The sequence below is a fragment of the Rhinolophus sinicus genome, linkage group LG10, assembly GCF_036562045.2.
Source record: "Rhinolophus sinicus isolate RSC01 linkage group LG10, ASM3656204v1, whole genome shotgun sequence".
Lineage (NCBI taxonomy): Eukaryota > Metazoa > Chordata > Mammalia > Chiroptera > Rhinolophidae > Rhinolophus > Rhinolophus sinicus.
This window is the reverse complement of record NC_133759.1, coordinates 89,389,000-89,442,121: the sequence shown is the minus strand read 5'-3', so window position 1 is coordinate 89,442,121 and position 53,122 is coordinate 89,389,000. Positions and strand designations below refer to the sequence as shown.

The 53,122-nt window shown below is 52.2% G+C and overlaps 2 protein-coding genes across 27 annotated transcripts; one reads left to right on the top strand and one right to left on the bottom strand.

The window, feature by feature from the left end:
* The first annotated feature begins 3,542 nt into the window (after positions 1–3,542).
* Positions 3,543–12,572, top strand: CD74 (CD74 molecule). Its single transcript, XM_019734412.2, has 9 exons — positions 3,543–3,786; positions 7,612–7,784; positions 7,993–8,072; positions 8,600–8,662; positions 9,420–9,515; positions 9,842–9,929; positions 10,922–11,113; positions 11,617–11,679; positions 11,951–12,572. The coding sequence occupies exons 1-9, from the start codon at positions 3,710–3,712 to the stop codon at positions 11,956–11,958; spliced, it is 840 nt and encodes a 279-aa protein (XP_019589971.1). The 5' UTR covers positions 3,543–3,709; the 3' UTR covers positions 11,959–12,572.
* Positions 12,573–13,763: 1,191 nt separating this feature from the next.
* On the bottom strand, positions 13,764–52,125 carry TCOF1 (treacle ribosome biogenesis factor 1). 26 transcript variants are annotated; one of them, XM_074313758.1, is made up of 28 exons: positions 51,920–52,125; positions 49,498–49,553; positions 46,576–46,715; positions 43,269–43,342; positions 42,386–42,554; positions 41,714–41,787; positions 39,594–39,824; positions 37,824–38,033; positions 37,425–37,634; positions 37,014–37,235; positions 36,675–36,878; positions 36,353–36,535; positions 35,935–36,186; positions 35,686–35,844; positions 31,423–31,557; positions 31,067–31,228; positions 30,724–30,930; positions 28,056–28,166; positions 23,721–23,904; positions 22,452–22,588; positions 20,769–20,882; positions 20,238–20,481; positions 19,620–19,705; positions 18,891–19,068; positions 16,439–16,981; positions 15,657–15,781; positions 14,941–14,984; positions 13,764–14,001 (listed from the first exon to the last, which is right to left on the bottom strand). In XM_074313758.1, exons 1-27 carry the CDS (start codon positions 52,025–52,027, stop codon positions 14,958–14,960), a joined length of 4,545 nt encoding a protein of 1,514 aa, XP_074169859.1. In that variant the 5' UTR covers positions 52,028–52,125; the 3' UTR covers positions 13,764–14,001; positions 14,941–14,957. The 26 variants fall into 26 exon arrangements, 24 of the variants coding, with proteins under 24 accessions (XP_074169859.1, XP_074169863.1, XP_074169858.1 ...); XM_074313762.1 differs by having other exon boundaries at positions 15,684–15,781; XM_074313757.1 differs by lacking the exon at positions 13,764–14,001 and adding an exon at positions 14,029–14,165.
* Positions 52,126–53,122: the final 997 nt, after the last annotated feature.

Genomic DNA, 53,122 nt, shown 5'->3' with positions numbered 1-53,122 from the left:
AAGATAATGAACATACCCATAACACCCCAAAGTTTCTTTGTGCCCCTTAGTCATCCCTCCCTCTTCTCCTTTCCTGCACCCCACCCCCTCAGTCCTCAGGCAACTATTCACCTGTTTTCTATCACTATAAATTAGTTTGCATTTCCTATAGTATTACCTAAATGGAATTATACAGTATATACGCTTTTGTTCTGGCTACTTTCATAGAGCACAATTATGTTGCGATTCATGCAGGTGTGGGTATCAGTAGTTCAGTCCTTTTAATTGCTGAGTAGGTTTCCATTGTATGGCTGAACCACAATTTGTTTATCTAGTCACCTGTTGATGGATATTTGGGTTGTTTCCAGTTTTGGGCTATTCCCAATAAAGCTGCTATGAACATTCATTCATGTGCAAGTTGGTGTGGATGGATGTCTGATTCCATTTTTCTTGATTATCCAGAAAATATCTTCTTTTAAAAAAATTATTATTATTATTATTATTTTAGATTTTCCTTTTTTTTTTATTGGGGAAGGGGAACAGGACTTTATTGGGGGACATTGTGTACTTCCAGGACTTTTTTCCAAGTCAAGTTATTGTCCTTTCAATCTTAGTTGTGGAGGGCGCAGCTCAGCTCCAGGTCCAGTTGCCATTGTTAGTTGCAGGGGGCGCAGCCCACCATCCCTTGCAGGACTCGAGGAATTGAACCGGCAGCCTTGTGGTTGAGAGCCCACTGGCCCATGTGGGAATCGAACCAGCAGCCTTCGGAGTTAGGAGCATGGAGCTCTAACTGCCTCAGCCACGAGCTCTAACTGCCACAGCCACCGGGCAGGCCCAAAAATATCTTTTTAAAATTATAGTTTGCATACAATATTAGTTTCAGGAGTACAACATAGTGATTTGACATTTATGTATCTTGTACTAAGTCTAGTAACCACCTGTCACCCTCCAAGGTATCACGCTATTATTGATACATTCCCCCCCACTTTTCACCCCTTCCTCCATCCCCCACCCCTCTGGCAATCATCAGTTTGTGCTTTGGTTCTATGAGTCTGTTTTTGTTTTGTTTTGTTCCTTGTTTGGATTTTTAAAAAAATGCTACATGTAAGTGAAATCATGTGGTATTTGTCTTTCTCTGCCTGACTTTTTTCACTTAGCATACCCTCTAGGTTAATCCACGCTGTTGCAAGTGGCAGGATTTTATTGTTTATTGCTGAGTAATATTGCTGAGTAATATTCGTGTGTGTGCGCGTGCGTGTATCCGTTAATCTATCGATGGACACCGAGGTTGCCTCCATATCTTAGCTATTGTAAGTAATGCTGCAGTGAACATACGGTTGCGTGTATCTTTTTTAATACGATTCATTTTCTTCAGATAAATACTCAGAAGTGGAATTTTCTTCAGATAAATTCATTTTCTTCAGATAAATACCCAAAAGTGGAATTGCTGGGTCATGTGGTAATTCTATTTTTCGTTTTTTGAGGAATCTTCAAACTGTTTTCCATAGTGGCTGCACCAATTTGCAGTCCCACCAACAGTGCTCAAGGGTTCCCTTTTCTCCACATCCTCGCCAACACTTGTTATTTGTTGACTTTTTGATAATAGCCATTCTGACTGGTATGAGGTGGTATCTCACTGTGGTTTTGATGTGCATTTCCCTGATGATTAGTGATGCTGAACATCTTTTCATGTGTCTGTTAGCCATCCGTTTGTCTTCTTCGGAGAAATGTCTCTTCGTGTCCTCTGCCCATTTTTGACTGGCTTAGATTTTTGTTATTGAGTTGTACGAGTTCCTTACATATTTCGGATATCAACCCCTTACTGGATATATCATTTATGAGTATGTTCTCCCATTCAGTCAGTTGTCTTTTCATTTTGTTGATGTGCAGCTTCACTGTGCAGCGTTTTAGTTTGATGAAGTGCCTTGTGTTTATTTCTGCTTTTGTTTCCCTTGCTTGAGGGGCCATATCCAAAAAGATATTACTCAGATCAATGTCAAATACTTTACTACCTACGTTTTCTTCTAGGAGTTTTATGGTTTCAAGTCTTACACTTAAGTCTTTAATCTATTTTGAGTTTGTTTTTGTACATGGGGTAAGAGAGTGGTCCAGTGTCATTTTTTCCCCATGTATCTGTCCAGTTTTCCCAACACCACTTGTTGAAGAGACTGTCATTTTTCCATTGTATATTCTTGACTTTGTTGTAGCTCAATGGACCATATAAGTGAGGGTTTATTTCTGGGCTGTCTGTTCTGTTCTATTAATGTGTGTGTGTTTTTGTGCCGGTATCGGACTATAGCTTAGTAGTATAAGCTATTTTGTTATAGCTTAGCAGTACAGTTTGAAGTCAGGGCAGAAAATACCTTAATAGTAAATATTTGAATAATAACAATTTCATTTCTTGAGTATGTCCTATTGTACCAGGCTCTGTACTTAATGCTTATTTAATCTAGCAACTCTGCAAGTTTAGTATTATTGTCCTTACTTTACAAAGCAGAAAACCAATTCAGAAAGGTCGAGGGACTGGGTCAGGTCACACAGCTAAGATGTTCCTGACTTGGTGTTTGAACTCAGGTCTGGCTGCATCAAAGGCCATGTCTGCTCTTCTTCTTCCTCCCCCCAAATAGATAGATATACTATCTCCTTTAACTCTTGAAATCTGAAACTCACTGAATATTAGAACCTCAAAGTCTTTAAACAAACAAAAAAATACATTAAGGCAAATTTTAAAACATGCCAATTTAAGATTAATGAAACCAACATGGAATACAAGCCATAGATAGTAAGACATCAAACCTTGCCAACAGTTAAATGTCCCCTGGGTACCGTTCCCAGTCCCCCTCCTTGCCTCCCTGCAGAGGCTCCCACTCTCCTGAATTGGAACCACACGATTTCAGCATCAGGAGACAGAAGGGTAGAGTGGTTAAAAACATGGGCTCTCCCAATTCCTGGATGCACGATCCTGAGCAGGCTAGCAGCCTCTCACAGCTTCCATGTCCCTCTTTGTACATGGAGAGCAAATAAAACAGTCCTCAAAGGGTCACTGTAAAGATGAAATGAAATAAAGCATGTAAACTGATTAGCATGTGGCCTGGCACAAAGGAGGGCTTAGAACATGGTGGCAAGTATTAGTACCGGAGCCTTAGAACCATGGACTCAGGTTCATAAAATGCTCAGGCTAGAAGGGAGCAGAGGGAACACCGAACCCAACTTTCTTCCCGTTTTTGAGATGAGACCAGAGAGGAGAGGGACTTGACTGAGCTCACAGAGGGTGAGAAGCCCCTGTCTGTGCCCATTCATCTATCAGTGAGAAAGGGAGACAAACAAAGGGAGACAAACAAAGGCATTTTCTGCTTCAAAGTGATTTCCTGTCTAGGGACTGAACATTTCTTGGATATCCAGAGAGACTTATGAATCCAAAGGTCTGCCCAGAAACAGGTGACGAGGGCCCTGGGCAGCCAATGGACATGTGCCGGCCTTTCTACCTGCTTGGGGAGCTTCCCCTCCCCATCCTGCCTGTCAAAGTCTGCTTTGCCCAAGTCAGGGTATTTCCAGCTTTGTGGGTTTCATTTCCACTTCTACTAGGTGGGCGGAGTGGCCTTCTGTGGACGAATCAGATTCCCCCTCAGCCCCAACTTCAAAAGTGAGCCAAGGAGTCAGGTCTCAGACACGCAGGCAGCAGCAGCAGCGGCAGCAGCAGCAGGCGTGGGGAAGACCAGAGGCCAGAACCATGGAAGACCAGCGAGACCTCATCTCCAACCATGAGCAACTGCCCATGCTGGGCCAGCGCTCCGGGGCCCCGGAGAGGTATGTGTAAGCTGCGGGAGACAGCACACCAATCCTGGGCCGCACAGACGTGCACAGGTGCTGGGGAAGGAGTCACCAGAGGCATGGAGTCAGGCTCTGACTTTAACACTGGGTGACTTTGAGCAAGTCTCTGGCCTGCCCTGGGCTTCGGTTCTCCTTCCTATAGAATAAGGGAGCTTCGCTAGGGCAGGGGTTTTAACTTTGTTCCCACCATGCGCTTCCCTGCTCAAAATCAGAGGAGAGCTCTGGATGGTCCCTAGAGTTTCATACAGTATCAGGGGCTTCATGGATCACCCCCACCTAAAGCTGAGCCGTGAACCCTAGGTTAGAAATATTGGACCAGATTTTGAAAATGTTATGGAGCCTAGATGGAGAAATAGTGTTTCTAAAAAAGAATGGAAGAGCAGCTCACCACAGAGGAATTCTTTCCTAACAACCATGGATGGGTATAGTACATGTTTGTATGACGGGAATTAGAGTTGCAGGTGTAGATGGAGATATCAGCCATCACAGGAGGGAGTGAGAGGTGTTGGAAGGGGGGTCAAAAAAGGTCAAGGAGGGGCTCTGGTCCATTACTAGAAGGGGCTGAGTGCTGATGTGCGTCACGTCTGCCTGGGCCCCTCTCCTTTGCAGTCAGGGGCCGGCACGGACATCCAGAGGACCCTGAGCCCCTTCTCCCATCCCCTAGATGGCCTTACCTACATGCTTTCCTGAAAAAATGGGGGGGGGGCTAGAATGCAATTACCCCAATGCCCCCCATACCCCTCAATCTCCAAAAAGTACTTTGTGAATTACTAGGACTTACAGCTAGATGTGATGTCAGCTGTTGCTAGGCAAAAGGGGTTTGAGAGCGACACTCAGAGATGTCACGGGGACCTGCCTTCTGGGGTACAGGTAACAAGATCCAGACCATTAGAGCAGCGGCCTGTGAAAACCCTGGGGAATCCCATGGCTAGGAGGGCCGGCGTTCTTGCACAGGTCTGTACTATCACTTGTGACTTGGATAAATCACTGCTTCTTTCTGGGTCTCAGTAATGTAATAACAATGACAACAGTCATGATAATGGTTTCCATTCACTGTGTACCTGTTACCAGTTCTCAACCACTGTTAGTAATTACTGTGATTAGTTATGTGCTGGGTACGTAACTAAATGCTAAACTCAATTCTAATTCTCACAGTAACCCTGAGTTAGATACTTTCATTATCCCCAGTTTTACATAAGAGAAAATTGAGGCTCCTTTTGGTGACTTACCTAAGTTATAGCCAGTAAATACTGGAACTAGAATTTGAACCCAGGACTACTCTGGTTTCAAAGTTTGACCTGACTACCATCTGGCCCCCTTCTAAAAGTACAATTTGCAGGGAAAAGAGGTGGGACCCCTTTGAGCTCAGACCCAGTTGCTGACCCAGTGTGGGCTCAGGGTGCCCCCTCATCAAACCTTTGTCTGGTTTTCCTTTTAGTTGAGTTATTGCTTTTAAAACTGGCACGGCCCAGTGTGCTCAGGCCATTCCAGACCTGAGCCAGTTTCAGACCCTTTCGTGAACACTTCTGCCTGGCAACATTTGCATCATTATTCCTGCTAGTTTTGGTTGGCTCTTGACTTTGACTAATTACCTTTTTTTTTTTTTAATTGAAAGAGGCAGTGGAAAGGAGGAAATGAAGAGAGGGGTGATGAGTTGGCTTTCATCCAGAACCCAGGGGGCAGACATTTAAGATATATAAAGAGGAAGGAAACCAGATGTTCAAGTTAACTCCCTTGGGAATAGTCAGTATTATTTGTGGAGTGCTAACTATATGTTAGTAATGGAGGTGAGAACTTGACCTTCATGATCTTATTTAATATAACAACCTGTCGACTAGATGTTCTTACCTCAGTTTACTCAGAGAGGTTGACTTGTCCCTGGTCCCTGAGCTAAGGGAGCAACAGAGCAGCTCTAATCTATGTGGTCTTAACTTTAATACGGTGTCCTGCACGGGGCGGCCTGCGGGGTCTCAGCTCCCACTCCCCACATAGGAACACAGGACACGGTGAGGACAAAAGGAACACCCACGGAGCCATGGGTAGGGGAGTCATACCACTATACTCTCGCTGGCGGCTGGGTTGGAGACTCAGGAAGCAGGAGCCACACTGTTCTCAACCCTCACTGCGCCACTTGCAGGCTCAGCCACCATCTTCTTGCTAGCACCCATTTTTCTGCTAGCCTAGCCACGGCAGTTATATTAGTGACCAATGGCTCACTGGTTACAGCTGATGGCCAACTAGCCACAGCTGATGGCCATGCAATCACAGTTGATGGCCATTTACTACCTGAGCCAGCAGGTTTCTATGTGAGGCCGAGAGCCTGGAAACTGCTTTCTGGGGCTCTGTCCCCACATATGGGTGTCTGGATTCCTAGGCCTTATGAGAAACTGAGGTTCTGAGAAGGGAAGGGCTTCCCCAAGTTCACATGGTGAGAGGCAGAGCTGGGACTAGACTGAGTGTGGGCTTGCCGAAGGAGTGAGCATGTAGCTAGTGAGCTGGAGACCTTGAACCCAGGCAAGACCCAGGCTTGGGTGGGCTTTTCACTACCTTTAGAGGCCAGGCCACCCCTGTTCCTGGGAAAGGCCAAGAAAGGGGATTTGTTTTCCCTTCCTGTATGCTTTCCTCCTTTTCCCCACACAGGGTTTTTGCTTTCCCGAATAACAATCCCTTCGACTGGACCTTGGCCCAGAAACAGAGGGCTTGCAAGCAGGAAGCCAATGAGAATGAGCTGTGTCTGTGATGCCATGAGTTACTAGGCAAAAGGGTCTCCTGGAGCTTCCTAAACCTCCTTGCTGGTTGCCAGAGTAAACAGGGTGCAGTCTCAGCCTGACAGTTTCCAGTGGGGTCCTGGTAGTCCCACCCCTGGGTGGAGATGGGAGAAAACAGATCAGAAACTCTCAGGGTCCTGGAGCAAGATCCTTCCATCCCCCACACCGTAACTTAAGCATGTGCCCCCCAAACTGCATCCAAGGCCAACAGCTGCTAAGGCTCCCTGAGGTCTGTCTGGCCATTGCTCCTTGTGCAGCCATTCTGTCCAGAGAGTGTGAGAGATTCTTCCAGGTCACACAGGTTCAGGCCCCATACTCCTGCAGAAATCCCTCCTGAGTGGATATTACCATTCAAAATTCTTCTGTGCCATTAGCTCTTACTTCAAAGAAGAAAACTACCAAATCCTAGAATTGCTGAGGTGAGAGGTTCCCATGTGACAGGCCCAGAGAGTGGCAGAGACTTGCTCAAAGACACACAGAGTCTGGGGCAGAGAATGTGCCCCCCGTGGTGGGTGATGCCTGGCTCTGCTGCAGCCTGGCATTGTCTGATGCCTCGAACCTACTCCTAAAATGTCAAGGCCTCACTTCTCTTTTTCAGGTGGGCTGCAAGCTCTGCTGTCCAGGTCCCACTTCCCTTTTCTCTGATTTCACTGCAGGGGTTGGGCGGCTAGGAGGGTGAAAAGCTGCTTCCCCTTGAGGGCAGCCCTGGCAGAGGGAACCTGGAGAGACCCTCCACGTCAACCCCTCACTGCATAGGTGGGAATGAGGCTCTTCCCCACTCAGCCTGGGCCCAGCGGCAGCTCCAAGTTTTCAACTGTAGGGCCAGCAATGGTTGGAATGGGAGGGGCCGGGAGAATGTCTTTAAGCTGCATGTCCATAGGCACTTGTTTGTGCCTAAAGTGTGTGTTAGGGGTAGCTGAGGGAGTGGGTGGGCTGATGGAAATGGGGGACACATTCCCTCACTCGCAGCCAGTCCTAAGGGCAGCCACCTCCATGAACTCTCCTTTGACGTATCCCCCCCTCTCTCCAACAGCAAGTGCAGCCGTGGAGCCCTGTACACAGGCTTCTCTGTCCTGGTAGCTCTGCTCCTGGCTGGCCAGGCCACCACTGCCTACTTCCTGTATCAGCAGCAGGGCCGGCTGGACAAGCTGACAGTCACCTCACAGAACCTGCAGCTGGAGAACCTGCGCATGAAGCTTCCCAAGTGTGCGTGCTCCATCTCTGTTGTGACAACCCCCACCATCCCTCACCTCAGAGACCCCATTCCTGCACCTAGCTGGGCCCACTGTCCTCTCCCTCTGGTCTGGAATTCCAGCCCCTCCTCATCGGGGTCTGAGGTCTTGGTCCCTGGATATGAGTACCCTCGTCCCTGGGCACTGGGGCCACACTCATGCTGTGTCTCCTGACCCTCTAGCTGCCAAGCCTTTGAGCAAGATGCGGATGGCCACTCCCATGCTGATGCGGGCACTGCCCATGGACGGCCTGCTCGAGGGGGTAAGGAAACCCCAGGGCGGTGGAAGGGAAAGTGTCATCTAACCCGGATGGAGGGCAAGTGCCAAAGGACAGGAGAACAGCTGACTGAGGAAAAGCCCAGTGTGGAAGGGGTCCTGACTCCTGGGGGAGGCCAGGGCCCACCAGGGCTGGTGGAGGAAAGATCCCCTTGGGGTTGTTCCTGGGAGGGGGGCCCAGCCCTCCACAGTTTACACGGAGCTTCTCGTGTCCCATAGCATCTCACAGTCCCCACCCATTCTCAAAGCCTTCACCATGTATGGATAATGTTGCAGTTCACAAAACTATCTGCTGTCCACAAAGGCCCAGGGGGCTGTGTGCGCAGATTTGACCAATAGGGACATTGAAGCAGGTAGGTAAATGACTTGCTTGAGCTCTCACATTTGGAGGTGGCAGAAATGGTGCTGCTCACATCTGGGACCCCAGGCCCTTACCCAGGCCCCAGCTGCTGCCTGTGCCCGGGCCCCTCCTCTGGGGGCCAGCACTGGTAACCCCAATCCTTCCTTGTACAGCCCATGCAGAACGCCACCAAGTACGGCAACTCGACAGAGGACCACGTGATGCACCTGCTCCAGGTGAGTGCACCGTGCAGGCCCGTGCAGGCCCCGGCAAGGCCGCGCTCCCAGGCCTGCATGGGCCTGCTCACAGGACACATCCAGCAGGGGCTCACCAGATGAGCGAAGGAACACGAGTGGCCCTTAAACATACTGTATTCCACGTCCCACCACTCCCTGGTTTTGTGTGAGATGGAGAAACCAAGGCCCAAAGCCTGGCAGTGTCTTGCTCAAGATGCCCGTTTTTTCCATCCCAAGTTTTTACTGCATGTCTTCTCTGTGCCAGGAGCTGTGCGAGGCTCTAGGCCCGCAACAGGGAGCAATCAGACCCAGCTCCCAATCCCATGGGGATCCCAGGTTAGCATGGGAAATAGAAAAGTGAACAGGTGAGGAGGGATATGCAGGTGGCTTTGTGAGGAGACTCAGGACCCAACCTAGCTGGGGGTGGGGTCCAGGAAGTCTGCCTGGAGGAAGTGAAACCTGAAAGATAAGTAGGCATCTGCAAGGAGTAGAAGAAAGACTGGGGGTTATTAGTATAACTGGGCCTGGAACCTGGGTCTCCCACCTTCCAGCCCTGGGGTCTTAGAGCTGTGCAGCAGCTAGACTGCCCTTACCGCCTCATTTCCCCCCAGCTCCATCATGGCTGAGGTCCAGGGTCCAAGCTTGGTGCAGCTTGGGTCCACCCCTCAGAATGAAGACCAGGGGAACATAGGCTACACACTGCATCTCACCGGCCAGGGAGCTTTTTAACCTTCCTTCCTGCCCTGCTATCCTGCAGAGGGCTGACCCCCTGAAGGTGTACCCGCAGCTGAAGGGGAGCTTCCCAGAGAACCTGAAACACCTTAAGAACACCATGGAGGGCCTGGAGTGGAAGGTCAGTAGGTCTCCCTGCACTGGTGCCTTCTTCTCCTGCTTACTAGGGCAGGGCTGGGAAGACGGGGGTGAGGGCTGGGCTAGGGGAGCCATTCTCAGAAAGTTAGAGGCTTCCCAGAACTTACAAAGCCACACACACGGGAAAGTGCTTGGAGTTGAGGAACTACCTCAACCAAACCCTGTGGGTCTCTAAATGGGAACCAGGATGCAGCTGGATTCCGGGGTGTAGGGGCCTGCCTGGCCCTCCATATCTCTGACCTCTGGGGCAAAGCCAGGCAGGGTTGGAGGGAGCTGTTGAGCCTGACCCCCTGCCTCTGTCCCCATTAGGTCTTTGAGAACTGGATGCATCAGTGGCTCTTGTTTGAAATGAGCAAGAACTCACTGGAGGAGAAGCCCACTGAGGCTCCACCAAAAGGTACAGGAAGCTGGGAGCCTTGGGGTGCTAGGGCTTCTGGGAGCTCCCTCAGGGCTGTCCTGGAGCTACGGAGGTTAGAGCTTAGAGCACTCCCTGATTGAAGTACTGGCCTCTCCAAGCCTCTCTCAACTCTCTCCTGTCTGTCCTGCCTGTCCCTTCTGGACTTGGCTGCCCCCCCCAGCCCCCATTCTATCTGAGGGCCTGCAGGGGACAGAGGCCTCCCTTCAGAAGTGACCTCGCTTGTGGAGGATGGTACTGCACAAGTGGGCCTGGAGCAGAAACGACTGGAAACATACCAGCAGTCATCACAGTGGCCTTTCCCACCCTCCAGAGACCTCCCTGAGGTCACGCTTACAGGGGCCAGACAAGAGGCCCTTGGGGTTTTTCCATCTCGTGGATAATGTGTGCCAGGATTTTCAGCCCTAAAGCCTTTGAATGCCGTGTTTTAATCCTGGTGATACTCTGCCGTGCAACTTCGGGCATCTCTTCCCTCTGGGCTTCAGTTTCAGAAGTGGAAGATCAATGGTCCACCCTGTGAAGCCTCCGAGTTTTCCATCAGATTCATAGAAGGCACCTTAAAGATGTTATCTTGACCAACTCCCAGCTGTTTGAATCCCCTCTACAACATCCACAAACAAACCCCATTTCTGCTTGTACACCCCCAGTAACAGAAGCTCAGACTTACCAAGGTGTTCATTGTTTTTCCTTAGAAATCAGAATCACAAATGCAATTCCAAACTTTAAAAGGCATTGAGTGTGAAAAGAGATCAAGTTCTGGGATGAATGCGCCACAGCCATTCACTTCCTCTTTGCGATCTTGGACCTTGTTGGCCCAGGCCTCAGTTTCCCCATCTGTGCAATGGGTAGAGTGAGCACAGTCGCTTGGGCAGAAGGCATTAGGCCCACAGCAGTGGTATGTGGATCTCTGGTTCTGCTGAGACCCTGGCCCAGAGCCTGCTCACTCACTGTCTTCACCATGCCTGTCGCTTCAGTATTGCCCAAGTGTCTGGAAGAGGTCAGCCACATCCCCGCCGTCCACCCGGGCATGTTCAAGCCCAAGTGCGACGAGAACGGCAACTATATGCCGCTCCAGTGCTATGGGAGCATCGGCTACTGCTGGTGCGTCTTCCCCAACGGCACCGAGGTCCCCCACACCAGAAGCCGCGAGCGCCGTAACTGCAGTGGTAAGCAGTGGCCACTGTGCCAAGGACTGTCAAAGAAGCAGGAAGGACCAGGAAGGCTGAGGGGCAAGTGGTCCCTCCTGGCACACATGTGGCCAGGACACTTGAGGTGGTCGCTCCAGGGGGGAGAGGGGCAGCCAATCAGCCATGCGTCCGCCCGTTTGTCCACCCGCCTACTTGTGCATTCCTCACGTTTGTCCCTCTATCATTTCTTTCCTTAAGTCCACTCATCTTGCTCATTTATCCTTTAATCCTTTCATTGTGATTCTTACTCATCCATGCACTATCCAGAAGCCCTACAGATACACTCATTGCATTTCATCATCCCTTCCTGGCCTTTCTCTCAATCCCCCCCCACTTCACTGCTGCCACGCAGCAAGCATCCTTCCACTCAGAGCCTGCTCTCCCAGGCCAGGCCTGAGGCCAGGTGGGGAAGAACTAGCCCCTTACCAGTGGGGGTGCTAGCTGGCCTGCAAATCACAAATGGCCTTGCTGCTCCTCTGCAGAGCCCCTGGACATGGAGGACCTGTCATCCGGGCTGGGCGTGACCAAGCAGGATCTGGGCCCAGGTGAGGGTCCCTGAGGGGGCAGCCAGTGCCCAGCTGGGCCACCTCCCTCATGTGTGGATGCCTGGCATGGCATGACCCTGGTCTGTTCTGCAACCGCCCTGAGACATTTCAGAAATGAGGAGCAGGGTTGTGGGTGGGTCTGATGTCAGTATTTGTACCCAAACAGGAAGCAGTGGAGGGAGAATCCTCGACTACTGAGGCCCCAGAATGCTGGGGAGGGGCAGGGACCACAGGTGACCCCAACCCTAACCTGCTGCTTCTCTCTCTGTAGTCATGTGAGAACAACAATTGAAGACACCAGCACACAGCCAGCCCTGCATGACCAGTTTCCTTGCTCCCGTCCCCCAACCCTCGCCCCATATTCCTCCCGCCCCCGCTGTCTCCCACCCTGCACCTCATTCCATGAGATTGGCGCCGGCTCTCCATCCTCCTTGGACAGGACAAATCACATGACAACAGCACAGATTAACAGTGCAGGAGGGATGTGCTGCCCAGCCCTCCATCCAGCAGCAGGGACACGAGGCCCAAGGAGGTGGACCAGGAGCTAGACCGGCCATTTCCAACAGCACAGAGGCCTCCAACATGGAGCTCCAAGATCTAGACCGATGGACGAGGAGGACCGGTGCAGGGAGAAGGGATGATACTCCCCCAAGCCCCAGGCCCAACCCCGTGGCTGTCCCTCCCTCTGGCTTTAGCCCTGGCTTTTCAGCCTGTGTAACTGGGGGCACGAGTCACTCTTACCTCTCCCCAGCATCACTCCCCAGGAAGAACCATCCTCTCCATCCATAACCCCTCCTCAATCTCTGCCAACCCCAGTGCCCTCTGCACAGCAAGCTTGTCATCAGCCCTCAGGGCTGTGGCTCCTGTGAGAATAAAAGGTAGTAAGTAGAACACTTCCGGCTCCTGGCTGTTCTGTTGGGATCTGGTTCGTTTACCCCAAGGAGGTGACCGAAGGCCTTGAATCCAATGGTCTGGGCGGGAGGACTCAGCCTGGGGAGCCCCCACACACATGCCTGTGGGGCCAGGCAGGGAGGACACAGACATGCTTGGTTGCCATGTTTAACACAGGAATGCTCTGCTGCCAAAAGGAAGCTCCTGCCCCAAAGATCTTAAGCACCATCTCCTCTTGGTCCCGCTCCCACTGCCCCGTACCCCCATTTCAATGCTATAGGAAGGACGAGCATGATGACAGATGACAAGAGGACCCCAGCCCGGTTTTGCCAGGGTGGGGCAGAGGCCCTTGTTGCCAGATTTCTTTTCAAGAGGAGCCCCAAATCAGGACATTCAGTGAAAACTCCATTTCAACGAAGCCCTCCTGGACACTACTCTGTGCCGTTCCTGGACCAGCTCACGTATGGGGACAGAGGCTCTGAGGGCCTTGCCCAAGGGCCCTGGGTTAAGGGTCCAGCCGGATACCAGCCTGGGTCTCTAAGACCTCCCCAGCTCAGTGCTCTCTTCCTACACGGCCGCTCACGGTCTCTAGCAAAAGGCTAAACACCTTGGAGAACCATCTCCGCGACCTCAGGTGTCCCACACTTTGGGCCCAGGGAAGTGGGCCTCTGCATTGCTGGCCATCACCAAATCCTGTGGATGTCACCGTGACATATATTTCACATTCATTCACTTCTTGCCGTCATCATTACGGCACCTTTATTACCTGGACACAAGGGTAACTCAGTCCTAACTGGTTTTCCTGCTCCTACCACAGCTATTCTAGACCAAGTACCTCAAAAGAGCCTTACCCCAGCTCAAGTCCTAACGTCAAACTTCAGAAGATGGCTTGGAAGGACCCCTCTTCCATTTCTTACCTCTGGGTATTTGCCTAGCCTACCCCAGCACGTGGAAACCCACCATGACCGTGCTTCAGCTTTCCCTTAGCTAAGATGCCACCTCCTCCAGGAAGCCTGCCTTCCTTACCCCAATTCAGCACCAGACACTTGACTGAGGAAAAATGTTCTGTTCCACTCACCACAGCACCCCAGAGCCTTCATACACAGTCAAGAACAAATTCTGAGTGATGGTTTGTTCACCTCCAAGTGTCAGCCAGACTCTCCCTTCCAAGAATAAGTCAATTGCAAAACATCTGCCCCAGGTGCATCGGGAACTTGCACCTTTCCTTCTTCAAGTCTTTTTATTTTAAGTTCTTACCAAAAAACAACAACAACAACAACAAAACACAAAATGGGGAAAAACTGACAAAAGGGGGACAAAATGTCTGTGTCGGTCAGGGACCAGGGACATGGAAGGAGCGGCAAGGCTGGGCCTTCCTCAGTCTGCAGGGCAAAGAGGTGGAAAGTCCTGAGGCTTCTGAGCATGTTAGGTCTGAGAAGAGAGGGGCAGGTGACTTAAAAAAATATATATATATACTGTACACATCTATATGAAGCATCCTGTGTTAAGGACAGACGTGGGCGCGGGATCAGTGAGTGGACTTCCTTCTCTTCCTTGGCAGGGCTCACGGGCTCGGCCAGCACGAACACTGCCATCTTCTGGGAAGGGAGGGGAAGTTAAAATTCAATTCCAACTCATGGTGGGCAGAGGGCAGAGGCATGGGGCTGGGCACCACCTGCCTAAAGAAATCCCTGGGGGAAGGACACACATCTAGACGGAAGATTTCCCCACCTTTTTCTCCATCAAGGAGAATCAAATCAAACCAAATCAAAACGTGGCATCTCGACACAGGTCGGGACACACTTTAGTGCGGGCCACGTCCCGGGAAGTGGGCTGAGTGCTTTAGTGCCTAATTTCATTCCTTGCCACCAGCCCTGGCAGGCTCTGTATGGCCCCCGTTTACAGCAGGATGGTGGCTGCTGGGCATGCCCAACAGGTGGGGCACTTAACCCCTTCCCCATCACCCAGGAAGCACAGGTCCATCGGAATAGCTGGTCTTGAGCAATCCATCTCCTTTCCCTTAGCAATTGCCCTCAAGTTACAAATCATAAGGAAAAGGAACTGGACAGTGACAAAGGAAAGACCAAGCTCAAGCCTCCTCGTCGACCCCAGTGCCCACCTAAGGCAAGCAGTGCCTGCAGCCAGTGAACACTCAGTGCCAGCCATTCATGGCTGTTCTGTAGCTCCAGCTCCTGGCATCACTCCACTGACCCTGACGAACAGAACCTCACCCTCCAGCCCCCCTTCCCCTTGGTGCCCACCTACCAGGTTCTGTCTGGCCCCCTGAGACCACATAGCAATGCTGGAGCTGCCCTCCCGCCCTCACCAGGGAGCAGACGGTCAGAAGGGGCCCTGGACCAGGAAGCCTACCTGCTGCCATGTGCCCCTCAGACGGTCTGTTCTGCTGTCTTTTTCTGTAAGGAGACAGGTGGGAGACTCTTGTACTCATGCCGCGGCCACCAGGAGGGGACGTCACAGTTCCCTCCTGAGGATTCAGGGCTCTCAGAACAGGTATTGGATATACACAAGGGCAAGGACAGTGCCCCGCGTGCCTTTGAGGGCGGAGTCCAGGCCTTTGCAGCAACAGACGGTCAGTTTTTCTGAACACAGCTGAGGCGCTGCTGGCCAGTGAGAGCTTCGTCTGTATAGGGTACTGACCCCCAACCCCCTTCCTTCAGGTGAACGGCCTTTATCACCCATGTAGCCGATGAGTATGAGTGTTTCTGTGGAGGGGACCCCTGGCAGCTGGCGCACACATCCAGGGAATGTTTCCTCTCTCACCTGAAACCTACTAATAGCCTCCCTGTCCTTCCTGCTCCCTAGGGGTCTCCTTCCTCCACCCCCCCCCCAAACATCCTTCTCTCTCACAGACAAGACAGGGTGTCACGTCCATGGCTTCCACATGCACAGACCTTGTCTTTCCTCGGGGTGGCTCTTCTCTAGTGTCACAACTCACAAGCACCCCACCCGACCCAGACCCTGAGAATGGGGGCAGGGACCTGGTCTGGCTTCCATCCCATCCCGACATGCACAGGATGCGCTGATCACATCCACCCAGGGCACTGGCTTTGGGTCCCTTTTCTAACCTGAAACCCGTCAGGAACTCCCTCTACCTTTTTCTTCTTTTTCTTCTGGAACTGTGAGTCAGGCTCTTTGGTTGAGGCCTTTTTGGCTTTCTTCTTCTTTTCCTTTTTGTCCTTGTCTTTTTTCCCTGAGGGAAGAGAATAAACTTCCTAAACAACAGATGTTAATCTTAAGTATTGGGGTCAGCGTCTCCAGGAACCCTAGAATTCACTCGATTTGGGTCCCCCAGCTCTCTCCACACGCCGGGGAGCCATGAAAACACAGGCTTTTGTGCCCACTTACTTGCCGGAGAGCTCTCAGGGTCGGCCAGCCTCATGATTTCCGCCCAACCCATGGATCCTCTGGACTACTACTATTTTCTTTAACTCACTTTGAACAACTACATATTTATTTAAAAGACACTTTCTGCCTGTAAAATGGGAATGAACTATCCCCTCTTACACAGGGTTAAATGAGGTCCCATCACACAGAGTCTAGCAGAGCTAACAATAAGGGGCAGCTTTACCTCTGAAAGGAAACTGCTGTCTGGGAACATGGACCCCCGAGAAGCCTGAAGCTGAAAGTACACGTGACCACAGGCAGCTCCCAGTGAGCTCAGGGGGGAGGAGGCCACACCCTGGAGCCCCGGGTCTAGTTCTGGCTTTGCCACTACCTGTCTCCATGACCCTGGAAACAGCATGTCTCATCCGTTCCCTTCTGTGTTGGCTGAGGGTCTGTCCCACCATGTGGTGACTGACAGCCCTGAGCGCAGGCCCAGGGAAGCACGCTCCAGGACGGCACTTACTCTTGTCAGGTTTTTTTTTCTCCTTCTTGCTCTTTGAGTTGGCTTGGTCTCCACCCTCAACCTTCACCATTTCTGGCTCCCCTTCTGGCTTCTCCTTGACCCTGTGGGAGCCAGGAGATTCCCTCTCCTTCTTCTCCTTGCTGTCGCCACTTGCTGTGTTTCCCTTAGATTTGCCCTTGGTAGTCCTGGGGGCCTTTCCTGGGGAAACAGCACCCTCCCCACTGTCCCCGGCCACCAGCTGCTTCTTCTTCTTCTTGCTCTTAGGGGTCCTGCCAGCTGCCTGGTCTCCCGACAGCTTGCGCTTGTGGCCCAGCCGGCCCTTCTTGCTGCTCTCCTTGGCGGCATCCATGGCCTTCTTCCTTTCCTGTTCCAGCAGCTCCGTCAGGACCTTCACTACGGTGGCCTGCACCTGGGCTTCGCTCACGGGCCACTGCTCGCTCAGGAGGCGCTGGGTGATGTCACTCTGCAGTGCCAGGGTTGAGGCTGGGGGGCTCCCAGCCTCTTTACTGGGCTTCTGAGTTATGGTGCTAGCCTCTCTTCTGCCTAGAGAGAGAGATGTCTTGTGTCATGGATCTGAGAGATTGGGAAACAGACCTGTCACGGTACAAGAATCAAGGGGATCCAAGGACAGAATTGACCTTTAAAAAATGGTAGACTGGAAACGCGAGGCCATGTGGTCACTCTACCCCCACAGGCTCTCCAAGATGACATCTTTCCACCACCTTCTAACTTAGAACACTTGTTTCCTCATACTAAAATCTCAAGTTCGGGTTGGGGATGGAAAATGGCTTCAGAATGTTAATGAAAGGTCAGACAGGAAGCAGATGGTACTGTCTAGTCAGGAGTCCAGAGCTGGGAGGCAGGAGACCTGGGTTCTAGGTCTACCACCAACGTGCTCTGTAACGTTGATCCTCCCATGGCCTGTTTCCCTGTTTGTAACATGAGGGCGTGAGATGCAGTGACGTTACACCATTCTACATTGTAGGTTTGTGATAAAAGTGAAGGCCATGTAGCCATGTAACTCACGCCCATCTACACACAATGGGCCCATGGCCCTTCCTGCCCAGGGGTCCAGGCGGCTTGCAGGTGGGTGGGGTGTATACACATGTGGGAGCTGACTAAACAGGTTTACTGCTTGCCAGAGCGACTTCTGGTGCAGCCTTTGTTTAGAATTTTTCACACCTCTGTTCTCCTTTGATAACTGTGCTTACTATACGTGTGAAGAAAACCTCCACAGCCCCCTTTAAAATGTCACCCTGGCACACCCGCCTCTCACAAAGAGAAGAAAACTGGGGAAGAAAGTGAGCAACGACTCCGCTGCTGACCCAGCACCAGGCAAGCTGTAGCTAAGAGCCCGAGACTCGGGGGTATGGGAAAATAGCACGTGTCTCAATACCACCCCCAACTTCCCAGGTGACTTGGCAGGTCTCGGCTCCATTCCGGGCCACACAGGCCAAGAGCTCGTCCACGCTGGGCTCTGAAAGGTGCTCATCACTTGGCCCTGCTCCATGTCAGGAGGCTGGGGCTGTTCCCTGCAGCGTGCAATGGGCCCTGGTGTGGGGCCTGAAGCAGCTCTGGCTCCAGAGGAGTGCAGGCTCAGCAATGGGGTCCCAGGATGGAAAGAGGCCCAATTCAGTCCTCTGGTGTTTCCTAGCAAGGGCAGGAATTGGCTGGAGGGGAAGCTAAGGAGACAGGTGGCCCTGGCAACTTCTTTCCCTGCAGCCCACTTCTTCTTCCTGTTTACAAACCCTCCAGAACACCAAGGCCGGGGACCCCTAAAGCTGACCCAGGTGTGCCTGGCTGATACCTGTCCCTTAGGACTGGCAGAGTCGGGGTGGCTGATGCCCCAGCTCGGGTGACCTGAGCATTCCCATCTGCCCTCCAAACAGCACGTGATAACTTTCTACGTGAGCCATGTCTGGACACCGACTGCCACGTGTGGTTACGACACACAGGCCCAGAGGGGCCAGGGGCTCGTCTGAGGCTTTAGAGCATGTCAGCTCATCGCCAGGGGTCTTTGTCATTTCTCCCAAAATGACTTCTGTCTTTCATCTGAGCTCCCTGAATCTCTATACCCCACACCAGGAGCCCATTTATCAGGAAGAGAAGTCAACAGGGACAGCCAGAGAGAGCTGAGGCCTGCTCCAAAGCCAGGGTGCACTTCCTCTATGGCAAGGGTCACCCCGCCAGGTGCACCAGCATCCCACAGTGCTGGATACCCTGACTTCAGGCTGCCCCAGACTTGGAGTCGGACACCTGCGCATGGGCCCCACCCCCATCACCTTGAGGAGCACCTCCAGGTTTGATGCAGGGGTACCAGGCCTAACTTGGAGAGGCCCTAGTGACAGACAGGATGTGCTTGCTGGTGGGACTACTCCTAAGGAAGGGAAAAGAGGAGCCACTGCCTTGTTCTTCTGCATCCTGCTAGGCCTTCCTGTGGCCCTCGACTCACCTGTTTTAGGGGACATAGTGGCTGCTTGTTGGGGCTCCACTGCCCGCTTGCCATCTGGGGCATCCTTGGTGGCCGGAAGTGAGGAAACCGAGGAGGTGAGGTCTGGCTTGGGAGCGGCCTTTGCAGCCTGGGAATTGGACGGAGTCAGTCCAGGGGTCACATAACCTGAGAGGAGAGACTGAAGAAGCCCAGTGTGAAAGAGGCCAGGACCACCCACCCGGCCCTTGAGTGCAAGGCCTGCTGTGCAGGAACCAGCCCAGGGACCCCTACGATCGGGCCAGCCCTCTCGCTGTGCGGGGCGCACACCAGCCCTTTGTGTGTACTTTCTGTGCTATTTTAATTCACACATACTTTAGACAGGCACATTTAAAAGGAAATTTCTTATTACTAATGCAAAAGGAAAATCATTAGCGCTTGTGTCTAGATGATAACATTAAAAGAAATACCATCTGTTAAAGAATGTTTTTATATGGGAATCACCTAAAATCAAGGTGAGCCCTTTCTACAGACTCCAAGAGTCAGCTACTCACGGCTTCATGCTAAAATAGGGCCTTAGGGGGCCTGGCTCCACGCAGACAGGACCCAGCCCAGAGCCCCTGGGAAGGGGAAGGGCACTGACCTCTGACCTGGGAGGTTACCTCAGCCTAAGGCTGCACCAAGTGGGCGGAGCCTGGCTGAGGCTCCTGACCCAAGACCCCCGAGGTTGCCAGCCCTCCCCTGTGCAGTTACCTGGGAAGGTGCCACCACGTCATCGTCGCTGGACTCTGCTGTGGTCTCCTCCACCAAGGTGTCCTTCCTGGAGGGGGCTGGACCTACTGGAGGAGCACAGGTATCCTGTTGGGAGTCCCAGGTACCCCCTGGCAGCTGGGTAGGGCAGAGCCCTTCATGAGGGCCCCCGGGATGGCCGGGTCCCTCTCTATGCACCTCTCCCTTCCACCTAAGGCTTCATCTGTTCCTCTTGCTCCAAGGTCAACTGTTATTCACAGCATTCCAGGCAAGATACCCGAATACTCAACCCTTCCATTCTAATTGCCGAGATCTCCTTACACTTCCCTGCTTTCCCGCAAGGGGTGGATGGCCCTGGGATTTGGGGTGTGTGTGGGGTCAGCTATGGGAGCCTGATTCCAAAAAGCTGGGAGCGATCAAACAGTGCCAGAGGGTCTCTGACAGCATTTGGACCAACTTCCTCTGGGGTCGTACAGGTGGGGAAACAGGCCCAGGTGGCATGAGTAGGCCAAGGTCACAGAACAAGCAGAGATCCAGAGCAGAGGCCAGAGCCGAGGGCTCCACCAGGCCGTTTCTCCCCCGCTCCAGGTCCACCCAGCCTTCTCCTCCTGGGACCCTCACCCTGCCTGTGAGCCAACGGGGCCATCTGGGGCCTCTCAGCGTCCTCCTCGTTCCCTGAAGAGCTGCCGCTGCTGTCGCTGTCATCTGAGGTCCCAGAAGCCTTGACTCTCGGGCATCCCGAGGGAGGGGCCGTGGCCTGCTGGACTACAGGAACCTCAGGCTTTCTCAGCTTGTTGGTCATTCTGGCCTGCACAGGGGTGCCCTGGGGGCTTGCCACGGGGAGTGTTCCCAGAGCACCGTCAATCTAATTTGGTGAAAGGAGAAAGAGTGGAAGAAAAATCAGAGGAAATAAGATCTGGTGCTTAATGAACCTCAGTTGAGGGCCAGGCATTGTGCTAGTTTCTTCCCACAACACTCTACGCCGGGCAGCCACGACCTGGGCAAGTAAGCATGCACGTGCTCAGGTCACAGGGCAGGTAAGTGCTGGTGCCGGGACTCAGGCCCCTGCCTCGGTCTCCCTTCTACCGTCTGTGGCCTTTGATCACTGTCCCCTCCAGAGTAGGGCGTGGGGCCCCCGGCTCCCCAGCTCACCCCACTTGAAGACAGGGTCCTAGCAGCAGGAGGCTGGGCCTCACTGGCTTTCTGAGCAAGGACCTTCAGGGCGGCCTGGGTCAGTGGGAGGCAAGCCAGGTTCCTGTCTGTCACCTGTGGACAGCCAAAGGCAGCCCTGAGACTGCTGGGTTCTCAGGTGCCCTCTGTGCCACGCCCGGTCAGATCCCGTTTGGCTTCAGTGGGAGGGGACCTGTCTCAGCAGGGAGCCATGGGGCTGGAGTGGGGACTGAGGGGTGGGCAAAGGGGCCCTGCCACTATCTGGGCAGAATATGGTGCCAGGCTTCAGGTTATGAGCCAGTCATACAGTTCTCGGAGAGTCCAAAACCGGTGCCAGCCCAGGGGAGGTAAGAGGCACAGGCCCCACCCCCGGCCTCACCATTCAATCTGAGCCTTCACTGGGGACAAGCAATTGCCTCAATGGTCTCCTTGGTGCCACTTGTGCTTCCCACACCCACCAGCAATCAATCAGGGAGAGAACACTGCTAAGAGAACTGGGCATGACTCCTCGCTGTACACCTCCCAGCCCCACCTGCCCGTCAGCGGCCTTTCAGGCCCGACCCCTCACTCCACATTACTTCCTCCCGCTTTCCGACCCCCCAGAGCTTCCCCAGAAGATCACTGCACCTGGGTTGCCCTGCCTGGAGCGCTCCCCAGCTCACCCTGGCCTGGCTGCTACTCCTGTTTCCATGTCACCTCTTCGGGGAGGCCACCCCTGCTCATCCTTTCCAAAGCAGCTCACCCCATTGTTCTCCAGTCTATGTTGTTTCCTTCAAAGCACCCGCCAGCAGGTGACTACTGCAGTTTTTGGTTTCCTTTAGTGGCTGCTGCCCCACTTGGGAACACCATCAGGGCAGGGACCTCCCTGTCTTGTTCCTACTGGACCCCCAGTGCCCAGCATGGACAGACAGACGCTCAGCACCACGTGCTTGCTAAGTGGCTGAATAGCTGCAGTGACACGACCCGGTACCCACCCAGCTCATGGTGAGCCCTGAGCTGGGGGTGGCCAACTCCCCTCTGGCCTCCCCCAACTCTCTCCTGCCCTTTCAGAAAGAAGGGGTAAGGAAACAGGAAAACTGACATGGCCCAAAGAGCAATGCACTGGGAGCCAGGAGACCTGGGCCTGGCCCTCCCTAATCCTGGACAGGTCTCAGCCCTCTTGTCGAGGGGGTCGTGCTGCTTTGTCATCTGAACAATGAACGAGCCATTAACTGTACCCTGCCCAGCTTTTAGACCCAGGCAAGGCCCACAAACAAATGCACTGAAAATGGGGAAGGCTGGGAAGATATTAAGTTACTAGTATGAACACTAAAAAAGGGTAACCAACTTTTATTCAAAGCATCACAAAACTGGGAGGAAAAAACAAAACAAAAACCAAAGCCCAACCATGCTGGAAAAGCTGAGGGACTCAGGGAGCAGTGCTGGCTCTGCCTGGTACCATGTTCCCAGATTAACTCTTCCTGGCCACTCAAAGGTAATCCGGGAGCTCGGATCGGGGTGTAGCCAGCGCGCAGGAGAGGCTCTGGCTGCGAGGGGCAGCTACTTCTGCAGGGCTGGTGAGAGCAACTGCAGTCCCAGCCAGTGGCATGTGTGGGTACGTAGGGGAAAAGCAGGGGGGCCCCTCACCCCCGCTGGTGTACACAGCCCTCCCTTGCCCTCCAGTACCTGCGTGGCTCGTGCTTCCTGTTTTTTGCCTTCTGTCACCCGACTGGACTCCTCACTGCTCCTGGCCCCAACAGCGCTGGTTCTGAGGGCTGTCCTTGGCTGGGCCTTGGGCATGGACGCCACGCTGGTTCTAATGGCTGAAATGGAGTGGGATGGGGTACACATCAGGGCACAGAAACCCCACGGCCTCCCCAGTGGTGGCAATCTCCAATTTATCGTACTCAGGGCTTATGCAGTAGCAACCTGTGTGATGCCCTCCCCAAGCCTCCCAGGCAGGAGCTGTCTCAAACTTCATGTTACAAGGCTCGCCTCCGCGAGCCACAGAGCTACTGGGGCAGCGACCCCACTGTCTCCTCAGCCCCTCCCCTCACTTCAGGCCTCTACAACGTTCCCCCTCAGCTGGCCCAGCTGCTACTCCTGAGCAATGGGCGGGAGCAACGGTGCCAAATGAGACTTCCTGTGCATTGAAAGCAGTCTCTCATGAGAATCACCACAGTCATGTGCAAAGACTGTTACACGAGCAGCACTATTTATAAGAGCAAAAAAACTGCCCAACAAAACCCTCAGCTTCCTCCGATGGCACTGGCAAATAAACCATGGTACTGTAGTGGTAGCGGTAGGTAGGTAGAGAACAGGAATCATGCTGTGAATATGTAATGTAACAATGTATCAAGTAAAGATCACCGAGCACGTGTACAGTAGTCTCACTAAAAACACAGGTATAGCTGAGGTATCCAAATTAACAGTTGTAAAATGTTAACAGTAATTATTCCAGGCAGTGGGATTACAGGTGATGTTTCTTTTGCGCTATTCCTAATTAGCCCACCAAGATTAGGCTTTATAGCCTCATTAAAAAATGTCATGATAACAAAAATAATAATTAACCATTTTCTTGCTATCACTGGTAGAATCAGATTCTCACAAGTCAAAGAAATCCCAGCTCTGGTCCTGTCTCCCACTGAGAGATGAAATCCTTCCCTGTGATGTCTGTTTCAGGATTTCCTAACCCTCTTTACGTGCCCCCAGGAACGGAAGGCTCACTACTCCCTCACAGCACTCTCCATTTTCAGGGTCAGTTACAAAACTCTTCTTTAGACCTTGCCCCACGTTCCCCTGACCAGCAACTTGCTTTGTGACTCTGCCAGCGTCCTTCCCCTTGTGGGCCTCAATGGGGCGGGAGGAGAGGGGAGAAACAGGGTGTAGAGTGGTGTGTGTGCGTGCGCGCCCCAAGACTGGCGGTTGCGGCAGGGGAGTCAGCCCCGCACTCACCGGGAGTCAAGCATTGCGTAGCAGGGATCACATCGTCATCCTCGCTCTCTGAGGAGGAACTTCTGGCTGTGCTCTCCGAGGCCTGGGCCTTCCTTGGGGTGTTCGTAGCCTGGGCTGGTGTGGGGGTAGCAGCTGGGCAAGCTGGACTACGATTAAGTTCAAAAATCAGAGGGGTTTTAATCACCTTGAAAAACAAAAACAAAAAACAACCCCCCAGTGATTAAAGGCTGGGCCAGGAGGAGGGGAAACTGGGGTGGGGGAGGGTGTGACAAGGCAAGAGGGTCCTGAGAGCTTGGGGCAGCTGGACACAGAAGCAATGCCAGCTGCCCCGGGCATTTGCCGCTCACTCCCAGCCCATGTACCTGCTGAGGCCCAGCCCAGCACCTCACAGCTCCCAGGAGCCCTCCTGCCCCTCACAACGAACCCTTGAGGTCTGTAGTATTAGCTCCTCGTACAGAGGGAAAGAACACAAGTCCAGATAGAGGGGAGGAGCGTTGCCCAAGGTCACACAGCGTAATAGAAGCAGTGCCAGGGGTAGAGCACTGAATTCAGCCTTCTTTCCTCTGGCTGGCTTCAGAGACAGACACCTGCTGAATGGTCACAATGCATGTCTACTTGGGGAGCTGTTCAGTCTAGCTGTCCCCACCCCAGAGATTCTGATGCAGCTCCTGAGACGTGGCCCAGGAGGCAATAACCCAGCTGCACTGACCCAGTGTCTTCAACAAATAAACTGCACATGAGAAAAACCAACAGTTAAGACTGAAAGGATCCAATGCGGTGTGTGCCCCTTATTTGGACACATGATATAAAAAAAATACCATTGATGAGACAATTGGGAAAATGGGGACACCGACTGGGCAGGTCGATTTTCTAGGTGTGATATTGTGTTGTGGTTGTGCTTTAAAAAAAACAAAACACAAAAAAACGTGATCAACTGAGTGGAGGGTTTGGATGAAATGGGCCTGGACTCGAGGCCCATCTATCTTTGGGCGCACTTTAAATTCTCCAATACGACAGCCAAAGAAAAAGCAAGCAGCAGCTGCTCCCTGGTATTTTGCGGACCAGTCTTGGAACTGCAGCTCCGGTCAATGTGCCCACTGCATTCCGTGAGCCAGGGAGTGGGGCGTCTGCTTTCCATTCCCCAAAGGTCAGGAAAGGCCTGCTCCAAATTCTGCTCCCTCTCTGGCCAGCAGGGAGACACAGGGCAGCAGGGGGGAGCTGCCCGAGGTCAGGGTCTGGGACCCAGGTCTCCTCCTCACCACCCTGCCCACCTCTGGAGCCTGACTCCTCCCCCGCCCCCAGGGTGCTGTGGGAGAGGAAAAGAGAGAAGCAAAGCAGAAAGGTGCCGCCCAAGGCTGGAGGCTCTGCTGGGCTTGGGCCCTTCCTACTCCTGCCAAACAGCCGCCCCCATGGCTGCTCTGATCTGCCACTTCCAGAGCCTTCCTGCCCACGTGATGAAAGAGAGAAGGATGGAAAGTGGGAGAAGGCTTATAGTTGAGGGAGGGGGGAATCTATATATATGTGAGAAGACAGAGGAACAGATTGTCGAGGACGAAGAGAGGCAACGAACCCACTGAAGGAAACAATAGCGTCTGGGATGTTAAAAGCGGCTCAGCAGCAAAAGCCTCCGCCTCCTCCTCGTTCCACCTGCCCACGCCGCCCGCCCCAGCCTCTGGGCTCAGGGGCACAAGGGACCACGGCCGAGCCTTGCTTCTGATCCCTCCTCTGCCATGACCTCCCTGTGTGGCTGAGGCCCTGCGCTTCGTGAACCTCGGTTTCCTCTGTTGAAAGGGCTGTTAATAATGCCAGTCTGTTTTCACCCACTGGAGGGGCTCTGATGAGCTTTGGAAGCTGCAAAGCAGAGCACACATAGCAGTGGTGAGGGCCTTCCTTCTGGGGTGATTAGAAAAGGCTCATGGGAAGTTGAAGCAGCCTAAACATTTGCTGTGCCTCCCTTAGGTGCTGGGCAGTAAGGCCCCAGAGGGAACACAGGGACTCCCTACTGCAGGGTTTGATGTCTGCAGAACCAAACCTGGGGGCAGTGCTCATTCCAGGCTGAAGCAGAGTGGGGGGTGGGCTAGCCCCCCACTGACTAGCCCAGGCTGCAGACCCTGGGCAAGGGACACAGCGATGAAGGGCAGTTCCAGAGGGGAAGCTCTTCTCCAAGGGCCTCTTTCAGGACTGTCTGGGGCGGGACTGGTGGACAGATCCTGGGCCACCCCATCCCAGGGCACTGAGAAATCCCACTCCCTAGCGATTCCCCCAGGGAGTCTAGAGGACTCAGGCTCGGAGAGGGCAAATGGCCTCACGCACGGTGACAAGCTAACAGGTACCAGAACTGGAAGTCAGTTCTCCAGGCACCAGATAGGAGCTCCTTCCAGGACCAACCATGCGAAGCCTCCAGTTTAATACCCTAATTGGGTTTCTTACAGGTCTGTCTCCCTTTTCTCTCTTCCTCGACCTGAAACTGAGGGGAGGGCCTATGTCTTTTTACTTTGGCAGCTATGCCAGGCTCCAGCACAGACCCTCACCTGGGCTCAATGTCAGCACAACAGGGCTGAGCCACAGACCACCCCCCTAAAAGCCAGAGGGGAGGCCCCATCCCCTGCAGGTGGGGAGACAGAAGCACAGAGGGGGCCTGGGAATGGAGCTACACCCCCTCTCTGCTTCCAGCCTGGGGCTCTGCCCACGACCCTGGCATCAAACCCTTTCCCCCACTGATGGGCTAATAATAAAAACAGTGAAACTTGTCCATAGAGAAATGCTTGATAAAAGCATAATAACGATAATAATCATAATAAGTGAGCTGGGGATTAATCCCCCGGTTCGGAGGAGGAAGCAGCGTCCCCAGGCTGTGCCTTTTTCCCTGAATCCTCCCAGGGGAATGCACAAACTGCCGACTTTTTTCCCTTCTTTTTAAATAGAGGCTCCAGAATCTTCAGGACTAACCTACCAATTAAATGGTTCAGTTTAAGCATGAAGTTCATTTTAATTGTGTTAGTCCACCCCCGCAGAGAAGGGCAAAGCGGCCCCCCCCCTCCCAGCTGTTTAGAGCCTCCTGGAGAAGGAAGCTCTCCCCTAAAGGAGCAGACAGCAGCGCCCCGAGTCCTGCTCTCCTCCTTCCCTGGAAAGGGGAGTGTCCAGGCAGGACCAGGGCGTGGGTCAGAGCGCAGGCGGCCTGGGTTCCAACACCAGGTCTGTCCACTTGTTACCAGCCATGTGACACTGGGGCCGTGCATTCACCTTCTCTGAGCCTCATTCCTTCCTCTTTAAAATGGGAATAACAGAAGGACCTACCTTCCTAGGGTTGTTGTGGGGATTAAACAGATTAATGCACGCCTGGGGCTTGGCACAGAGCCTGGCACAGGAAGTGACCAGGCTGTGCTGGTTCAGCATTACTTTCGTGATGTGGAGAGGAGAAAGGCGGTGAGCACCCTATCACAGTTCAGGCAGCGCCGGACCTGCCTGACGGGCTGATCGGCACGTGATATGACAAGTCAGGGGAAACGGCCTGGGAGCTGCAGAACCCCAGCATTTCCGAGGGGCCTGGCAGAAGCTTCCAGGAGTTTGGGGCTAGAGGAGGACAAAGGGCAGTGCTGTCTGCCAGAAAGGCCTGGGAGTCACACAGAACCTTGGATACCAGCCCAGTGGATGTGGGTCTCTGAGCTAGAGGCAGGTGGGCTTGGTGCCACCCTCAGGGCACCACCTGGGAAGGATGGCTGGAGCAGCAGAGCACGTGGAGCAGTGCCGCAGGCGCTCGAGCCGGTCCTGGGCAGGCCCACGGGATTCCGATGAGCCTCACAGAGGGCACCTGGTCCCACACAGGAAGCAGGGATACACAGGACGCCTGGGGACCAGCATGTGCCCCATCCCTCGGCTCCTTATGGGTCATGAGAATTTGGGGAAATCGCTTCACCTTATAGGGCCTTGATTCGACAGCAGGCAGGCACCACGTGCCCTCCTACAGGAACAGGCACTCACGGTCAGGCAGTGTGGACGTGCGCCAGCGCAGACGCAGGAGGGAGGACGCTGTCCTGCCTGTTTACAGTTGAAACTTTCGGGCCTCAGAATGGCTAAGGCGTGCCCAGGATCACAGAGCTGGTGGGTGGGAGAGCCGGCTCTGACCCCGCACTGTCTGGCTCTGAAGCTGGACGATCAACGACACTGCTGCCTACCTCATGGGGTGATTGTGAAGACGAATGTGTCAAAGCAGAGGAAAGAAGGGCTCTAGAAACTGTGAAGTGCTGTTTAAATGGGGAAGGCCTGTCCTTGTCCCCCAGAGGCCTGCCAGCCCAGCTCTGAGCCTGCAGTGTCCTCAGAGAAGGATCAGCCTACCTGGGGCGCTGGCATCTCCTCCTCACTGCTTTCTGAGGACATCTCGGCATTCTTCTGCGGGGGTGCTGGGGCCGGGGTCTTGCTTTTGGCAGTTTTGGAGTTACTCTCCTTCTGAGGGGACAAGCACAAAATATGGTGGTGGGGGGGTGTTAGCTGAGCAGGAGCACAACGGAGGGACTGGTGAGCAATGCCCCTCACGCACGCCGGCTCAGCAGGTAAGGCAGTATGGCCCCTTCCGGCATGCACATGAGGGGATACAGCTGCTGGCTCTGTATGTCCCACAGTCACTGGAAACATAAGCCTCTACTCTGCTTATCCTCCTGCCAGAGCTGACTCTGAACTTGAAAAGGATATATAAATCAGATGCCACTAACACCTGACCACTAAAGTGCTGTTGGCTGCGAAGCTGAACGAGAGGTGACAGCAGCTTGGGACAAGGTTACAGGGGTGAGCCAGTGGCCCCAGCACCGCTCACATCTGGCTGTAATACCTCCAGTTAAACGCAGGAGCTGACTCAGTGTTCTGACGGCTGCCATCTCCTCCTGTCAGGCCAGGCATTGACGAGGGAGGCCGGCTGGGTAGAACCAGCAGTTAAGGGGCCAGAGGAGTGGGAGAGCAGTGAGGAATGGGTGCGGGTGGGGACCAGCTCAGGGGAGCTCAGGGCAGGGCAGAGGGCAGCTTTGTGCTTCCCTGCTGGCATGAAGGCCCCACCTTCCACTACTCAGCCCAGCCAGCAAAGTGAAGCTTAGGTTGCTGGAGTCTCCAATTTCTTGAGAAGCTAGAAGATGCTGTTTTGTATGTGTCATTTCCCAGTTTTTAAATGGGTCAACTAAAATGCACACGGCAAGTTCCATGTCCGTATTTTCCTTGCTAACACAACCCAGCTTGGTTCTGGTGGTCCCCATCGCAGGCTTTGGGGAGGGCGGGCCTTTCTCCCAGCCAACATGGTAACTGCAGGCCCCTCATGAGTAAGTTGGGGGCAGGGTGGGGAGGGGCGAAAGGTGGGGGAGATCGCTTGCACCATAGATCTGGACAGAGACAAGGTGAGGTGAAGTCAGCTGGGGGATTTCCTATCTCTTTAGGAGACATGGCAGCCCTGACGATGGGGCAGGTGGAACATGGAGATGAAAGAAATCTGGGTCACCCCTGATGCTGAGCTTAAGGAACCCCCTGGACAGCAGCCTTACCCTGGGACTTGGGAGTGCCATGAGAAAGCAGTCCCCTTACTACCTAAGCTCTTATGAATTAGGTTTCCTTCTGCAGATCAGGGTGTCCTGACGGATACAGCCACCTATTCAAACTTAAAAAAAAAAAGCTGCACAAGTCAAAACATGGCTGGCACCCTGGTTGTCTTAGTCTAGCAACTAGGCCTCCATAAATGTTACTAGTAACAAGCAACTAGTAGAAGTGACTGTTGCCTACAGGTTGGCTGGCCTTTGCTGAACCCACCTGACGTCATGTCCCCTTCCCTTAGCACATATTATGCACACCCCCACCCCCCATGTGGAGTGCCTGTTTCCACTTTTGTGTCCGGTGAGCCTCAGGTCTCCCTTCAAGCTTAGCTCAGTCACCTCGTCTGACCTGAGATCTGTTCTCCCAGTTCCATCAGACAGAGCACTACTAGTATTTTCTCCAATAATCCAGTCACATTACCTTGCCCTACAGTCTATAAGATCCTTGAGGGCAGGGCCAATATCTTGCATCCCTTTATCTCTATCAGCAAGATGGAATGCTCAATAGCTGGCCTGATACACTGATGGAGGTTAATGCTAGGAGCATGTAACAGGCTTCTCAGTGCTTGTTTTACTCAGGAAGAAAACAAATCTAAGGGGACGGAGCATGGCCTTGGCCCAGGGATTTCTAGCTTCCTTAAGAAACAGAAGATCCAGCCACATACTTGTTAGGGTATATTTCTACAAGGTCACAATTGGCTGGAGCTCACAGAGACTGTCTATCTAGATGGGCCAATGGCTCTCTAGTTTGCCCCAGTTGTCACCACTCCCTACTGTCTCACCTGACACCAAGGCTCAATGTCAGCTGCCATCTACCACATCTACCAGGCCTGTCAATCATCTCCATTGTATGTCTAAGTCTTGTAAGTCCTGGAGTTTATTACCCCGGGCTTCTGCAGGACACAGCCACGCCTGCTGCTTTCTGCTGGCAGACAGAGGGAAACTGATCCAGATAAAAGTCAGTTCTTCACTCTTCTCTCCCCACATTCCAGGCTTCATACTGAGCTAGATGAGCTCTCCCTGGGGAGGTGCACGTGCCACTGTGAAGCCCCAGGCCCAGGGGTGGGATGTGACTTCCTCTGGTTCCCCAGGGCTTTGTGGTACCTACACCATCATCCAAGCCTCCCCGTGACTCTGACATATTTTAGGCCCCACATGCCTTGGCGGGAGTCTCTAGCTTAGCCTTCCATGGGACTGGTACGTCCACTCAAGCTGTGGAGGCCTTGGCAGATATGGGAGTGCTTAGGACACCTTCCATCAGGGAGGCCTTGGTTTGGGGTTTTCTACAGCAGGTTTCACTGAAGGATTGCGGAAGGCATCCTGGAGCCAGAGCCATCATCTGGTCTTCCTTCCCCACCTGGTTCTGAGCCCAAGTTCTGACTGAGGGATGGGTGGCGGTGCCCTGGCACTGTAGCCGCTTCCTCGTTTAGTCTCACCTGGGCGGGGGTCACAGCTCCTGGTGTCTCCCCCTCACTGTCCGACTCTTCCTCGCTGCTGCTCTCTGAGCCCTTCTTCTGCTTCTTAGCCTGGGCGGCTTTGGTTCCTGTCTTTTGTGGGGTTGCAGGGGCAGCCCCTTTCCTGGGGGACCCCTTTGTGGGGGCTGAGGCAGTTCTGACCTGCGTGGTCTTCCCTGAGGGCTTTGCCTGGGGCGACAGAAACAGAATCAGGGAAGAGAAAGCAGAGACACAGGAGCTGGATGGGCATTCGCAGCTGTGCTGTGGGCGGCTCCTGGCACAGACGGGAACCACACAGCTGCTCTCCACCCTCCCTGAGACTCACCTGAGCAGGTGCCTCCCCCTCACTGTCCGACTCCTCCTCACTGCTCTCTGAGTCCTCCTCGACTGGCTCCGGCTGGGCCTGGGCCTTCCCCACAGCTGGCACAGGCACCTGACCCCTCACGGAGAGAGCACTGCTCTGGGGGTTTCTCGCCGATGGCTTTACCTGAATTACAAGGAGGTAACAATATTGAGGAAGGAAGTAGACAGCACGGTTCTTTCTAGGTTAAACCCCACTCATGGCGTGATGGTGGTGAGGGCACTCCTGCCTGTGTAGGGCCCCGTCCAGGCTCGGGCCACTGCTTGGTCTTCCTCTCAACCACACCCCTGGCACTTCCTGTGACTTATGGTCCCACTTGCCTTGGCTGGGGACCCCTGTTTGGCTTGAGCAGCTGCAGTGACCACTTTCCCGGTAGCTGATGCTGCTTTGGCTGAAGCCACTCTAGTGGGAGCTGGGTTGACTTTGGTCTGAGGGGTTTTCACCGAGGCCTTCACCTGGAAGGAGAAAGGGAATTATAGAAGGGAGAAGGTGAGATGCAGTACAGCAGTCAGCCAAGAATGCTGATTCTGGAATCAGATGCCTGAATTTGGATTCTGGCGCCTCCATTTAATAGCTGTGTGAAGCTGGGCAAACCATTTGACCTCACTGGGCTTCAGTTTCCTCTTCTGTAAAATAGGGATAAGACTAAGGCCCACCCACAGGGTTATTGTGAGGATTAAGTGAGAGATTCACACTGTTTAACATAGTTTCTGGTACATAATAGCACTCAAACTCATTATTGTGAGCACTTTTCTTAGTGTTAGCTAAGCATAAGACTACCCAGAGCAAAGGTGTTTTCCAGGCTCCCTTTCAGCTAGGTGGCCATATGATTGAGTTCCAGCTAATGGAATGTAAGTCCAGTACACATTCGACTTTCTGACACATGTAGGAAATGTGTCTTCTTCCTCCTAGCTGGCTGGAATGCTGAGGTAATAGCTGGAGCTTAAGCAGCCGTCTATGAGGTGGGAGCCAGGTACTGAAGATGGCAGAACAAGATAGAAAACCATTGTTGTTTGAGTTTTTCTTCAGCTTAACCTAAACTGATATCCAGGGAATTCCCAAAATGCCTGTCAGGGTCCCCAGCAAATACAGACCTAGAGGGATGAGTGCAGTGAAGAGTGAAATCTTTGACAGGAACATGAAAGCAAGCCCTGCTAATGTGAATCAGAATGAGGATTTCGGCAGCATGTCAAGGCCCCTGCCTCCGTCAGAGATGTCATTTGATCAGTGCCAGAAGAAATCCCCCACATTCCAGATTCCCTCTTCCACATGAGAACAAATGAAATTGAGAGTCAGGACTTAAAGAAAGAAAATCCCTTAAAGCCTAGACCATGTATGACTTAAGGCCAAGATGCTCATCAGTACAGCACTCAGGTCATCCAGAGCTGAGTAATGTCTTTTCTGTAGAAAAAAGACACTAAGACGAACCTGACCTAACAACGTGCCATAAATGTAAAAGGACTGAAATCATATAAAATATGTTCTCCAGCCATTAACAGGATTAGAATAGAAACCAACAACAGAAAGAAATGCCCCAATCCCAGATATTTGGAAATTACCGACTTCTAAACCCACAGTTCAAAGAATAAAAATAAAAACAACATTTCAAATTTCATGGGATGAAGTTAATGCAGTCCTTAGAGGGAAATTGATAGCTTTACATACTTATATTAGAGTTAAAATCAAAAATTTAAATCTCCCCTTAAGAAGCTAGAAAAGGAGCAAATCAAACCCAAAGTAAAGGAAGGAATAATAAAGATCTGAGTGGAAATTAATGAAATAAAAAGAGGAAAATGATAGAGAAAACTCAATGAAATCAAAGTTGTTTCCTTGAAAAACACCACAAAATTGATAAGTCTTTAGCTAGACTGACCAAGAACTAGGACAAGACACAAATTACCAAAAATTACGAAAGAAAGCAGGACATCACTATAGACTACAGAAATTAAAAGGATTATAAAGGAATATTATGAATGGATTGTCCCAACAAAATTGACAACTGAGATGAAAACATGAATTTCTAGAAAGGCACAAATTACTAACTATGCACAAAGTTATTAAAAGGCATAAAATATAAACTGACTCAAGAAGGAAAAAAAAATTTGAATAGACCAATATCGATTAAAGAAATTGATTTAATGATAATAACTATGTATAGTGCCAGGTGGGTACTATACTAGTCAGCAGGATCACTTTCCAAATTATCTAAATATGTGACCACTATGCTGTACACCTGAAATTAATATAAAATAATATTGAAGGTCAAAATAAATAAATACGAAAAAGAAAAAAAAGAAAGAAATTGATTTAGTAATTAACTCCCCCCACCCCAAAAAAGCCCAGGCCTAGATGGCTTCACTGGTAAATTCTATTAAAAAAGAAATAGTACTAATCCAACACAAACTCTTTCAGAAAACAGAGGAAAGAATACTATCCAACTCATTTTATGAGGCCAGTATCACCCTGACACTAAAGCCAGGCAAAGACAGCACAAGAAAACTACAGACCAATTATTTCTATGAACAAAGATACAAAAATCCTTAACACATGATAAGCAAACCAAATCCAGCAACAAATTAAAAAGGTGCATGTATACACCACCGCCAAGTGGGATTTATCTCAAGGTTGACTTAATAAATGAAAATCAACTAATGTAACATGTAAGTAGAACAAAGGAAAAAAAAGCATAAGGTCACTACAATAGAGAAAATCGTTTGACAAAAATCCAACTCCATCTCACAAGAACTCTCAACAAACCAGGAATAGAAGGAAACTTTCTCAACCTGATAAAGGGCATCTATGAAGACATCATACTCAACAGTGTTAAGACTAAATGCTTTACCACTAAGATTAGAAATAAGGTAAGGGTGTCTGCTCTCACCACTACTATTCAACACTGTACTAGAGGTTATAGTCAGTGCAATAGGCAAGAAAAAGAAAAAGACATCTAGATCACAAAGGAAAAAGCAAAACTGTCCTTTTCTGCAGACAACATGACTATATATATTTTCTACAAAAGCCACTAGAAATGATAACCAAGTACAACAATGCCACAGGATACCAGCCCTGCCTGTTTTAGCAAGAGGCTCTTCAGACCTCTTGAAGCGAGGAAAGGTTCCATCTTCTAACAGGGCATCAGGCTAGAAGGCTAAGCCCCTAGAGAGGGGTTAGCTGCTCTATTCTTCACTGTGAGAGAAAGTCAGGCCCCAAACCATAACCATTTCTGCAGCTGGAAGTTTTGGCCAAGATGCAGCAGAAGGAAGTGGGAAAAGCAAAAGGCTTTTGAGGCAGGCACTCTGGGACACAGGCCCAGCTCTGACCCTCACTGGTGGCTGAGCTGAAGCAAGTCACCAAACAACTCCTCTAAATTCCAATTTATTCTTCCAGAAACCAAGGCAAATGAACACCCATCTCGTGGTACAGGTGAGAGGCTCAAATGGGAAGACAAATATTTAAGCGATCAGCACAATGAAACTTTTAAAGTATTGCTCTGGAATGTGCCTACAGCTTGGAAAAAAGGGGACAGGAGCCTGTTGGGCTGGGATTCTGAAAGGGCCCATGCAGTTTTAAACCTCAGTAGAAGAATCATGGGACCTTGGGTCCCACAAGGTAATAGAGGGGGACCAAAAAACCCCATAGAAATGTGTGCTCTGGTACAGGGAAAAAAGAAATGACTAATTTCTAGATCAGTTATTGAAAAAAAAAAAAGTGACAATTAATAACAATAAACGGTGGGTGGGTGAGTGCAGGGAATGAGCTACCTTCCCTTCTCCCAGTTCTTCCAGGCTTGGTGCTGTGGCACAGCAGCCTGGCCCACCTCAGGGAAGATGCGACAACTTGCTGTGTGCAGGCCCCTTGCTCGGTGTGGCAGGTGAGATCTTGTTAAATACGTCAACCCTATGAGGGTTGATTTTCAATTTACAGAAGAGTTAACAGGCCATGATGGATGACATCACTTTTTAGGGACTCGAACACAGGCAGTCTGGCTCCAAACCCCCTGCAGTTTGCCCCCACCACACTGTCTCCCCGGTGATCCCACTGGAATGCTGTGCTTGGGGCAATTCACCCAAGCCAGGCACTCTTCCACCCCCTGGCCTTTGCATGGGCTGGGGTTTCTCAGCCTGGAACAGTCCATGTCACCTGGCCAACTTTTTCAGCCCAGTTTACATGTCACTTCTTCTAAGAGGTCTTCCCTTCTGAAAAACCCCTAGATGTTGTCACTGGCCATGCTCTGCTAGACCAGGTTCACACCCTCTATCTCAGCCCTATTCCCATGCTGGAATAATCCGTGTATATGTCCACACCCCACTTCTAGGCTGGGAAGTTCCTGAGGGCTAGGGCCACAGGAGCCCGACAGGAGAGCACCTGGCAGACGAGGTACTCAGCGGAGCCTATGGAAAGTACAAGGAATATCAGCGGGAGCTCAAAAGGCCATACGGGAGCCCCTGGAGCTCTGATGGGCAGGAAACAGAGTGAAAAGTGGGGAATGAGGCTGAGTGGAGCTGCCCCTGCGGCCAAGCCCATCCTCAGCCCTGTCCCAGGCACTGGGTGGGTGGGATGGGCCGGCTCTTCCTAGGCCTCACCTGTGTTGGGGCCGAGGCAGCCTCCTCACTGTCTGATTCCTCCTCGCTGCTCTCTGAGTCTTCGTGCGTCTCGCCTTTGACCTGGGCCATGGAAGGCCTTGCCTTCCCTTGTCCTGAGGGCGCCTTGGTGGGTGTGAGGCTTTTCCCCACAGACTTTGCCTAGGATGATAAGGAAGAGAGGTGTGTCACAGGTGCCTGAAGGACCACGTGGGGGCTGGCCCTGAGTCAGCCAAGCACACGTGGCCTCACCTGTCCCCGTGCAGCGGCAGGAGCTGCCTCCTCCTCACTCTCTGACTCCTCGCTGCTGGAAGAGCCCTCCCCTGGCCTCTGGGTGTCTCTGGTCAGAGCTGGGGATGATGTGCTGGCTGGTGAATTCGTTTTTCGTGCTTTCCAGGGGGCTGGAGTGTCTGCTCGCACTGGGGGGACCTTAGCAGATGCGGGAGTGGTGGGGGTGCCTTTCCTTGGGGAGGCTGTGGCCTTAGTTTTCATAGCCGGTTTTGCCTGAGAGGACACAGAAGTCAAAAGCTAGAGAAGGATCCTGCATTCAGAGCCCCCGTCTGTTCTAGGGTGAAACCCCACTACCGTCCTTCTCCATAGCTCCCTTTGGAGCTGACCAGTGGGGGCGGCTCAGGGTCAGACTATATAGCGGCCCCTCCTGGAGCCTTACCTGGGCTGGAGTCACGGCTGCGGATGCCTCTTCATCACTGTCTGACTCCTCACTGCTGCTCTCCAAGACTTCCTTGGACCTATCAACCGTGACCTGGGGGGCTGCAGGCCCTGCCTTCTGCAGGGGACCCTTGGTAGGACCTGAGGCAGATCTGACCTGGAGAACTTTCCCCGAGGACTTTGCCTGGAATGAGACACATGGGATTGATTGTGTGCAGAGACACCAGAGACAGAGAGGGCAAGCAGTCACAGTCTGCAGAGAGGGAGGGGGCTCCCAGCACTGAGGGGGATAGAAGAGCCTTATAGGTAGGCAGGGGCCGCACCTGGGCTGGGGCCACAGCTGCTGGGGGCCCCCCGTCGCTGTCTGAGTCCTCCTCGCTGCTGCTCTCTGAGTCCTCCTCCTGATGCCCCGCCTGGGTCAAAGCGGCTGCAGACCTTGCCTTCCCAGGGGCTGCTGCGACAGTGCCCTTCCCAGAGGCCACAGCTGAGGTGCTTCTGACCTGGGAGTTTTTTCCCAAGGGCTTCGCCTGGGAGTGAATAAGAAGAGGATCAGGGTAGGCGGCCCCAGGGGCAATGTGTGTGAGGCAAGACAGCAGGTGAGGACAGGCCCACAGGCAGCTTGGCAGGCAGGGCAGAGGCCGTGCAGTATACTCCAGCCTCACCTGAGGCGCGTTCGCGGTTACAGGCGCTGCAGCTGGTGCCTCGCCCTCACTGTCCGACTCCTCACTGCTGCTCTCCGAGTCCTCCTCCGGCTTCCCTGCCTTGGCCTGGACAGCTGCAGGCCCTGCCTTGCCAGGGGGTGCTGGGACGACCCCTTTCCTCGGGGACCCCTTGGCAGGGGCTGAGACTGCTTTGACCTGGGGGGGTTTCCCTGAGGACTTTGCCTAGAATGAGAGAGGCAAAATCAGGGGAGAGGCAGCTCAGAGTGTGGCTGTGAGGATGGAGAGGAGACCAGACAGGGCCAAGGGTACCACACACCGCAGTGCCAAGGGCTCTTGCTCAGCAGGAGAACAAGTCTTCAGAGGCCTTCTGGGAGGGGCATGGGCTGCATGGGCGCCCTCCCCAGGCCTCACCTGAAGTGGGGTTTGGGCAGCTGGTGCCTCGCCCTCACTGTCCGACTCCTCACTGCTGCTCTCCGAGTCCTCCTCCGGCTTCCCTGCCTTGGCCTGGACAGCTGCAGGCCCTGCCTTGCCAGGGGGTGCTGGGACGACCCCTTTCCTCGGGGACCCCTTGGCAGGGGCTGAGACTGCTTTGACCTGGGGGGGTTTCCCTGAGGACTTTGCCTAGAATGAGAGAGGCAAAATCAGGGGAGAGGCAGCTCAGAGTGTGGCTGTGAGGATGGAGAGGAGACCAGACAGGGCCAAGGGTACCACACACCGCAGTGCCAAGGGCTCTTGCTCAGCAGGAGAACAAGTCTTCAGAGGCCTTCTGGGAGGGACATGGGCTGCATGGGCGCCCTCCCCAGGCCTCACCTGAAGTGGGGTTTGGGCAGCTGGTGCCTCGCCCTCACTGTCCGACTCCTCACTGCTGCTCTCCGAGTCCTCCTCTGCCCTCCCTGCCTTGGCCTGGACAGCTGCAGGCCCTGCCTTGCCAGAGGGTGCCGGGGTGGCCCCCTTCCCAAGAGTCCCCTTGGCAGGACTTAAGGCAGGTCTGACCTGGACAAGCTTCTCTGAGGCCTTTACCTAGTAAAAGAGAAAGGACAATCTGTTCCCTTCCCCCAGGAAACCCTTTGGTGACACCTTAAGGATAAAGCCCAGGTCTTAGTGGGCGGTCTCTACACCCCGCTGCTTCTCTCCTCACTCACCTTGACTGGTGCTCTGACCTGGCCTATCGGCTCCACACTTTCCCTCCCGAGGCCTTCACACCTCATGCCCATTTCACCTGGGAGGAGGCCACCACTGCCTCATCCTCTGGGTCCCAGACACCAGTTCCCTGTGGCAGTTCTCCCTGACACTCCTGCCCTGCCCCCACGTTGCCCTGCACACAGGGTGTTACAGCCTGTCCCTGGCTAGGCTGCCCAATCAGCGAGAAAGCTCTGTAAGCATTAGCACAGTGCCTGGCCAACCCACTGCTGTACCGTCCTGCCACAGGCCCTGGTGCATATCTGACTGGGCTCAGGGGAGGGAGTATGCAATGACCCAGAGGGACTGAGGAATGGGAGGAGCCTGGCTGTGGTGAGTGGAGAGTCCGAAAGTGACGAAGGGACAGAGGGAGGCCCTCCCTGAGTTTTCGACACGTGGACAGCTGGAGGACCCCTGGGAAGCCTGTCTTGGTCTCATGGGGCAAGGTCCCCAGGGCCTGGGCCTCCTCCTCACTGACCCACTGACTCCTTGCTGTTGTCAGGCTCTGCTCATGGCCTCAGGCCTTTGGCACGGTGGCTACAGGCCTCGTCTTCCTTAGAAAGGTCACAGCTACTTGGCCCCATCACACTAGAAAATCAGCGGCTCTGATCACTTTCCTTCTATGAACCTTCCCAAGCAGAGGGTGCAGGCTGCTTCAGACAGCTTTACTCGGCTTGCACCTTTTCAAATTTTTGAACTAACATCTAGCAAAGTCAATCTGATTGAATGTCTCCCACTAACCAGACTGCCCCAGGTCTGGGTGTGGGGTGGGATCTCCGCGCTTAGACCTGATCTGGGTGGGCTCAGGGATGCCGAGGCCTTTTATCACCAGTCTGACCCATCCTTTTCCCTCTTTCCTCTGATTCCAACAGCTTTCCAGCCCCTCCAGATCTCCCTTGGGATATACCCAGAGCCTCGGGGGCTGCAGCCCTGGCCACCCGCCCAGGGGAAGGGGTCCCAGCAGATGGAAGGTAACCAAATTCCTGTTAGCTAACAAGCCACGATTTGGCCTGAGAAGTCAGAGGACCAGTCAATTAAAACTTCTCAAGTCCCTTCACAGCAGTACTAGCTGGGATGAGGACCGCAGCCCATTTACTAGATAGGGAAACTGAGGTAAAGGGGAGTTATTAACAGAGTGGGGAAGCAGCCTCACTTTCTGGGAAGCAGCCATTCAAGGCTGCTGCTGGAGCAGGAAGGCGATTTCCACAGGTGGCTGAAATATGCCCAGCTGCTCTTGCCATTCAAGTTTCACACCCTCTCCCCGAACTCCAAGGGGAGTCTTCTCTGGCAGAGGAGGTGCTCATTACACAGCTACTCCGCTAATCTCAGGGGGCCATGGGACAGCTCCAGGCTGCTGGGAACCCATAAGACCCCGAGGGCCAGCCCTCCCCTGCGCCTCACCTGGCCAAGCTTCCCTGCAGGGGCCTCCTCCTCACTCTCAGATTCCTCCTCGCTGCTCTCCGAGTCCTTTTCTGACTTCTTGGCCTTGTCAGCTGGGATCAGGGCACCTCCCCTGACTTGGGGTGTCACATTCCCTGCCTTCCCAGGGGCTGCAGCTGCCCTTTTCCCTGGAGACTCCTTGGCAGGGGCGGGCGAGGCTTTGACCTGTGGTGGTTTTACCGAGGGTTTCACCTGGAACAAGTGGATGGAATTAGGGAAGGAATAATCCTTACCCCAGGAGGGTGTAAGATGCTGCAAGGTTTATAAAGCCCTTTCCCGATGCCTTTGACTCTCAAACAACTGCCGGAGACAGACACTACCTTCACATCCATTTTACAGAAAAGCACAAGTGGCTCTAAGAGGTTAACTCACTCAAGACGGATAATAAGGTGAAGATCACCGACGGGAGCCCATGTCTGTGTGGCTTTGGGGGCAGAACTCTCGCCCACTTTGCTCCTCTGCCACCTGGCACAGAGAGGTAGCACCTCCATCAGGAAAGCCATCCTCTCCTGCCTCTTCAACTACAGTATCTGATCACGTGGCCGTCCCGAGGGCCAGGAGGCCAGGATCTCAACACCCGTCTTGCTGAGATACCCTGGGCACATTCCTTCCCTCTCTGGGCCCTTTCTTAGACTTCTAAAAGTCTGACGCTTCCAAGGCAAGTAGTCCCTACCTCAACCTCTTATCAGTTAGACCTCACCTGACCCTGGGTTTCTGGGGTAACCATCTCTTTAACTCAAAGTCTTCCTTACTGCTGCTGGAGCTCTGTGCTGGCCTTTGGCCCACTAAGGCCGCGTGTTTAACTGCTGGTTTCCCAAGGCGTCCTTATGGCTGGCTGTATCTAGGGCCCAAAGGCAGGGGACAGTATGTGGGGAGCACCTGCAGTCAGGCCTGGGGTAGACAGGGGTGAGGTATTGCTCTGGAATGTGTCTCCACCTTCGTGGGTTACTGGGTGAGGAAGGAGGAGAGGCGGGAAGTGCTCTGGGCACCAGATCAATCCATGCCTGAATCGTGCTTCTTCTCCCTCCCAACCTCTCCCCACTGGGCGCCCTGGCGCCTGCCACCAGCACCTCCTGCCGGCATATTCCAACAGTCCAACAGTCCGTCAAGGTCTCACCACTCATTCTGTCCTCCAATCCAGGCCACAGCCAATGAACTTCATGAAACATAAATCAGGCCATCTTATCTATGTGCCTGAAACCCTACAGCCGGAGAATAAAACCTAAACTCCTCCCCTCCCGATCACCTCCTTCAGGCAGTAGATCTGGCCCCTGGCTACCTCTGACCTTGTCTTACACCCCCCCCCCCCCCACATTCATGAATTATAGATCAACGTTCCTTAAAAGCACCAAACTCTTTGTCCCTGTCTCTGCCCATGCTGTCCCTTTGTCTACATCACTTCCTGTTAGTGCCCCTCAGGGCTCGCTTCCTTTGCCCTTCTCAGAAACCATCACCACTGTAGTTAAATTTCTGAGGGAACTTTCACTTCCCCACAGCGGCAGGAACCCCCCACCCAACTTGCTTACCACTGTACCTAAGGCCTGGCTCTTGGCAGATAAACAGCAAGAAACGACTCCCTGGTCACAGTTCAGAGAAGAGACAAGGCCACAGACAAAAACCTGCCCATCTCGGGCCAAATACCTAGGACGGGCATCTGCCAGTGGACCCAGAAACCCCTCAGCAGCCTCACCCCGTACCCCGACTGTACCACGGGACAGCCACCCTCCTGTCCCTGGGCCTTTGCACAGCAATTCCTACTTGAACACCCTTCCCCCTACATCCCTTTGTGGTGAAGCCCCTTGTGCCCCAAGACCCTGCCTGAGCGCCACCTCTCACAAGAAGCGTTCCTTTGCCTCACAGACAGGATGGCATCTCTGCCCTACCACCCTGGACACTTCTCACACCCAGAGTGCAAAGAGCAGCATCTGGCTCCTCTCCCCTCTCCAGGCCTCAGCCTTCCCAGCTCCCGGTCACCCTCAAGCACTTGCTGAACTGATCTGGTCCCACTGGTCTGTGAAGCCAGGCTCCTGGGAGGGTTAAAGGTTTGCAGAGAGCAACTCCTGAGGATGGATGGCAATTACCTCCACGTCTGTCTCATCGCTCAAGCTGGAGGTGTCCTCACTGGAGCTGTCGACCTGGCCCGCCGATGCCACTCCTGAGGGATGAACAGGGAAGGCACTGAGGGCCACCCTTTCCAGACCCGCCTGCGCCCCCCACGCCGGCTAATCAGAGCCAGTGCTGGGCTCTTGAGCTGAGCTTCAGCTCGCTTTCTTGAAGCACCACGGCTGAGGTGTGTACCACTAGTATCTGTACATTCCGGCACACCCATGAGGCCCTGGGAGGACTAGAATAGGTCCTAACACACATGCACCAGCACCTGATAGCTTAGAAAATCTCCTTCCACCATCACACACGGAAGGCAGGGCAAATGCCTATTGTACATGAAAAACGGAGGCTAAGCCAGACCTCTGAGGTTAGTCTCTAAGCCTGAGGTGGGCCTTGTATAAACCTGAGGGCAATAAACAGAAGACGCTTCACCACCACCCCGGGTGCTCAACTCCCTCGGCAAAGCCTGATGCATCCCTGCATCTGATATGCCCTCGTGGAGGAGATGGGAAAATGGCCTGAGGTGGGGGGGGGCCTCACTGTCAGAGACGAGCACAAGCTTCTGAATTCCAGAACGTCCTAGAGCTTGACAAAGCAGTACCCAGGCCTGCCCCCACCACCCTGCCCTTACTCAGGGGGCTTCTCACCAGGCTTGACAGTGGTTCCAAGGGCCGGGACGCTGCCCTCCTCAGTTTCTGAGACCACGATGGTATTTGCTGAGGGCCCTGCTGACTTGGCTGACTTCCCGGGGGGGACGTGGGCCACTGCCTTCCCAGAGGCAGGGTGTGGTATGGAGTTCACTGTCTTGCTCTTTGCCTACAGGAAACAAGTGACCCACACTTGGGTATGGCCCGGTGAACTGAGAAAACAGACCACATCTGAACCCAGCTTTCCACTTCCTAGCTGTGTGAGATTGGGCAAATTACCTCCCTAGGTCTCTGTTCTTTATCTTTCAAGTGAGGCCAAACATGGTGCCCCCCTGACCAGGACAGTGACATGCTAAGGGTAAGCAGCATTATCACCATTACTCCATTATTTGGTTTACATGGTTGCTTATGCTGCAGGCAATTTCAGGGACACAATTCTTTACATGTCTGTAACACTGCTTTAGGAATTACCAGAAAATGATCCTCTCCTTTCTAACTCATTTCCAGTCTAGAAAATGCTTTTAGAGCTTGCAGAACCACAAGTGTCTTCTTCACTATGGTGTCTCACTGCTTCACAGTGCCCGGAACGTAACTATTGGCACAGATTTGCCGAGTCAACTGGCGAAGAGAAGCCATCTGTTCCAGGTGCATAAGGTACCCAACGGCCCATGGCAGTAGGCATCACCCCATCTTACAGAAAAGGACACTGAGGCCCAGAGAGGTGAAGGGACTCATCCAAATCACACAGCTGGTGACTAAGGCTGAGCTGTGAATCCAGGTTGAGCAATTATGCATAACCTTATCCTTCTCTGACACAGGGGACTGTCCCCTACGGAGCACTTCAACTCCCATGGGTAATAGCTTGGAACACGGTCCCACTCACCTTGGCTTTTTCTTTCATGTTGGATGGCAGTACTGCCCCCACGACTGAGGAATTGGTAGATGCTAGTCTTGGGGCTGCAAGACACAAACACCCGCTGGATGAACCAGGTGAGCTTTTTCTCACCTAAGAACAGCAAACAGGTTCCAGCTCACCTAACAATTCAATTGGTGAGGCTGTCTAGTTCTGGATAAGGATCTGGGGCTGAGCCCAGACTTGTGGGAAAGAGCACTGTGGTGCATTAGCCACGTCCACTAGGACAGGGAAGGAGGGAGAGGTGCAACACGAAATCTCCACGTCTGCATCCCTGATGGAGGCGCAACTCCCTGGTAGCATGAGACCCTGGAGCCCCCAGAGGAAAAGGATTGGCACATGGTCCTGCCGCATGCCACCACAAAGGCACTGCACAACTCCAGGCGGTGCCATTCCCATAGGCAACCGCGGAGCCCTGACAGTCGCTCAGCAAGACAGGGGCAGTGGTCAGCCCACCAGCCCCAGGTTCGCAGAGAAAGCTGCTCGGAATTTAAATGGTTTCTTAGTGGGGAGGTAGCTGAACCATGAGACTGGGGACCCGGTTACATGGTGAGATTTCTAGATTCTTGGTGCTTTTACATCCCTTCAATCTCAGATAGGAAAAGATTTCTAAGATATGCTGTGAAATAAAAAGGATGGTTAAGATGAATGGCATGATATAATTATTTTCCTGGCATTTAACTCCATCTCTTTTTTTAATTGGGGAAAATTTTAAGCACATTCCTAAGTAGAGAGGAAGTATACTGAACCACCCAGCTCTAAACATTATCAACTTGGGGCCAATTTTATTTCAGCTATTCTCTCACTCGCCCTTCCCCATTGAGTATTATGAAGAAAACGCCAGACATCATGTTGCCCACATTTCAGTATGTTTCTCTCAATGAGGACTCTTTTAAAAAGAATTATGATTGCATTATCAGCTTTAAAAATTCGTTAATACCAAGTAGCCAGTAAGAAATTCTATATTTCTTTTAAATAGTATATAGATATGTATGAGGCGTGATCAAAAAATACTGTGAATGTTTAAATTTTAAAAAATTTATTACAGTAAAAGACACATTGCCATTAATCCCCCTCAAAATACTCCCCACTTGCTTTGAACAAACTTATCCCATCATTCTTGCCACTTTCTGAAGCAGTTCTGGAAGTCCTCTTTCGTGAGTGTCTTTAGTTGTGCTGTCGTAGCTGCCTCAATGTCCTGAATCGATTCAAAATGTTTAACTTCCATGGTCATTTTGACTTTGGGGAAGAGCCAGAAGTCACATGGTGCCAGATCCAGTGAATAAGGAAGATGAGGACACACAGTAATGTTGACAGAAATTGCCATATACCAGAAGTGATGTGCGACACAGAGCCTTTCCGTTGTGATAAAAAAATTACAGTGAATGCTGTTGCCAAGTACCACCCATTGGGAAGGCAGGGATTTTTCAATACGGGAAATGGCGTATTGAACGTACTTAGTAACAGGGTGACAAGTTTCAACTTGTTCGGTGAGTCAGTCAGGTGTGAGCTACTGTTGAGAGAAGGTGTTTTTTATTTTTTTTAATAAATTTTATTGGGGAATATTGGGGAACAGTGTGTTTCTCCAGGGCCCATCAGCTCCAAGTCGTCGTCCTTCAATCTAGTTGTGGAGGGCGCAGCTCAATCTTAGTTGCAGGGGGCACAGCCCACCATCCCATGTGGGAGTCAACTGGCAACCTTGTTGTTGAGAGCTCGTGCTCTCCACTGACAGCTCAGCTGCAGCTCATTGTCTTCAATCTAGTTGTGGAGGGTGCAGCTCACTGGCTCTTCTGGGAATCGAACTGGCAACCCTACTGTTCAGAGATTGCGCTCTAACCAACTGAGCCATCCGGTCACCCGAGAGAAGGTGTGTTTTAAAGTGTGCCATAAATCATCCTCCATCATGACAACACTCCGAGTCACACATCACTTTGGTACAGCAATTTCTGTCAAATAAAAACATTACAGTGTGTCCTCATTCACCTTATTCACTGGATATGGCACCGTGCGACTTCTGGCTCTTCCCCCAAGTTAAAATGATTGAGGACATTGAGGCAGCCATGAGAGCACAACTAAAAACATTCACGAAAGAGGACTTCCAGAACTGCTTCAGAAAGTGGCAAGAACGATGGGATAAGTGTGTTCGAAGCGAGGGGGAATATTCTGAGGGGGATTAATGGCAATGTGTCTTTTACTGTAATAAAAACTTTTTTTTATTTAAACATTCACCATATTGTTTGATCACACCTTGTATGTATGCATGTATGGGCGGCTGTACAGGCAAAGGAGAAAGTTTTAAGGTTACCTACCAAGAGATACTTTTAGGGGATGAAAGAGGAGGAGGGTAAAAGAGGAAACCTCCCATTTTTCTTCTATGTTTCTGTATGGTTCAAAGTGAACGTATTTTGCATTTGTAATTTTAAGATTAAGATGCAGAATATATATTCAGTACGATTGCAAATGTTTTAAAAGCACCCTCAGGAAAAATAAATGGAAGAATAATTTGCCAAATTATAGGTGGCAAGAATATAGGTAATGTTTTCCTGCCTTTTTTAAAAAGTAATTCACATATATTCTATAATGAATACTCCCTAATATAGTCTATAGTTCTTTTAAAATCAGAAAATATATTTAAAAATTAAGACATTACTTCCTATGTAAGCAAAAACAATACAATACAGAGAAGAATGATGATTCCTCTGTGGAATTACAACTACTGTTGGTTAAAGCACAAATTTCCCTGAGAACTCGGGGAGAGTGGGTGTGAAGGCCTCACTGGGTCACCCCTATGGAACCAGAATGCCCAGGACAGCCTCCCAGACTAACGGGTACGCATCCAAAACGACAGGAAGATCAGCAACTCCACAGGCCACACAGAAGAGGTATCCACCAGGTGCCCTCTCTGAAATTGAGCAGTTCTGAAAATGTGGGCTTCTTTCCACCTTTATTATAATCACCAGAGGGCTTGTCTAAATGCAGCTCCTGGGCCCAAATTTGATTGTAAGAGCCTGTCTGGGATTTTGTTCATCGGATCCCCAGCAACTGGGGACACAATGTTTGCATGACAAAGGGCTCAAATAAATACTGAAATAGATATGTGGGCCCTTCTGATCTTCCCCCTAAAAGGTCCTGGTCTTCCTCGGGCTCAGTGAAGAAGCTGAAGGTGGGCTCCCCCTGGAACAATCCAATATCTAAAAGCCTGTTCCCAAAAGGGGCCGGGCCCTGGGCTGAGCCCCCACAAGCACCGAGGATGGGGCCCAACACGCAGGGCTCTTACCGGCTTTGACGGTTTCAGCCTTTGCCTCTTCCTCCTCCTCTGAGCTCTCCGAGGTGCTAATGGGATCTGACACACGGTTCTTCTTGGCCTGCAGCGCTGCATCTTCCTCTGCCTTCCGCTTCTGGCCAACTTCTGAGGTTCTACAGGACAAGGTGACTGGCTATACCAACCAGGTAACACGGACAACTCCAGGAGATTTGAAAAGCAAGACCTTCCCTCATCCTCCCACCCCTCCAAAGGAAATACGAATAGAGAGAGTTTAAACAGCTATTGAAGGCACAGTGTAGATACAATTCTGCATTTTCACTCATTTCATAGTGTTTTTATAATTGTCTAGTAAACTTCAAAATAATCAGGAATGGTCAGGAACATATAGTAAGAGTAGCCATAACAGTGGTATGTGCTGGCACTTGTAGGCACTTCACAGGGCCGTCCAGGCTTCTCCCTCCCCCAGAACTTCCGGCACCTTCCTGGAAGACCTGACCAGGTCCTTCTTCTCCTTCAGGCCTCAGCTCCAATATAGCTTCCTCAGAGAGGCCCTCCCTCGTCACTTCCTCCCCTAAGACATTCTCTGCCCTGTCATCCTGTTTCATTTTCTTCAGAATACTTTCTCTCTTGTTATTTTACTTACTTCCTGCCTGATGCCCCCACCACACAGTAAGGCCCCGGGCGTGGGGAGGGCTGGCGGGAACCTTTCCTAGCTCACTAAGGCATCCTTAGCACACAGCATATGTCTCAAAATGTGAATGATTGAGTGGCTTGCCCAGGGTCAAAGAGTTAAGTTGGGGGAATTAACAGGATAAGCACTCAGACGGCTGAGTCCCAGGAACTTTCAAGTGTCAGCTCCTTTGACCCCACCCTCCCGCTGCAAGAGTCACGCTGTCTATGCCCCATGTAGTCCAGCTGCGATAGACATTGCTCTGCCAGTTTGGGATGCGCTGCTCAGGTCCCTGGTTCCCAGGCAGGGTGCTTGTTGAGAAGCTCTTGCTAAAAACAGATTTCATTTATTACATGTATCAACTTCTTCTGCCTCTCTTTTCCCAGTAGAATGTAAGTTTCACAAGGGCAGGAATTTTTCTCTGGTTTGTTCCTAGTCCTATCAAGAACAGTCCTGGCTCCTAGTAGGTGTTCAATAAATACTGGGGGAGGGGAAATGCCCCCAACAGCCAGGTTTAGCACTTCATTCACTATTATTATCTTCACTTTACAGATGAAGACACAACTTGGGAGCCCAAGGTCAGCTAGTCACTAGGTTTGAATTTGTCAGGAACCACTAGGCTAGGCTGCCTCGGGTGGGTAGGAGGTTCTCGTCCCACTCATGAATGAGGGGACAGGGGCAGGGAAGGGCTTGTGATACAGCTTACTGAGGCGGTTCTCTGTGGAAGTGCTGTGAACAACACATGAGACACCTGAGCAAGTTGGAGAGGGTGAGGGCAAGCAAATGTGTGGTATGCCCTGTGCTCACTTTAGCAGCCGAGGAGATGCAAAGAACTGAGGGCTGACAGGGCTTTCAGACCTTAGTTCTCCACTAGAAGCTGGGATCCCATCCATACCATTCCTGCCTTTGCTTATGCACCTCACGACACGAAGCTCACCACTCCCACTGTAGGCTATCTCATTTTGGGATAGCTCTGATGACCAAGGGCTCAGAAGCTGAAAGCTGTGTTCCTAAAGCAGGTGCAGACAGATCCTCCCCGCAGTCTCCCAGGGCCCTAGAGAACACAGCACTCGTGTCTGCAGGGATGTACACAGTGTGGTCCCTGACCTGCCCCTCTGCCATCTCTTTTCCATCACGGACAACTCAGTATTCTCCATCATTCCTCATGGGCTATGACTACAGGTCCTTCACTGCCCTCGTTGGCTGTGGTCAGGCCAGTGCATGGAGAGAATACAATTATCCCCTCCTCCATTCTCAAACCATTCCTCTGTGGATACACACTTGGATTATTTCCTCTTCCTTGAAAACTATAAGTTCTACGTGTTTCACAGACATTTCACATTCAAACATGTCCTTGAAGTCTTTCCCTCCAAATCAGGCTCCCTTCCAGCTCCATGCGCAAGCCAGACACCTGGGAGTCGACCTGACTGCCTCTCCAAACCATCCACAGATCCTGGTTTTATCCCCGAATATTCCTGGGATCCACTTTCTGCCTCCTGTGATTCCTGTCCCCAGCCCCAGCCAATCTCACCAGGCTGCAGACCGATCTTACCACTCTGCTTCACCGTTCCATGGCTCTCACGGCTTTTGGGATAAAGATACAACTTCTCACCATGGACGATCAGGTCTTACCCGGGGTGGGCCCTGCCGACGGCCCAGCCTCATCTATAATGTGCCCACAGGCTATAGGCCTCAGCACCAGCAGTTTCCTCTGCCAGGAAACTTCTTCTTCTCCATACCTATCGCCTAGTTCATGCCCCCTCTCCCTGCAGCTGTCAAATCAAAGGTCACCTAAGGGAGGTTTCCCCTAAAACCCTAAATGATATTTCTGTGGTTTTGGCCTTCTTTCTATAATCCTTACTGCCATTATAATTTTACATTCCTTTGTGTCATTCTTTGATGCATGCCTACCTCCCTGATTCCAATGTCAACTCCAGGAAGGAAGGAACCATGTCTGTCTCACTCATGGTTAGAACCCCTGTGCTTAGAACAGGGCCTGACATTCATTAAGAGATTAATGTTTGTTGACTGAATAACAAATGCTGAGAAGCTTTTGTCCTTATTGTTATTTAACATTCATCATACCTCTCAATGTCCTCTCCCACTACCAGACACCCATACATGTGACCTGGCTTCTCGGGGGTGATGATGGTGTCCACAGTGGGCTCTGGGGACAGATCTTAGAGCAGATTAGTACCCTAGCTTATTCCAAGCTAATAGCTTGGGGTGTCCTTACTCTAACCCTTCAGCCCCATCAGACTTACTGTTGCCAGTGCGTATAGATGTCCAGAAGGGTTACAGGCTGAGTTGGGAAACTTTTCTGCAGAGAAATAAAAAGAAAGCAGCAATTAATCCCCGAGCACAGCAAGGGTCCTCCTTGGGCCCCTCTCTACAACCTCAAGACTTGCACAGATAAGTGGTTGAGAAGGAGGTTATTTTGCTTTGGGGAATATGTCTGCTTGACCCTGCCAGTACCACCCAAACCTGCCAGAGACAAGCAAGGCAAGTATTTCCAGTTAAAACCTTTTACGACAACATGTTTGTGAGAGGTGCCTTTGAGAGACTGGAGCTGGAATGTTCCAGGCTAGCATTTATCCAGCCCCCAGCCTCCCTGGCACTCTCCATGCTTGGAGGCCACAAGACGGGGCTTTTTCTACCCCTGACCTTTCAAAAGGCTTTTAAAGGACAGCTGGTCAATCTCCCCAGGACAGTATGAATCACAGCCCAGACACCTGAGGCATCCAGGTGGCATGACCGCAGTCCACTCACTCATCCAGTGGGAAGTGACTGGAAGGTTTCAGTCCCTTGGGAGAAGCAGAGGGAACCAGGTAGAACCCAGGCCTTTGGAGCCAAGGTCAGAGGGCCTATTGTCTCTGCAAATGTCAAGAACCCAGGTGTCAAGTGCCCCAAGGCGGTTTAGTGAGCAATGTGCAGCTAGGGCAGAGGGTGTTGGGGATCTGGGTAGGGTAGCCAAGAGGGTGCACACAGAATCTGGCAGAACTCCTCCGTTAACTGGCTGGGCTAATCTCCTCACCTCTTTAAACTTCAAGTTCCTTCTTTATGACATACCCACCTAGCAGGTAGCTATCAGGCCTGAATGACATAATCTAGTCATTGCTCAGCACGGTGAGCCAGAAACCCTGAGACTTCCAGTGCCAGTTTCACTCTGTTCCATCCTAGGCACACTGGTCTCCTAACTGTCCCTCAAGTGTGTCAGGCCACCCTGCCCTCATCAGGGCCTGCTATTCTTCCTGTCTGGAATGCTCTCCCCTGTTAACGACATGACTCACTCACTTTCTCCCTTCAGGTCTCTTCCTAAATGTCATCTTCTCAGTGGGGCTTCCTGACCACCCTACTTATAATTATTTTTATAGCTAGCACCTACCATCACCTAACACACTGTGTCATTAACTTTTTAAATATTTGTCACTTGTCTGCTCCTGCTTGAAGGTATGCTCCACCAGGGCAGGATACCTTTGCCTAGGCAAATGTCCTAATGAAGACAGGTACTGTCTTTTGTCCTCCTCAGCTGTTAAGGGATGTAAGTGGGGTAAGAAGGGCAATGGAGGTCCAGTGTGGGCATCTCTTAGGGCCCATTACCCTTTAGGCGCTCCAGGAGGCCCCGAGCAAGCAAGCATTAGGACTAGCGCTTCCACTACAGCCAAAGGGATATGACTAATCGGGTAATCACTTCACCAGCTTAAAACCCTCCAGGGGTTTACCGCTGGTCTTCAGATTAAAACCAAACTGCCTACAATTGGGATCCAGCCAGCACCCCCCATCCCCCCCAGGGACCTCTGTCACCCCTGTACTCCACATTTCAGCCACAATGGACATTCCCAGGGCCAACAGTACATAACAAGCTCTCTCCCACCACAGGGCATTTGCATTTCTGCCTGGAATATCCACCTCCCTTCTCTGATCTCAAATCAACATCCATTTCCTCAGGAAAGCAGTCCTGGATGTCCCTCACAAGGGCAATCTGCCGTCCCTGTCTCAGTACTCTATGCCTCTCATTCTTGCCACTTACTGTAGTGTTAAATGTACAGTGACTTCTGTGATTCTTTGATTTACGTCTATCTCTCCTATTAGATTTAGGTTGTAAACTCTAAAAGGGCTGGGGAACAGTGCTCACCATTTCATCACCAGCACCGAGCGCCAGATGAGGTTGTTTAAAGAATGAATGAAGAAGTGATTACACGAGTTCGAACCCCAAAGCTGTCCGACTCAGTACAGAACTACTAAGGGCTGGAGCTCCAGCTCATTTAAGGAGCCACAGACCTCTTCTCTTGGCACTCTCCTTCGCCCCCTGGGGCTGGTCGTAATCCACCCCTCAGACTCGCAGCTACAGTCTCGCCCCAGGGGGCCGCGCCGAGCCACGTGGCCCGGGAACCCAGGAAACTTTAAATCGCCGCTACCAGGAAGAGGGTGGAGGTACTGGACGCGGGAATTACAAAGTCCTGCGCGTGTGATCACACGTCCCTGCACGCCCACTGCACAGATGGGGAAACTGAGGCCCAGAGGGACTGGGAGCCACAGCGGGAGACAGGCTGCGGCTCCTTCGGCACCCCTGGTGGCCGGGGGATCCGGCTCTGGGCTTCCGCCAGGCCGCCAGGAGAGGGGGCGCGGGCCACACCTCTCCCAGATCTTGCACGCGGCCCTCGCACACGGCCTGCGCACGCTTACCTGACTGCTTTGCTCCTTCACTTCCCGCGCCGCACGCACAAAGCCCGCCTGCAGCAGATGCTGGTAGATCAGGGGAAGCAGTTCCCGCCGCTTCCTGGCCTCAGCCATGCCCACGACCTGCGGCCGGACCGCTCACCAGCACACCCCACGTCAGTCCACGCCGGCCACTTCCCTCGTGCCCTTAGACCTCACGAGCCCCACTTCCGGCTCCTCTTTCGCCCGGCCGCGTGGCACACCGGGAAATGTAGTCTAATCTTCTGGAGGGGTCCGGCCCCGGCGGGTGAAAGGGGCGGAGGCTCGGAGGGCAACGAGACCTCCTATTGGTGGGGGGCGTGTTTAGATCTGGACCCGCCCACTAGGCCGGCCTTGATCCCTAAGTATGACTCCCTCTTAAATCCTTCAGACTTGATCCTTGAAGGGATTGCTCTTCCATGTTAGCTCCCTGATGGCTGCTATGGAGTTTTATTCATCTCTGAACATCCTAATCTGCATCTCTTTCTAGACTTGAACTTCCAGTTACCAACTCATTTATTCATTTCACACTTTTTCAGGACTCATGAACCAGAAACTACTTGTCATTATCATTCATTCACTGAACAAATTGTTATTGAGCACGATACCTTGAGCTAGCGCGTGGCTAGTAGGATGGGGGGATAAAAAGACAAATAAGCCATGGCGGCTGCCCTCAAAACTCACAGGGACAAGAGACTTGGTAACCAAGCAACTATGATTCAATCCCTTATGTGCACTGTCGGGGAAAGGCAGAGCCTATGGGAGCAGGGACCAGGGGCACCTAACCCCAAAAAGACATCTAAGACGAGGCTTAAATTTGGAGTAGGAATTTCTGGGAGCAGAGGACAGAACTGGCATCCCAGGCAGAGGGCACTACCTGAGAATAGACAGGAGAAGCCGTAGATAAGTTGGTATAGGTTGGTAAACCCGAACATAGAACCCAATCTGTGCTGTTGGGCTGTAGAGTTGGTGGAGGGAGAGGGAACAAGTGAGGATGCAAGGGGATGGAGAAATAAACAGGGCCTACAGCACCCCCTTACCCCCCGGCCCCCCAGCAGAGTTTGCACTTTACTCCAAAAGCAATAGATAGACAGTCTCTGACCAGCGTTATGCAGGAGGGTGGCCTGTGTTTGTGTTTTTAAAAAATTGCTATGACCCAAGTGTGGAGGATGGATTTGCAGAGAAAAAAAG

What these genes read in the sequence shown, in the direction of transcription:
- CD74 (XM_019734412.2), top strand. Translation starts at nt 3,710, where the DNA reads ATGGAAGACCAGCGAGACCTCATCTCCAACCATGAGCAACTGCCCATG. An exon ending in TGGACGGCCTGCTCGAGGGG is followed by an intron (nt 8,073 to 8,599) that starts GTAAGGAAACCC and finishes TTCCTTGTACAG; the next exon opens with CCCATGCAGAACGCCACCAA. An exon ending in TGGAGGGCCTGGAGTGGAAG is followed by an intron (nt 9,516 to 9,841) that starts GTCAGTAGGTCT and finishes TGTCCCCATTAG; the next exon opens with GTCTTTGAGAACTGGATGCA.
- TCOF1 (XM_074313758.1), bottom strand. Translation starts at nt 52,027, where the DNA reads ATGGCTGAGGCCAGGAAGCGGCGGGAACTGCTTCCCCTGATCTACCAG. An exon ending in AGGGGGAGGCACCTGCTCAG is followed by an intron (nt 30,931 to 31,066) that starts GTGAGTCTCAGG and finishes CTGTCGCCCCAG; the next exon opens with GCAAAGCCCTCAGGGAAGAC. An exon ending in AGGAAGCACGAGCCACGCAG is followed by an intron (nt 20,883 to 22,451) that starts GTACTGGAGGGC and finishes GGCTGTCCACAG; the next exon opens with GTGACAGACAGGAACCTGGC.